This window comes from Cupressus sempervirens, chromosome 2 (genome assembly GCF_028749045.1).
Source record: "Cupressus sempervirens isolate cs-2001-9-10 chromosome 2, ASM2874904v1, whole genome shotgun sequence".
Lineage (NCBI taxonomy): Eukaryota > Viridiplantae > Streptophyta > Pinopsida > Cupressales > Cupressaceae > Cupressus > Cupressus sempervirens.
The window spans coordinates 591,748,977-591,821,065 of record NC_143119.1 but is presented as its reverse complement, the minus strand read 5'-3'; the positions used below and the strand labels follow the sequence as shown (position 1 = coordinate 591,821,065).

Sequence of the window (72,089 nt, the reverse complement as noted above, 5' to 3'; positions counted from 1 at the left end):
TGTTTATATGCCCTCAACTGAGAACAAATACAATATTGAGGAAATGCATGCATTGTTGTGCATTTGTTAGAGTATGAGCATGACAATAACATTGCTAATTCATTTAATCATAAAAATGTTGTTCAATGAGCAAGACAAATGTGATCGAATGCAAATTTATACATAAGGAAATGGCCTCAATATAATAAAGTAAATTTTAATCTGAATTTATACCCAATTAATATGGAAGTTTTCCTTGAATCAAGGCCCCTCCAATTTGAAAGAGCTCATCCTCATTACAATTTTAGCTAGTGTAGGAGGCAACATAGTTACCACAATCCACACAATCCATATTGTCAATATCATAAAGATCCACAAAAGAAAATAAATTTGTGAATGTCCAAAGAATAGAAGAAGACATGTGACCAACACTTTGTGAATGATTGAATCTATTTGATCTTCATGTTTTTCATAGACAATAGGTCAAGTGAATATAGTGACATGTGTTATACAAGACAAGTGAGATGAGTCAGGTAATGTACAACTTTACCACCATTTTTTATGTATTATTGAAGTATATAAACAAATAATAAACTCACAAAAAGACATATACTCACCAATATAAAGAAAAATAACAACCAATAAAACAGACAAAACAACAAGTCATAGATAAGATAAGATAAGATAAGATAAGATAAGATAATATTATTAATGTCCAACAAAAGACCACAAGGAGGGTCTATGGGACTGGAAGCTTACACCAAGAAAATAGTAGACCAATGAAGCACCAAATGGTGTCCACAAAAGAACAAGCACAACAAAAGAAGAAGAAAGTCGAAGACATCACAGAAAATATTAGGTATCTGTCCTCGTAGGGAAAAAGTCCAACAGTGATTGATCAATGCAACTACTAGAGGCCCTGTGATGAAGCTGAGTGCTACGAGAGGAGTGTTGGTGGTGAAGAGGTCCCCTATGGGGTCTCACAGATCTAGAATGGCCCATATTAGGGAAACTATACAAAAACTTCACACCCCGAACCGAAGTTAAGGGCGAGAAGAATGTCGTAATAAGTTGTGTCTGGGTCTGACTCCTGAGAAATGGAAGATGTAAAGTATGGTCACGAAGTTGCAAGGACTCATGCAAATAGAGTGCAATGCAATGCTAATCGATGTACCTAAAAAAATATGAGAGGGATCTGCAATCTCTAAACAAATAGTAAAATCTCCCTCTAATCTCGTAGTATATAGGGCATCTGAAAAGAAAATGAGTCTTAGATTCTGCCTCTGCTAAGGTATAAAGTGTGCACACCTGATCCTCTCTAGCAATATGGTGATTGACCTAGATCCGGAGTTTGTGCGAGCCCACCTTGAAGGAGCCAAGGGAAATACATAGGGCGTGTGTCCAATTTCTGTGTAAGTACTCAAGATGAATAATAATCCCATCTCGAATATCTAAGAAGTGCTCACGTAGAAAGCCATCCTCCGACGTAATCCCCTGGAGGATCCACCCAAGTCCATATGATATACTGCCTATAAATGTCAAGTCTAACATGCCCATTCAACTCCTACCGAGAGGGGAGTAGATGAGCATGCGCGTCTAATGAGGACTTGACGCAGGCAAAAGGGTGAATAACTAGGGCCAAAGGCACACCCAGCTATCCAAACCACCCTGCAAGAGTTAACACAACAGAAACGAACACAAAGAACAGCAACCAAAGGAGGAAGAAGAGTGAATTACTTTTATTGATTCATCAAGAATATCTTCATACATGCCCAATTGTGAGGCCTTCTAGGTTACTGCCAATTAAAAATACATTCACATTCAAAGATCCAACTGCAAATTTGCACTTACAGTTCTGCTCCCTAATCTTCTTTTCAAAAGCTTCTCCAAAACTTTTCTAATTCTAAGTCTGAACATTCTATTTATACTTGCCAAAACGGCTTATAGATCATTCTAGAATCATTACATAAGAGGAAGGCCGACCCAACAATGGTCTGGACTCATCCCAAGAAAAGATCTTAACATAAATGTCACGAATGAAATAAATCCCGCAAGTTGGCTCACAAGATCACGTCCAAATACTGACACTCGGCTTACACTGGGTAACTCGACACATGAAGAAACACTCGGCATGCACTGAGTAACTCGGCACATGAAGAAACACTCAGCATACACTGGGTAACTCGGCACATGAAGAAACACTCAGCATACACTAAGTAACTCGGCACATGAAGAAACACTTGGCATACACTAAGTAACTTGGCACATGAAGGAATGCTACAGGGTTACTAGGCACATGAAGAAAATAGGATTGCTAGGCAAATGAAGGAATTGCTAGCCACATGAAGAACTACTAGGCACATGAAGGAATTGCTAGGCACATGAAGGACTGCTAGGCACATGAAGGAACTACTAGGTGAACAAAATGAGCAAGATAACAAGGCAACCCGGGATGCTCCTGCATCATAATTGGTATGGAGGGAGATAGTTGATGTCAATCCCAACTAAACTCAGCAAGATAGTGGCCTAAGCATACCAACAGTGGGCTCTAGTAGCTGGATCAGAGTCTACAATAGCAACTGAGGAGCAGTAGACTAAGTAGGGGTATCTATGTTGGCCTTCAGTCGAGTCTGCAAAACCATGAAGATGGTGGAGAAACTAGATCAGGTCAACAATGGCTGCAAGCCTCGATAGGTGAGCTATAAACTAAACCAAAATAATACTATGGGGGGTAGATCTGTGACATCTAATAATTCGACAGAGGAGCAGAGTCTAGGTACGCTCGATCATGGCCTAATTCAAGTCTAAAAGGGAAGGACCCCAAATCACCAAACCATAGAGCACTGTGGATCTTACTAAGGAATCTAGGAGGGATAGCTTAGATGATGTGTCCTGAAAGTGGTGTCTGAAGCACTGTCTCTCAAGCATGGCAAGGGAACCCAACCCTTTATTGATCTGAGGCTAAATGGCTAATCTTAATTTGAAACGAGATCCAAAAAACTTAACCCCAAGGTATGTGTAAGATTATGTAATCTCAACTTCTCGATCTTGGAAGTGAAAGTAGAGATGTGAGGTCTTCAAACCATTGAAGACAATAACACGAGTCTTCTCAAGGTTCACGACCAGCTATCTCATGTCACAAAAAGATGCAAGTCTATCCAAAATCCTCTAAAGACCCTCAGGAGAAGAAGCAAGAAGAAACACATCATCAACAAAGCGTAGGATGGAGATCAATACCTGGTGCAGATGACAACCATCACCTGGAAGTGAGGAGTCGTTGTGAAAAGCCTCGAGCTCATCAATGTAGATCCCAAACAAGGTGGGTGAGAGAGGGAAGCCCTGCTTCACCCCAATGGTGCTCTAGATAGGGTTGGAGAGGCCCTCTGTGGTCCTGAGTCTATCAATCACTATCTCATATAACCTCCTGATAGCCATCAATAATATCTCAGAAATACCAATATCTCTCAGTCTTTGAAAAAGGGTCACTCTGGGAATGGAATCAAAAGCCTTACGAAAATCCACAAAACAGCAGTACACTTTTTTCAAGTGGTGTCGAGCCTCCTCGATAATAGCCTATAGTGTAAAGATATGATCCATGGTCTGGTAGTCTACCCTAAATCTTGCTTGACCCTTAGCCCTGTAATTCCTCCTATCAAGCTCACTATATAAAATAGTATTCAATGTTGTAGCATAAAGTTTGGCAAATGTATGCCCAATCATTATGGTCCTATAGTTTTCGGGATCAGAGGCCAGCCCAAACTTTTGGATCAAGTGAATAACATATCTGGACCAAGAGTCCAAAAAACCAAAACAAACCACTCTTAAATAGTGTAGAAAGATAAGGGCCCAGGATCGTGGTGCCGAGCTTGAAGAGCTCAACCTGAAAACCCTCCTCATCAACCGCCCTGCTGCATCTCATAAGTCTGATGACCTCGTAAATGTTGGAGGTGGAGAATAAGTTACAATGGGGGAGTGGGCTAGGAAGGGGAGTGAGCTAACTGGGGATATCATACAATGTGGAGACATGAGAGACAAGGAGGCGAAGGTCAAGGTTGGACTGGGGTTAGCTACATCGAGGGAACATGATGCGCTAAAATAACTTGGGATACTAAACAAGTGTGTCTCAAAGGGATCTACCCTGTGAAGCAATAAATAATGGCTTCTTATGGCGAAGAAAGCATTTGTAGGAGAGTCATAAATTGGTGAAAGTCGGGGAATGAGTATCAAAAGCCAAGCATAAGGAGTGATGGAAAGTTTTACAAGAATCATTAAACCACTAATTCATGGGACAAGTATTCCATCAAACAGATCTGGGAGTGTTGGGAATGGACTGGTGAGGGATAAGAGGAGAGTCAACTCCCAAATCATGGTAGCTAGTGAGTGAAACATGGTGGACACCTGATTGTGATTCATGAAGCTAGCGGGGCAGAGGAATCTTCTCAAATGGAAAATGAAGAGGTCTTGATCACTATCCTCAAAATAGAAGCAGGTATGGGGGTGGATTTGGGCAGGGTGACTAGAGATGGGTGGTAGAGGGTGGGAAGAAACACGAATCGAAAGGCTAAGGAGGGCATGATCAACCAGGGGAAGATGAGAGATAGTAAAGTTTTGGATGGAGGGGAGGAAAGAAGCAATAATGAGGATATAATCAACCATGCTCGCACTCCCACTATGAGGCCAACATGTAAAAAGCTCAAAACTCGGGAAGCAAGAGAGGCCATTCAAAATCACTAAGTCAGAGGACTCATAGAGCTGAAGAAGGTGGCGACCATAACAAGTTAGAGGTCCATTGTGATCCTTGAACAAACGTTGAAGCCCCGTACTAGTAGGATCCCTCTCAGTAGTACAAATCAAGTCAGACCCATGGTCATACTAGGGGGTCTAGAGATCTTTAGTCTGTGCATTAAAATCTCCTAAGATAATTATGTCATCCATAGCCCCAAACTTGGAGATGCTCTTGAATAGGTTTGTAAAAGGGTTCCCATCCTCAACACTGTGAATGGCATAAGCTGAGGAAGTCGGTAGAAAGTAACAAATAGTAATGAAGATATCTGTTTGACGATGACTGGTGCCTCCAACTCGGATCCACATAAATCTGGCATGAGTGTTAGAAAGAACCAATGTGGTAGGATTGAACAGATCATCTCTAACCAAACAAGCAACCCCATCAGAACCACACACACCACCTAAAGCGCAGACCTCCTCTTTGCAAACTGAAAGCCACTGATACCCTGTGTAACCTAGAAGGGCCCGAGCAGAACTCTCATGAGTCTCGGTAACAACTAACAAATTAGCATACCCAACTGCATCATGAAGTAGGCCTGGTAAAGACCATGGGGAGCCATTTCCATTCCAACAGTTGACAAGCAAAGAGCCAATGGAGGGCTTAGACTTGCCCAACTGTTGGTGCTCAAACCGTCATTTGGCTTGGGTATGTCTCGCATCCCAACCCTTGGGAGGTGAGTCACAAATAACTGCTTTTAGATTCCTTATTACTATCCATTTCCCATTACTCCTTGCTTCTACCACGAGGCACCTAGAGTGCTTTAGTTCAACTGCATATGATTTTGTGAGGTCCTCATCAAGAAATGTCTTAGTGGGAAGAAGGAAGAGCTTCTTCTTTTCCTTGAGAGCTTGTAGTCGATCAGCTAGTGAGAAAAACTTAAGAAAAAGGGTGCCATCCTGTCCAAACCATGCTCTGTCTAATGTAATATCGGAAATATCCAGTTGCTCGTTGAGAAATGAGTAGCCTATAGGGAGAGGATCAATGGAGGACAAAGGAAGACCTCTAACCCAAAGGTTGAGTTTCTTGAAGCGCCTAACTCGATCTTCTGCCAACTTCACTTGGACAATTTTTTCGACCTCAAGCAAAGGCATAGTACTAGAATTTTTGCAAGTGGAGGCCCAAGTTTTAATTTGCTGCTCTGTTTCAGTCAAAAGAGATGTTTGTTTATTAACAAGCTATGTCCGCTTGTCCTTGAGGTTTCCCGTATCCCTGAAGTCTTCAATAATGGAGTTGATATCTTTTGTAGTGCCTGTTGTTTGTGTGGTAAAAGTTTCAAAGAGGTCTTTGATGCATGAAGAATTAGCCACAACCTATTGGTTCAAGTCATTTAATGATTGAGATAGGGAGTGAATAGTGTCCTAAAGAGTTTGATTCACTAATTCATACTTCTACAACTACACTAAGAGATCTTGGGAAACTGTTGAAAGAGAAAGAGTTGTGACTTTCAGAGTTGCATTATCCTTCTCTAATAATGTCAAGCGGTCAATTATCTGTTGTAGTGTTGCGAGATTGGGTGGGGGTTCCATGATTCAAAATAGTACTAAGCAGTATATGAATCAGCAATACTAATCCATATTTTAATAAACCAAAGTAGATACGATACCCAACATTCTATCAAATAGTTCACATGCAATCTTGTCTTGTGGTGGATAATCTACTTGCAAAGGTATTTTGTTAAACAGTTGAGCCTCAATCAGAGAGAAAGTGCCAACAGTTGGCATACCCCCCCACCCCCCCTTCCAAAGTATAAAGCTCTGTTATAGCCCATGAAACATGACTTAACCACAACTTCAACATGTAAAGGGAATGGGGCACGAACTGGAGCCTGCACATAGCATCAGATCATGGCATCTCCATACCCAGGCTCCTTGTCTTGTCACTGCAGGGAGAGAAATTTTCTAGAGCAGGGCATGAGCACGGGGACAAAAGATGCTTACTTCGTGAGAGCTTGAGGATGTTTTTGATTAGATAAACAAGTTTTACAGGGAACCTAAAACTTGAAAGTTAGTACATAAGAAGGCTGATAGTAAGTGTGACAACCCAGCCAAAAAAGTATAATTTCAAAGGCTGATAATAAGCATTAAGCCCAGCCAAAGGAAAGAGTACTGAGAAAAGACCAGGAAAAGGAAACTATCAAAGCCACGGCCAAAAGCCAGAACAGAAAACCAAAAGACAGCAATAAACAAAAGAACAGGCAAGAGTTATTCCTCGTTCTTTCGCTCCAGATCATGCATCACCTGAGCAGCCTCAAAGGCCTGTTGATTCTCCTCCGTCTCCATCTGTTGCACCCTTTGATTCCCTTGGCCCTGAGCAGGAGTGGATTTTTCCTTTGCAGGGTCGTCCTCTGTTTTGGCCTTGTCCCTATCATTACCATCCTCCTCATCGTGCATTTCTTTGTCTTTGATCCAGCCCATGAGAGATGATGTTGTTGTTGATGGAGCTTAACAAGGAAAACATCTTATTCGCAAGGTTATGATTGTAGTTTTCCAGATTGTGTATCCTTTGTTCCGCCAGAGTAAGCCTATCAACCGAATCTGTCCTCCTGATGGCATCCATTCCTTTCCTCGTTGCCTCAATGTGTTTCACCTGGTCTTTAACATCCTCAAGCTCATGGAAAAGTCATTTGATTGATCTGAAATTATCAATCATGTTGTTGCGAGCATTATTTAAAAGATTCATCCCTGTCTCCCTGACTCTATCCGAAATAGCCACAATCACCGGATCAATTAATTCTTCCAGCCGTTGCTCTTCTTGATTATCCACTAGGATTTGGGGATTCATGGCCTCCCTAAAGATTCCCATTTTGGTGGTCTTGAAATTGAAATTAATCCACGCTTTCCTCCTCTCATTGGTCTACACTTCCCCTTCCGCATACCCAGCTTTCTCCTCTTTCTGCTCCTCAAGGTGGAGATGGACAGGAGAAAGGGGCAGCACAGACATCTCCTCATAGTGAGAGTGCGCATCCTCCAGACTCTCCTCATAGTGAGAGCTTGAGGATGTTAGTTGGCATCAAGCTATTATAATTAATTAGACTCTTCTCTTTTGTACCTCTCTTGAGTTCATTAGGTTTACCTACATCCCTTGCGAATGGAACAGAGCTGATGATTGTTTGGCCAAATGGGCTTCTGCTCATGCACTAGGAAAAAGAATATAACTTCACCGAAGCTACAACAAACCACTCCCCCAATACCAGTAGGTCCTAGTTTCCCTCAGGAAGAACCATAAAATCTAATTAATTAAATTTACTACGTATATTCAAAACAAGAGGTGCAGGACATCCAAGTTCCTCCTAAAGAAGTGAAGTTTCGTGCTTAAATGGAAAGGCTTCAAGATTAACTATAGGTTTGTAGAAAGATGCAAAGTATTGGTGTTGTGAAGGATAGTAGAGTCCAACTATTTATATGCCCTCAACTGAGAACAAATACAATATTGAGAAAAGGCATGCATTGCTATGCATTTGTTAGTGTGTGAACATGACAATAACATTGCTAATTCATTTAATCATAGAAATGATGTTCAAGGAGAAAGACAAATGTGATCGAATGCAAATTTATACATAACGAAATGGCCTCAATATAGTAAAGCAAATTTTAATTTTAATTTACACCCAATTAATATGGAAGTTTTCCTTGAATTGAGGCCCTTCCAATTTGAAAGAGCTCGTCCACATTACAATTTTAGCTAGTGTAGGAGGCAACACAATGATCCAAAGTTTAGAACACACAAACATCAAAAGTGAGGGTAAGGAAAGGTTAGTGTGCATGGAAACAGTGAAGAAGAAAGATAAGGAGAAGGTTTACATACATACCCATACATGCATGTTGAAGTGCTTCCCGAAAGTGAATTCCTCAACATGAAATTAATATATTTTTTGGCTACATTATCAAATTAAAGAGATGGTTTACCCATTCCTCAATATAAAATTAACATTTTTTTTACTAAATTATCAAATTAAAGAAATTAACATTTTTTTACTAAATAATTAAATTAAAGAGATGGTTTTCCCAGTTTGTTAGAATTGGTAAAAAAAAATTACAATTGCTTCGTAAGCTTTTTACTCAATTATCAAGTTGCAATTTCTTCTACAAATAATGTCATTGTAATAAAGGAAAATGAAATTAAAACACATAAAATTATAATTAGTAACGAGGATATTTCGTATTTTATTTGTAAACAATAATTTGAATTCTGAAACAAGAGAAGCAAACTACACATAGTGAGGCCTTTATAGTTTGCATGAAATTCTTATTTTATTAAGAGTGTAAAGTTTCTAATAGCTTATCCTAATAAGCAAAAGTAAAATCAAGTAATTGATAGTTGACAAACAGACTCCAAAAGACAAGGAAGTTGCCTTGGACTGTTAAAGACTAAACATAAAAGTATCATATAATAAGTAGGATAAGTGGGTCCAATGTTGAAACTCATTATAATATAGCCTTTGAAAAGAAATGGTCCAACAACCTCTACATTTGGCTTGCTATAATATGAGACTATGATGCATTTCTTACAGACAACACCTAACAAATGAGACATACATGATTAAGTTCTTGTGAGATTTACACTTGTGACCTCTCATAGCACAAATTATCGAGAAGAGTTCTTACAAAAATGGTCATCAAGGATAACTAGATTATCCTACAATGCTAAAATCAATACCTTGCCACACAAAAAGACTCTAATGTATATGGCAATTATTCAATAAAAGCCAAGGAAATCTAAAACAATCAGAAATAGAATTATTCAAAAGACATTCAATAAACCTGTGGACTTATTTTATCTTTTGCAATATTTTAGGTCATACTCACTTGAAATGCAATCATTAAGAAATAAATAAAATGCATAGACAAAACTTCATTGTTAAAGAATAAACAAAAAAAGTCACATCAGTAGAACCCAACATTGGAAATAGAATTTCTAAATGAAATCACATAAGTGCAATAGGAAAATGCAGATCCTAGTACGTAAGGGAAATTTCTTAATATGAAACAATATGTTCATAAAGCAAGGCATTCACAAGTTAAGACATGTTGCCTTTGGGAGGGTAGGTGGGATATAAACCCTCAGGTACAAACGAGTGGCGCATTAGGTCTATCTAAATCCCAAGAAAGTAAAAGTTCCATTGTAGTGATCAGTTATTATGTCATCGCCAAGACTACTGCTTTGGAAAACACAAGCATACTTGGCTCTAATTAGTGTCTTAATCAAAGCATCCCTTGGATCTACTTAGTGTCATAATCAAAGCATCCCTTGGATCTACTTACCAAACCAAAAAGTGATGCACCCCCTGGAATGAAGGTGATAGTTGAACCAGATATACTCACTTTCACATCCTCTAACCAAAAGACGATGTACAATGTAAAAATTAAAATTCAAGTGTTGTAGCAAACCAAGATGCTAGTTCTAGTGTTCTAAGTTTAGTGGTTTATCTGAAAATTCAAGAAAGAAGCTTCTTCAATATAGGTTGAACCAAACTAGAGAAAGAAATAAACAAGAATTTCAATGTTTAAAAGAAGCTTATAAGAATGTATGCAGTCAGCTACAATAGCTGGATGATGAGATCTCTCTCCATATTTTAAGAAAATCAAATATAATACAAATGACAACCACATCAACTGCTAAAAGCTATGACATTCTTCATACCCTAAGAGGAGAAATAGTTTTGGTTTGGAAGGCTAATTAATGTTGAAATTGTTTTGATACATTTAATGTTTCTCTATTGGTCACATTTTTTTCCATAGATTTTTGTTTGCTCAACAAGTGATGTAAAAGTCCATGGAAAATATGTCTGTATTTTTTTCTTCTTAGAATTTAGCTTTGCACCTGCCAACTGCATTTGCCTAAAATTTGCTAATTCTTTTTTGGCACATCCATTTTGTGTATATTGCAATCAATGAGATGGCAACTCTTTGTGGCACTTTATCAAACAATTCACTTGTCTTTTACATGCTTCCGCACTTTTCATACATATTGATAAGAGCATTTCCAACTATAATATCTTACAAAAGGCCCCTTTCCATTGTGCTTTGATGGATATCCATACCAAATTTGAGAACACCTACTTTACCACAAGCATGGAGGATGCTAGAAAAGGTGTGGAATTTGACTCTGCACCTAATATTTGCTTGAATGTTTCTGAAGCCTTTTCAAAAAATCCACTTTGTGCATATGTGAAACTACATTTCTTTGACGAATTTTGTGAAACAGTGAAGCTATATTTCATTTAGACATTTCGTCAAACAGATCACGTACATTGTCTATGCTTCCAGATTTTGCATACATGCCAATCAGGGTAGTTTGTACAATTATAAAATCTAACAAATTTTAGGTCTAGTTGTTTCATGAGATCAAACACTCAAAGAACCTCAAACCCTCAACCTACACAAAAATATGCTTGTTCTGAAAAGATGTGCATTTAGAAAACATAAATCATCTGTAGAAAATACATATCATTTGATAGTGATAAAACAGTAGAACCATTTCCTTGTGAAATAACAGATTTAAGAATGCAACTCTGCAATAATTTATGGTATGAAAAGAAAACTTCAATACGGTTGTGTAGTAAACAAAATGTGCAACACCTCCTCCAACATAATGTTGTGAGTTCAAGATGAGTTGTGGATGGCAATGGCATTCTATGATTTGAACTACGTGTATGGAGTTATTACACAATCCACCATAATCCACCCTAAACTATGTGTATGGAGTTACCTAAGCTAAATAATTCTATGGTGTGGAAGATCACTTGTGGTAGACGAGGATCAAAAGATTAGTTGAGTTCCAAGAGTTGTAGATTAAAAGTGAAGAAGTTGTAGATTAAAAGTGAACCAGTCATGTGGATGATTTCCCCCACCTCCCCCAAATCATTTCCTCCACCTCCCCCAAATCCTGTATTTTAAGAAAATAATCTCTGATTCTGAACATTATTTTTAGGTGTTTGATTCATATAAAATCTTACTTAAATATTATTTGAAACCCTTAATCTTTCTCTCATTAACCTATGAAACAGTCAAAAGCCTATGAAATGGCAAAATATACCCACAAACAAAAATAAGACTATTGTGGCCATTGATGGAGGAATGTATGAGCACTATCCTCTCTTCAAACAACATGCAAGCTGCAGTCAAATAATTGCTTGGAATTGAGGTCTCAAATACTGGATTTAGAACATTCAAAAGATGTTACAAGCATTGAAGTTACTTTCCTCACCACTTCCAACTCACGGTATTCAAAGAAGACTTGATGCATACACTTTGTAACATTTCTCTGCTATTTCAATGGCAAAGAAGAATGCAACCTTCAATCTCTACACTAATAGCATGCATCTATCCCTCCTTGCAAGATCATGAGAGCGTAAAAAGATTTGAGAATTTTAAAGGAATCCAAAATATTGTCTTTTTCTTGGATCATAAAGAAATGGAATCAAAGACAAGTGAGGCCAACAGGAAGGTAAATGTGAAGGAAGCTTGGCTGATTGTATAATTTTTCCTATATCTCCTAAAAAAAGGTTATGAAAATGCGGATATAAGAATAATAAATAGCTAAGTTACCTACCATCCCTTCCTATTTGAAAGGTGTGATTGAAATCGTGTGCTAACAATCGCCATCGCTCCTTGGTTTTAATTATTGTTTTTTATTCATCATCAATACTGAAAATTACAATGATTTGGACTTCTAATGGGCTCTGCGGGCTCCATAATGGCGTATTGCGAAATCGCTAAAAATATAGTAAAATGAACCCCATTACTTGACAAATTCTACAATATTCAGGTTCCATCAGATGGATTCAAAGCCTCACATTAAACTTCATTGGACAAAAATATTTGAAATCTGACAATGTTTAGGAAAGGAAGCAGCGACAGCCCTGGAGTGTGAGCTAAGAATGCTCTGCCTGACATTTACCATATGGTTTCTTAACATGTTCCTCGGCTTTACCAGAAGGTGAATATGATTGTTTTTCACATGTATTTTTCATTTGAATATGTTCTTTCATCATGTATTTTCTAAGTTACTGATTCGGATGTGGATTCCGAAGCAGATTTCGGAAGCAGATACGGGATGCGGGGATTTTATTTATTTTTAGATGCGGATGCATGAGGAAACGTATATATATATATATATATATATATGCAAAGAAATGCAAGAAATATCAAATATACTTATATATGCAAAGAAATGCAAGAAATATACAAAAACAAATCATTTGAAATTATGACTATGAATCTATGATACTTAACCCTTTATCAAAATTCAAGATATTTCAAAATTCATATGATATATCAATATCAATACGTGCTTGTCCAACATTAGCGTTTAGTCTTAATTTTTAAACAATAAGTTCGAATAGGTCATGTTCAAGATTCCAGCAAAATAAAAACATAATTAATGATTGAAGTCTAAAGATTCAATCAATCAGAGTCTGCCTCTGAATCATGTGCCACTTATGCTAGATGCACCATATGCCACGCTATCATCATCACCGTCTCCAACTGTAATAAGAGCATGAAGTGTTGCATCCAAATTTGCACACTTAGGGGCTACATCCCGAAGCTTTGTTGCCCCTTCCTTGTAATGATCATTCTTACGTGACAAAAGACGCAAGTTGGTGTGGATAAAGACCAAGTCCTCAACTTTCTTGGAGCCCAACCGGTTGTGCTTCACTGAATGGATAAAGGAGTATGTACTCCAATTCCTTTGAGCAGCAGAAGAACTAGCAACCTATATAGTTGTCACAAAACATACAAATGAAAAGCAAATTAATTTTAAAGAATGTGTGAAACACTAAATTCTAAAATGCAAGTGTAAACATAAAAGTTTAAAACAAATTTACAAAACAAAATAAAAAACTTACTTGTGATAGGATCATGATTGCAAGAGGTTGAAGATGCTTGAAAGGTTGACAATACATGTACCACCATGTGATAGCTTTCATTCTATTTTGATCTTTTAGTGCAAATGGAGAATGCCTTAACCCCGAAGCAAACAACCCAAATTCTTCCCTCACTTTTTCATGCATTTCTTCCAATGGGAAGAGTCTTGTAAGAGCTTTGTGGCACCCCTCAGCAACCTCCTCATCCACAAATGGTGCAACTCTACCGGCATGCCAACTACCTCCTCACTGTAGTACCTAGGAGATAAGGCATATGCAAGAAGGTGCAATGGGGTAGTCATCTTATTCCAGCAATGGTGGATAATTGCTTGCACTTGGGTGCATAAGGCTTCACATTGTGTGGGGTCACTCTAATGTGCTTGTATAGAATGTTTTACCTTCTCAACCATGATGTCCATGCCATCATACACATACCCGAAGCAAGGTGTTTCTGTATCAGCAAAATGGAGCATAGTCATGATGGGCTTGGTGAAATCCAATACATATGCCACATGAGCCCACCAACTCTCACTCAAGATCAAATCCCTGATCCTTTATGCTCTTTCTGAATTTGAGATCTTCCATACACCCCATTGATTACTGATGACCATTTGGCCCAATGCATCTTTTACCTTGAGGAGTCGTCTCATAACAATTGTATGAGATGCAAAACGGCTCTTAGCAACCTAAGCAAGTTAACAATATGTCAATTGACAATATAATTATAAATTTTAATTTTTAACTAAATTACAAAACCATGAAACTTAGTAATTTAAAAAAAGTAATTTACCTTCAGCAACTCCAATTTGGAGTATGTTCTAAAAATGGATTGTGACATGTGGTGGTTGGTCACAAACATATGTATGTCCTCCCCCTCTTCATATATTTTCTTCACCCAATCTACTTCAATGCCAATCCTCTGCATGATCATGTTAAGGGAGCGAACAGTGCATGAGGTCCAAAAAATATGCTCATACTGACTCTCAACCAAAGCACCCGCACCCGTGCAATTTTTGGCATTGTCTGTGACCACTTATACCACATTCTCACTACCCACCATCTCAATGGCCTCAATGAGAATTCTAAAAATGAATTCAGAATCCTTCACTTGCCCCTCACAATCAATAGCCCTCAAAAACATTGCCCCCTTGGGGGAAACTGCAATCACATTAATCAATGGCCAGTTTCTTGTATCCTTCCAACCATCTAACACAATAGTTAGACCCGAAGTTTTCCAAGATTTTTTGATTGGTTGAAGGTCTTTCTCTATATGTGCCTTCTCTTGTTGCAATAGAGTTGTACGCACCTTTTCATACCCCGGGCTTGTGTAGTCAGCTAGTGATTCTTTGATTGCTGCCACCATTTCCTTCCAATATGGCGATCTCACCAAGTTGAAAGGAAGCCCATTCGCATAGAGGCAACGTATAATAGCTTCATCAGCACGATCATTTGCCTCCATTTTAAATGCGGTGCGCAATGGGCCTCTTTTGCGGGTTGAAATTTCCACTTCTTCCTCATCCTCTCCTGGCACAGGTACTTGCAAGAATGGGTGTTGGGAGGATGCAATTGGTTCAGTGGGTGTCTGTAGCTTGCTCTTTGAGGAAGGACCTTGATAATAGTTTTTTTTTAATCTATTGATCCATGCATCAGCAGCTTCTTGTTCTCTTACAAATGAAAGTATTTCTACATTAGTCATACCAATACCATTTTTGCCTTTGCAAATTTCAAATCCTTTGCCAGCAAGGCCCATAAATGAAGCTTCACTCAGGAATATGAGCTATTGAAGGATTTTCCTTTGTTACTTCTGTTAATGTTATAATTCTGTTGGATAAATTATATTTTATATATATGAGATATATAATATATGACAATGTTATATATGAAATAATTAACTTATTAAGAGTGATATATATATATATAGAGAGAGAGAGAGAGAGAGCGAAAGAGCGAGAGAGAGAGAGAGAGAGAGAGAGAGAGAATTAATTATGTTATAACTATAACTAATGTAAGTTAATATATTAAAGAGGCATGTCTCTTCAAGAAGCATGCTTCTTTATATCATATATATATTCATTAGAACAATAACTTGAAAAACACATAAAATATCCACAAGTGCTATTACAAGTTACAAAATAGTCAATCCTATTTCACTAACACGATATCAGAATAGTGTTCGTTTCCTGTGCCTTATCTTTAGTGAAAGAAAGATTTGTATGTTGTAATCTGAAAGAAAGTCTTCTGTCACAAAATTTGAAGGAGCATTTTTATTTTTTTATCAAACTATCACACGCTTCAGAAATACTTCATATCAATGATATATCTACAAACACGCCAGAGCACTCTTGAGGGGATTCGGGTATTAATACAATGATAGAGAAGATGTTCATAAAGTAGCCTTAATGAAACAAGAAAGATGAATATCAAGTCAATACATCGAAGAATGACAAGTTACTCGTGTAAGAAGAATCGAGTCAGCACTGTAATCAATATTTCTATGAGAGACGATGATAGATAATATCTGGAGACGTAAGTAAGTGTAGCAGTATTAGTGATTTACACATAAACTGAGCAGATACGATCCATGGAAATGGCTAGTATACATCTATTGTATGGTCTAGTATAAATATTATATAATTAGTATATAGCAGTAATTTAAAATGGTATGATGGATCGTAAAGCAATAGGGTTATGGGGAAGAGATGGATTCTACCCTTCATATGTTGCAATAAATAAATTCATGAATGCTCAAGCCCCAACAGATTATAAAGACTGTATAGTATGGAGGAGAAACGAGGGTTTAGTATCAAAATAGAAGTGGATTCATCAACAAAGCATAGGTACAATATACCAAGTTGAACGATGTACCAAGATTAAAACATAGGTACAATGAAACACAAATCAAAAGGTACCCGCCTGTGCACCATTTGTGTTGTGAAAGCCAGTAATTAATACTTTGATCATATATGAAGAGACCACTAAGATGACATCCAATGATAAATGGACAGTGACATTAAAATATTAAATAAACCTTGCTGGACATAGAGATACGAAAGAAAATTTGAATGGTCAAATAGAAATCATTGAAAACAAAGAAAGAAAAGATGAAATAAATAAAGAATATAAAAGTGTGAGCGGCATCCATGATTCTTAATTGAGTTACATATCGTGTCCACCAAATCAGAATGAATAGAGATGATTCAAAGCCATGATGGAATACAACATTGAGCTTGTTTTCGATCGTGGATATGGTAGACGGCAACAACAAATGATAACCAATGTTCTATTCTCATTTGAATCGTCCTTATATGGGAGCAGAAAAGACGTACTCAAATTGTTTGTCAAATTCTTACATGGAGGCATTTCTTGATTTGATGCATATGGACCTTTATTGGAGAAACTTATATTATTATTGCAGATAAGTATTTATTATCCTCGGATATTGCATGTATCTACTCATTGTAGTTTCTCTCTTATTTTGTATTTCTATAATTACTATAAAGAGCTATTTGCCTTGATCTTTTCCTTTGTCTCTGAGGATGTTCTTGCAGGAAAAGAAGATTGGTACATTAGGCATGCTACCAAATATTGTGCAAACTCAATCTTATGATAGTAGCTCCAAAAAAACTGTGATTTAAGATTCACAAATCCTCTAATGATTAGGTTGGATAATGTGAGTTTTTTGAAACAAATATCTTTGATGAGTGAAATTATGAGAGCGAGTCTGACAGTTCATTTGAGGCAACCTTGGAAAGAGAGAGGGAGCAAAATAAAAATAAAAATAAAAATTGCTTAAATCAAACTTTTGATGATATTAGTTTAGAAGGAGTAGACCTTGTTGATGGATTCTCTACTAGTTAGAAACTATAGCAGCGAAAGGACTGTGATTCATGGGATAAAGTCTCATGTATGTAGGCTAGAAGGCCTTATGCTATCAGGATAACCATTGAACTAAGGAAGCATGACATGACTTGCTACCAAGAGGTTAGAAGGATGATAACAGATTCAGAGGAAGTCTGATACTTCATCGGAGAGAAACTTGTGCTAAGAGGTCAGAAAAGTTGATATCAAACTAAGAGGGAGAAACCTTATTCTCTGATATGTTTTATGGTGAATGTTGTGACAACACCACATGACAGTATTCATGGAGACTTCATGCGAACTTTTGATGTCATACATGTATCAGTTTGTCCCCTGTGTACATCATGAAGAAGTGACGACTTCTAAATGATTATCACTTGTATCAGGAGAAGTTGTTGTAAAGTAACGTCCTTACAATAACTTGTAGCATGATTCATTTTTGCGAAATTGATTCATGTAAAAGCTTTATCTTATAAATCAACAACTAGGCGGTTGATATCATTAATTTGATTATCTACAATTTGCTTGTATAGATATATTTTCGGTACTTGGTGTATATCTTGCCTTGATATTCTGATAGGCCATTACCACATTGAGTACTTGGTAGATATCATTTAGTTGATGTTCTGATAGGCCATTACTCAAAGTATTTGGTGAATATCATTTGATTGATATTCTCATAGGCCAATGCTCATGTTACCAAATATGATATCGAATAGTAATTGGTGAATATCATATGTTGATATTCTGATAGGCCAATACTTACATGATATCATATTCTAAAAATCTTCTGATCAAAGATTTTCTGTATGTATTATTTTTGAAATATTACCTATGGTGTAATATATGTGTTTTATCCTTTTTCATTAAAAGAGAGTGTTAATGTTATAATTCTGTCAGATAAATTATATTTTATATATATGAGATATATAATATATGACAATGTTATATATGAAATAGTTAACTTATTAAGAGTGATATATATATATATATATATATATTGAGAGTATATTAATTATGTTATAACTATAACTAATGTAAGTTAATATATTAAAGAGACATGTCTCTTCAAGAGGCATGCCTCTTTATATCATATATATATTCATTAGAACAGTAATTTGAAAAACACATAAAATATCCACAAGTGCTATTACAAGTTACAGAATAGTCAATCCTATTTCACTAACAACTTTGACAATAATTGCACTTCCAATCAAAGTAACAAGAATCGAAATCGGATCGGAATCGGCAAGGCCGAATCGAATCGTGAATCGGCAATGAATCGGCAATGAATCGGCAAATTTGAAAAAACCCTTTAAATTTAAAGATTTTAACAATTTAAAACTTATTTCATGCACCCTTTATTGAATATAACTTAAACACACTATAACATCATCAAATAGAAGTTAAAACTTAACATACATAAACATGGAACATAAAATCCATCACATATGTAACTATGTTATCTAAAATGTAAATTGTAGGCTAGCTGAAGTAAATAGAAATCAAATGATCACAATGATTTAAATCATAGAATGTATGTAAGATGATCCATAAGACATCAAATCATAAATGTATGTAAGAATCTAAGATGAAGATCCATGAAAGTTTGAAACATATGTCTATCAATGATTCAGTATCAATATCTGTAAACAAAATATAAAAACAAGGCTCCAGCTCAAGCCTCAGACTCATAGTCATCATCATCATCCTCAACATCATCCTGAAGCTCGGCTGCAGCCTCAGCCTCAACCTCTGAGTATCCAGTCTGCCTAGTAGCAAGGCGTCTAATGTAGGTCCTAGAGGACTGCCGAGCCATATCTCCCGCATGTAAGATGGGCTCATGAACGTCGCTAGGGCCTGTGCCTGTGCGTGCACGTGTGCGTCTACCAATGCCTGAAGAACGTGCTCTAGCTGCCTCAGCCTCTATATCCACCTGGTCAACCCACACACGGTCTTCCTCAGTGAAGACTGGATCCACAACCTCTGTGAGCCACTCTGATTCTGGATCAATCTCCTCTAGAATGATCGGAGAGGAGTCAGTGCCCAAAATCTGTCTGATCCTAAGACGGAAGTTGTAATGAACAAAGACAATATCATTCAACTTCTGCACTGTCAACCTGTTTCTCCTCTTCGAATAGATGTGCTCGAACATGGACCAACTGCGATCACATCCAGAAGCGCTGCTTGGCTGACTCAGAATACGAATGGCAATTTTTTGAAGTTTTGGGGTTGTGGCCCCAAACATTTGCCACCATCTATCTGCAATAAGGGAAAAATTGAAAATAGAAACAATTAGTCTCATTTACAAATTACAAGTTAACTCTAAAATTACATAATCAACTTTAAGATTAGAATCTAGATTCATGAACATTGAATATATTATTTAATTTTTACCTGGTTGTAGTGTTGTCTGAGCATTTATGGCCATCCTGCTAGAGAAAAGTGGCCCCTCTTTATTGTTGAACTGGTCTAGCTCAACAATTGCAGCAGCGCTATCTTCATCGCTACTCAACCTCTGAATCACTGTGTATAAGCCAGTGAGAACCTCCGCATCCGCCTTGAACTCAGGACGGAAACGATATGCCGGATTCAGAAAGTAAGCTGCTGCATGGATAGGTCGATGGAGCTGATTCTGCCATCTCCTATCGATGATGTCCCAAATAGGGCCATACCTCTCCTGCACTCTGCATATTGGGCTCTGATGGCCTCCTTAGCCCTATCCATGCCCTCATAAATGTAGCCCATAGAGGGCTTCTCCCCATCAGCAGTTCGTAGCAAAGCTACAAGGGGCTCAGTGACCTACATATAAAGTAAAACAAAAAACTTGAGTCAAAACTTAAATATAAAATAATATAACTTAAAGTAAAAGTACAATACTAAATGTTAAATTGCAATAAATTTACCTGCAGGATTTCTCTAGCGGGTTTCCAAAAACCATCCTCATCAAATATGCAATCCGCCACATCTATCCCTACAGTGGTCGTAGCATAGGAAGAGGAAATCCACTCCCGCCCAACAAACATGCTCCTCAATTCATCCTTTGATGTCAACAAGGACTGCAAGATGATGAAATTCGAGGCAAACTTCGTGATACCTGGGCGAGCTAACTCTTTGCCTTCTGTGTACTTCCTCATTGTGCTAAGGACAAATGAATGATTATAAATTAATTTGCATATGTTTTTTGCCCTTTCCACACATGACTTGACAAACTCAAGTTTGCCAATTTCCTCCAACATGAGGTCAATGCAATGTGCCGCACAAGGGGACCAAAATATGGTGGGGTGCCTCTCCATCGAAAGTTTACCTACAACAATTTTAAGTCAATTAGAAATTCAAATTTCAAAATTCAAATAAATTTATTTTCAAAACTTGAAAAGTTAAAAGTTTACCTGCAGCAACATAACTTGCTGCATTATCCGTCACCACCTGGATCACATTTTGTTCTCCCACCTCTGCTATGACTTCCTCAATAGCCTCACATAAGTATGTGGCATTTTTTAAATGTGCGGAAGCATCAATGGATTTGATGAACATAGTATATCCTACAAGTAACAAAACAACGAATTAGAATATTAAAATTAAATGGATCATCAACAAATTAGCATTCAACAAATCAAAATTTACAATTATGTATGTAGGAAAGTAGAATGATCAATTACCTCCACAGGATACAAGAAAATTGAGTGTTCTATTCCTCCTATCTGTCCAACCATCAGTCATGATGGTGCAACCCTTTGCAATCCACTCCTTTCGGTTCTCCTCGAGCTCAGCCCTCATGTCCTCTACCATCTCATCCAAGAGGTATCCGCTCAACTCAGCCTCAGTTGGGGCTTTAAACCCCGGACCACAAATAGCAACCGCGTCTATCATGTTCTGCCAATAAGGAGCCCTGTCACAAATAAAAATTTAGATGTCAAAGACTCAAATTATAAAACAAGTAAATATTATTAAAGTTTTACTTTTACTTTTAATTTTAACTTCAAAGAAAACAACGAAAAAACAATCAATTACCAGGCTGCAATAAATGGAATGTTGCAAAAGTACCAAAATTTTCATATCTCCTTTCTGGCAACATCATGAATTTTCTTGTTCAAACCCATGCCCTCAAGCTTGGGTTGGGAACCAGGAGTAGTGCGGGGCACAAAGTAACTATCCATTCTGTTTTTTCACACTCTAGGCTGCAATAGGTTGGTGTGGGACTCTGTCTCAATATGTGACCGACTAGCACTAGCATGAGCAGAAGAACTAGGATAAAAAGGAGGCCTAAAAGAACCCTCTCCAACACAATCTACAGATGCAAAAGCTGATGCAGATGCAAATGTGGATGCGGCTGCAGATGCGAATGCGGGAACATGGGAGCCAATACCCCTTAACCCTTCAAGTTGCATTTTCCTATTGGCTTTGTCTTTTTCAATTTTTTCTAATGCCATTAAGCAAGTGCGTTTTGCCTCAGGAGTTTGGTGAGTGCAAATTGTAACATCGTGTCCAGGTATAGCAGCAATGTGGTATTTCAATCTATAAATACCCCCATAAGTTATTTTTTCTTTACAAAAAATACATTTTGTTTGATATTTGGTTCTTTCAGAAAACTCTTCGTTATATTTCCAACATTCCTCTTTTCTACCCATTGCGAATTTGCAAAAAATGAAAGCAAAAGCTGCTGCAATAAAAATTTATATGTAAAATATCAAAGTTTGAAGCTAATAAAAGCTACAAAACAACAAACCCTAGTTTGCAACTTAGTAAAAATAAAGAACATTCAAGATCTAAACTAAAAATCTTGAAAACTATAAAAATTTAACAAAAAATGCATAATACACTAACATGCAAAAAAAAAAAGAGCACTTACCTCTTGCAAATGAGTTGAGGAGTGTTGAGATTGGCTCCTTAATGCTCCCAATGCAATTGATGGCCTCCCCAAATGGATTGCTGATCTCTTTTGTGCTCTTTCTTCTTGCCGGTTAGAAACCTATGGCTTTTCTTTTCTCTTCTTCTCTCTCACTTTTCCTCTCTTCTACTCATGTTAAATAAATAGAAGGCCCTTTAGGGTTATAACAAAGAGAAATGGTCAAAAACAAGGTAAAAAAACCAAGCAATTTTTTAAAATTTTACAACTCTATACTTTATTGGCCGCGGGCGATTCCTGCCGATTTTTCCAGGCGATTCATGCGATTTTTTGCCTGAATCGCCTGAATCAGCGATTCAGGCATTCACTTGAAGAAATTGGCAATGGCGATTTCCGACTCCAAAAAAATCGCCATTGCTGAATCTAATCGCCGAATCGCCGATTCAGGCAATTTTATGGCGATTCTCGTTATTCTGCTTCCAATAGTATGAGCCACCTCCTGAAACCTGTGATATCTGTGTTGTATGTCTCCACAAAGGAGAACCTACATCAATTTTGAAATTATCAATCCCTTCCCCTCCTTGACCACCCACTAAACTTTGACTAGCACTACCACTGGTATCCATTCTTGCCTAGTTTTCCGCAACCTATTTTATAAGAAAATAAATAATTTTAATTAGTTCTTAATAACTATGAACATCAATGATCATGCATACAAGTGGAAAGAAGTGAGAAAAACTACTTAAATAGATAAACAAAGTTGCTTTTACATATCTTCAAGCACGTTAAAAAAATCATCAAAAAATCAAAAAAAAATCATCTAAATACTCAAGAAAAGGATTGATCACTTACCTTAAATGGTTTAAACTTCTTTGAGAAAGCTATCTCTCCCTCTTCGATCGATCCTCTTCGAAAATGTTGAACTTAGCTTCAAAATGAAAGAGTGGCTGTAAGTGCAAACAAAGTTCTAAAATGACTCTTGTGAATGCTTCTATATTGACTTCTAGGGTCGTTTTAGGGTTTCATAGTGAAAAAACACTTTAAAAATGCTTTCCATCACGTCTTAATGCAAATTTAAGTTAAAAAATATTGTTTTTTATTTGTTTTTTGGGCTTAGCCAGCACTGGACCCGCGGATGCGCCCGGATGCCCTACGAGTGCTGGCCAGAAGCCAGCCGCAAGCAGCCAGGCGCATCACGCATCCGTCTGCCTTGGATGCGGAAGCCACCCCTGACGCCCACGAATCGGTATCACAGTGTATTTTTCATCTGAACATGTTCTTATATTGTGCATTTTTCATTTGAACATGTTCTTTTCTGTTCTTTCATTTATAGCATGATGTTTCATTTTCCACTTTTAACGACGTTGGATCCACAAGTGAGATTCAAAACAAATCTCAAGCACCCAGATGGATATTTCAAAGACACCTGTTATGGCAACAAAAAACAGAGATCGGTTGGTGTAGAAGCGATTGAAATTTTTTAATTTACTTAGGCATGAGAATGTGCAGGTCAATGTCTGGTTGTGTGACATTATGGAGTGGAGAATGTCTAAAATTGGCAACGCATATAATATAAAGGATCCAAGAGCACTGGATTTGGTGTCAGCAAGAAATTAAGTAAAAAATGTACAATCACGTTCATGGGCATGCTCCCCTGAACATGAAAATATGTTTTCTCGACATAGATATAACATAGTCAAGCAAACACATTTGAAGATACATATGGATAATTTCAGACACAAAGTTACAAAAACATGCTCAAATGTACACCAAACATTGTAGAAAGCATAAGCACAAGGCTCTGCATGCTTTCAAACAGGAGGAATATGTTTCATGCTCCGAAAACCCACAAGAGCACAGTATGGCATTTGGCATAGCGAAATTGTGTTTTGAAATAAAAGATTGCAACGGCTATGGAATATAGTGCATTTTCCAGAGGAAAGTCAAGTTTTGAAAAATTTGGAAATCTGCATGAAAGGTAAACAACAGGTGCCAGTTTGAAAACAACCATCGCCACTCTGAGCAAGATCTTGAGATTGCTGGAAAAATCAACAGTTAGTCTCCTACAAAGAAATGTAATCTTAAAACTAAAAACCTGCTGCTTGAACCCAAGAAACTGGAGGGATTCCCAAGGAATGAAATAAATAACCTTTAACGCAAGCCATGAAAGTAATAATGGCATCGAGAACCAGAAACATGAGAATTGAGCAAGAATAGAAGATGAAAACAACAGGAGGATAAAATACCTGCGTTATTTAGTACTCATCAAACACGATGTATACATGAGCACAAGCCGTACTAATACCAATCACAACGCAGTCAGTAGATGCCCACGGTAAATGCCAGTCTGCCACGACAGGAAAAGCCCATTGCAGCTCAGGCAGGCACGACAGCAGGAGGCCAGGCCATAGCAGGTCTGTGGCCACCACTGCACACAGAGACAACACGGTGTGGCAAAATGCACTGTGGATGCAGCTCGGAGTCCATATCCACTTCCCAAGCACTGTTCCGAAGCCGCCCATGACAACCCGGCACCTGAACAGGGGATTCCGACTTGGACGGGACATTTCCCGTCCAAGAATCCCGTAGTAAATAGCCTAATCGGCTAATAACTATATATATTTTTTATCCAACTGAATTACACATCAACAGATATCTATATCATTTCCTTTGCATGTTATTTGGCAATGAAATGAAGCATACCATGTCAAGAATAGAAAATCCAAATCAGATTTGAGACAATATCCTACTATAGAATATTTCACAATAATATTAATGAAATAGATTGTATAAAAATGGAATATTCTGTAACAAAATGGTATGTTATTGTGACATATACAATAATATTAATGACAGAAATGCATTGCAATTTGCTGCAGGGTAAACTCGACCAAATGGTGAAGCATGTGGTAATTAAAACCACTAAGTCTACGCTAAGCAATGGCTATGTTCAAAGCAAATGGACAAAATTGCCTCTTGTACTTGAAATTTGACTAGTGACTTCAAAGGCTATGAACAAATTAAATTATACAGCCAACAGTGAAATCCTACAGAACAGTGCTCTCAAGTTTTACTAATTGTCTCATCCTCTAATAATGTTTAGTTGCTTCAAATGGCTAAAAATGAACTGAATAAAGATTAAATATAAGATCGAACAAGACAGTGTTAAAAAGTTGTTAATTCATCCTCATAATAAGCTCGTTGATTTTATCCTCACGATTTCCAGCATCTCCACCCTCAATATAATGGTTCCGCTTCATTTCCAGGCCACCTGATGGAGCACTGAGCTTAAATGGCCATAAATAGTTGTTTGCCTCTTTGAAATGGGGGCCAACAGTGGAAATCTCGTGAATGAGATCTTCAATACAGATGATTCCATATTGACCTAGGACCTGTCAACAGCAATTGGTTTTTTTTTTAAATGTGACCAGGGAAATAAACCTATAAAAAGCAGAAAAACAGTCAAATACCTTTTCAATAACCGAATTGTCTGTCAATGGAATACGCTGCTTGTCCACCTTCCCATGACCTCTCTTATATATCAGCTCACCGATGCTCTTCAAGTTAGGATAGCTTCAGGAAATTAACAAAAAATTAAGCATGGGCTCAACAAAACAAGACATCTAAATAAGACTGACTGTTATAACTTCAATTTGCTCGGTAGATGCATCTCACTGACTCTTACCCATAAGTCACATATGGTTCAACCTTACGCAGCATATTCATAGTTGCCTTGTTAACTTTAAGGAAGATTCCATTAAAGATCTACAAAAGAGAAAAGACATGTTGAACTTTGGCCACAAAATTGTGCATTTCACAAGTTTAAGAAATAATAGACACAACAATCCAATCATAAAATATATTACCTGCCTCAAACGCAACAGCTGTAAAATCTTTTGTGTTTTTGGATGCATGTCATTGATACTAAATAAAGCAACAACAGGAGCCAAGACAATAATCAGAACTGGGATATATTTTACCAAAGCATAATTCATCAAATATTTAGAACTTATATTTAAAACTATGATATGTTCTCTCCGTACCCACAAATCCAAATGATGAACAGTAGCTTTGCTTCGGGCTCAACAAAAAAACCTCCTCTTAACTTGGTCTGTCGCTTCAATCTTATTAGATCCCATTCCTAAAAACATTTTGAGATGTTAAGCATGCATAGTGCATACAAATACAGTATAATTGAGGCCCAGGCATTCAAGCCTGTCATAGGCATTCAAGTCCAAAAACATTGTATAGCCTGCCTATCATATGCAGTGTACATTCCTCTAACAAGCTAACAAGAAAACCATCCAATGACAGGTTTAACAAAAGAATCACCTGATCCCTGTAGTCCTTAATGTAGTGTTCAGCCCTCTTGAAAATAAGCTTGCGGTTTTGAGCATTTCGAGCTTTAGCAACTTCTAATTGCTGTTTCTTGTTCTTTGCCCATTCATCGCTTCTTTTCCTCTTCTTAAGCACAGATTCTGGCACAGTCTTTATTTCTACTTCAGCCATTTCTGACACAACAAATTGATTTCACTCAGCCAATTTGGAACACCTTTAAGTCAATGTTTCCATAGAATCAAGTACATTACTTCTTGAGACATTCAAAACTCAACACAGTTTTTCCAAATACATGTTACGAAAAAATTGATAAGCTTTTACAATGCTTAGACAAGCTAATTTAAAAATTTGAAACGGAAATAGATACATTGTTAAACTTTTCTAATAATAATAAATTTTATGAAAATTACTTCAGACAGCTGGATCCAGATATATATATTGAAAATTAAGAAGGGTTTAACTAAATGGTTTAACCAAGAACACTCAATATGATTATTAATATTTAAACTATATCGAGCCAGCTTCTAATACAACATTTATGAACATATTGGCACATCTGTTTCCAGATGTCTGTTTTGAAGATTTACAAAAAGTTAACACTCAGATTTGCCAGGAAGCCTAGATGAGTCGATGAGGCCAGACCCATTGGCCAAAACATTTGTATTTTGAACTTTTAGAAAGAAAATTTTAAAAAAAAGTAAATAGCCTCAAATGTTGGTTATTTTGAAGCACTTAAAAAATGGTTAAATACTTAGAAGAAAAATACAAAAAATTGGCCATTTAAAGAAAGTTCGTGCTGCCCCAAAACCTCAATCTGACTTTAAACGGCCAAAGATATAAATTGTTTTGGATTGCACTTGACAAAAAGGCAGGTTTTTTTCAAAGCCTCGTGTAATTGTATATCATTTATACATTTGGTTTGCCAAATCAATCCCAGATTTGAAAAACACTGTCATGACAAGACCATTTTGATTTACTTTAATATTTATGATAAGACGCTTGTGGGCCAGCAAGTGAAATGTGTCAAAACTCCTTTCAGTGCTCCTGGGCTTGGTTGAGGAGGACAGCAAGCCCCCAAGGTGGACTGAGGGATGAAATGGACTAGAAATCCTTCCATGCTCTCCCTAAGACTTTTCTTGCTTCTTACCAGAGGGGATGTAGTAGATTCGAAATGGCTATGCAGCCAACAGAATGGCTGTATACTGGAATTAATTAATTATTTAAAAATTATAAAACAGTGGCATTCTAATTTTACATTAAATAATAAATAATAATAAAAGTTCAAACACGGCCATTTTGTCGGCTGTGTACACGCTTTCTAGTAGATCGGTACCCCTTCATCTTCCCTTTATGATCTCTATTACATAATTATGACATTATGTGGCTAAGGGGTAGACTTCCTAAACCAAGGTTTATGTCTGGTCAAACCGATATGTATGTCAAAGTTACAGGCGAGCCAGGCCCCAGATGGCAATTTGAAAGAGAGGATTAAAAAGGAAGAAAGAAAACAAGTCATTAATTGTCTTGCACCAAAAATAATGCCTTGGAACAAATATATGATATAATGTGTATTGATATGATATTAGTGTGCATTGATTTAGATATGAATGGTGCTTATATGCATTTAGAAGCTATCATGGATTCTTAATACTAATGTTTTTAATGTCAATATTTTGCAGCCCTGAACCAGGAATATTCCATAAAGGGCAATACATAAGGTAATTATATTATTCAGTTATATTGGTAAAGATAATAAGAGTCTTATATTAAGTTGGGATTCCTAATTCAGGACTAAATTTAGGTACATCCCAGAAAAGGCCATTACACCCAAACCTAAATCAGCAACATTAGGTTAAAGCAAATAATGGACAAGGATTATTCAAAATACTAGGCCAAATCCAGAATGCTTTTCAATTTTGAATGCTTCATTTTTTTCAACAAAAGGTTATGAACATTGCACCAAACCATCATTCTTGTCTATATCTGGGTAAATAATCCTCAAAGCAGCAAGTGGAAAAAAATCAAATTTCTGAAACTTAAGAGCAACATTAAGAATGTAGAATGATTTGTCTGCTTTTGCATTTTTAATATTAGAAACTATGGTGAGTCGTCCAACACATATTCACTTCAAGACAATTGCCTTTCTCATTCCTTTCAATCACTAAACTTACATCTATCGAGTATTAGAAGATTTTTGCCCAACTTATTGTCACTGGGCCAGCACTGTGTAGTGTGTTCCAAATGAACTCAAAGTAAAACCATAACACTAGGATTAGAACAATATTTTCTAACCCTGACAATATCAAAAGACTATTATGCCTCATAACAAAAGACACTTAAAATTAACTATATGTTTCTTACTTCTTGACATTCTACTCAGCTAAAAACCCCTTAACAATTTATGTTAAGTCCCCAAATACTAGGGTAGATGTCTATAACAACATCCCACTCATTAAATATGTACATGCCATAGAAAATTTTAGGGTGTTGATTGTTTCATATGCTTTAACCGGCTATAGAACAGCAGATGAAGCTGTACAAAAAAGTCCAATTCAATCTTTCTTTTAAACATAGTATTTCCATAAATATATCCATGTGGTATCATATCCTAAATACCAACATACTGGCAAAACCAGTGTTACACGGGTGCATGTACGTCCCAGGTGTGGGGACATCGCACACCTGCACTCCACCCATGCAACACCGCACTGTTCAAAACACCCAGACAAGATGCGGGTACTTCCCGAGTGCATGCAGGGTGCATTCAGCAGCCACATTAAAAAGTCAAAAATATTTTTTTAAAAATTATATTATTTTTTTATTGTTGTTTTTTAACATGAAAACCCTAATTGGGTGTGGGTCCCATGAGGTCTCTTTCAAAGTTTTATAAAGCCAATACACCTCATTTTCATTTCACATTTGCATTTCATTGTTTTAGAGCAGCAAGGAGCTAAGTGAGAAAAAGAGATTGGAGGAGTTTGGGAGAGCTTGGTGAGTGAATTTGCAAGTGATTGCAAGATCAAGAGGAGCAAGAAGGTTTGATTTTGCAACTGATTCATCAAACCCAAGGTAGGCTTTTTTATTTTACTAATTTTTTTGTTTTAGAAATTTAGATTCTAGAATTTATTTTTACTTTCAGCTTTGCTTTTAATTTTTCAATGTTTCATTCTTGATTCTTGAATCTTGTGGATACTAGATAGTTCCATGTTATTGTTCTTTTTTATTTTACAATTAATATTGTTCTATGATTTATTTATTTTTGTTATTAAAAAAAGATGAAACGTATTTAATTTACTATTTTTAAAATTTCTAAAATTTTAAGTAGGTTGAAACTAGTTTATTTTAATGTTTTTAAAATAATTAAATTGGTTTAATTGTATCATGATTCATAATTGTTTTCATTTTGTGAAATGCAATTTCTACTTTCTAAATGACATCCAATCAAAGTGTAGAAGACATGGAAATTAATGAGGGAAGTGCATATGAATATGGGCCTAAGGGAAGTGATCATGGGGCTGATGTAAATACCCAATCTGATTCAGAGCCTCCTTATGTTGCACCAATGTTGCACCAAGGGTGCCTTCTATTGATTGCCTTTCAGAGATTTTGGAAAAGTTTGCTAGGGGTCCTTTTGATCCAAAGTCCCCTTTAAAACAAGTTGCTATCAGAATTACACTCCCTGCAGCTGCAAGTGGTGTCACACAGAAATGGAAGTGTAATGTGTAGCGCAAAATGGCATGGGAGCATTACGAGATTAATGCACACCTTTTTTGCACTAGGTATGGTGTGAGCGCATGTCTATTCTTGGCAGATTCTAAGAATGTGAAATATAGAATTGAAGTAAACAAACTATGTGACATTCCCGATGATACTTTTGTCCCAGTGCCTAAATCTTTGGCTGCTAGGCAACAGGTACAGAATATACAACAGTGATAGGGGCAGCGAGATACATCTAGACGTATCTTGCTTCAAAGAATAGAGACTATGTCACCTACACCATCCATTCCTTCATCTATACACAGTTTAGCAGGGGATAGCAGCAAGGGGAAACGGAAAGCAAGTGCAAGTGCTAGTGGTAGTAACCCCATTGCTCAGGTTGGGGTCCCATGGGCACCCGCTTCCTTAAAATAGAGCGGGTGCCATTGAGAATTTTTAGGAATATCTAAAAGGAAGTGGTCCCATGAATTTTATATGTGAATCAGCTTTAAAAAATCAACTCCTAAATTCAAGGAAGATTGTGGTGTTATTAATTTTAGAAATAAAAATTTAATTTCTTCATAAGTTTCTTTGGTGGGATTATATCATTTTGGTGGGAAAATCAGCTTTAAAAAATCAACTCCTAAATTCAAGGAAGATTGTGGTGTTATAAATCTTAGAAATAAAAATTTAATTTATTCATAAATTTCTTTGGTGGGATTATATCATTTTGGTGGGAAAATGAATAGTAGGTTTTGACAAGTGGCAGATTTCTTCCTTGAGTTGGTGGGGCTATTTCCAGCCCCACCCCATTTTCACCTGCTCAAATTGAGGGGGTGAAAAAGTCGGAGCTCCTATTTTATAGGAGTAGATTCCAAATAAACCTGTAGCCCCCTTAAAAATTATCATAGGGTCACCCGCTCAACAAAAATAGAGCCCAAGTGTAATGTCCCCTTTTTAGCATTCATAGCATGATGTTGTCGTTAGCCTATTTCCCCACGGTCCCGTAGGTTAACCAGGACATTAAAGGGACTTAGAGGCCATTTGGCCTACATAGTTTTAGTTGCAGGTCTTTCTGAGGGGTTTTGAGGCAACTTTGGGCATACTTACTATTTATAGTAAGTCATCTTAGATATGGTCGGACATCCAGTGGCAGCAGTATGTCGATGGTAATTGTTTTAAATCGGCAAGAAAGAAGACTTGTTTATCATTGATAAGATTTGTTATGCATTGATAAAGCTATTTTATAAAGTTAAATTTAAATATTTAACTTTATTAATGCATAGACTATAGTTTGTGGGAAATATTTAAATTAAAAGAGTCCCCTTTATTTTTATAACACATTGGAGACATAAGTTACATAAAAAGGAGTGATGTTTTATCCCACATTGAGAAAATGAAGGATGGAGCCCTTGTAAGAACACTATAAAAGAAATGGAAGAGCTTCTTTTAGGCATGCTTGGAAATATCAAAAAAAATTGGAAAATTTTCTGGAGATTATGTCTCAATAGTTTAGAGGACAAAATCTCTTCAAGCTGAAAATCTTGACGCCATTGAAAGATATGGTCTTGAGATTCAACATAGTAGCAGTCCGAAAAAGCAGGCTGAAAAAGCGGGTATGAAAAAGCAGTCCGAAAAAAACGGAACCGAAAAAGTAGGCGGAAAAAGCGGGTACGAAAAAGCAATCCGAAAAAGCAGAACCGAAAAAAAGCAAGCCAAAAAAGCAAATCGGAAAAGCAAAGTAGAAGGGACAGCATTGAAGGAAATTATTACAGCCATCCACAACCAAGTTCTTTTGTTAGTATTGCTTTTAGGGTGTTATAAGCTTTCAGTTGTAAGTGTGCATTATACCAGCATTGTCATTTTGTAATCCATGTAAATGCCAAAGTCTTGGCCATATTCCATGAGCATTGTAATTTTCATTGCAAATTAATAAGATAATAGTTGCTGGTGTCATTTAAGCAATACAATATCATTATTTATCAGCTAGTTAGTTTGCATACCAACTGTTTGTAAAAATGCCAGTTGGCTGTAGGTGTTCATTTCTCATGCTTAGATCATATATATGCACTGAATATTGTCAAAATTAGTAGCACACTCATGTTAGGTCATTGTGTAGTCCATTTGGAGTCTTCTAGCACAAGATTCTCATTGATGCAAATTGAAGAAAGAGTCATTTAAAGCAAGCTGAAATACTATATCAGTCATATGTCCCTTGCATGTGAATTGTTTGACAAAATTCTTTGAGCCTTTAATCAGCATTTTTGAGAGCAGATTTAAGGAGGGTCATTACAGTGGTATCAGAGCTTGCTTGCAAAGTGTTTGACGAAATGTCAAACAACTGAAGTATAAAGATTTTTGGTGTTTGAAGAAGTTATAACCTATTGGGGTCATTACACCAAGCCCCTCCCATGGGACCCCTACCTCAATTATTTAGCACGCACAAAAGGGAGCGGTTAGATGATGTCGTTGGTAATTTCTTCTTTGCCAATGGCATCCCAACACTTGTGGCTTGATCTCCTTATTTTGTGAAGATGATGTCCATGGTGGCGAAAGAGGAAGGGCCCACCATATTTTCTACCAGGTGACCACAAGTTGAGGACCACAGTGTTGGATAGGGCCTATGACAAGGTTGGGATCTTGATGTAACAGATGAAGGCATGTTTGATAGAGTCAAGTGCAGCATTATCATGGATGGGTGGACGAACATTAGTCATCATCAACTCATCAACATTATGGTCACATGCACCAAGGGCCCGTACTTTTTGAGAGTAATTGATTGTTCGGTGCATCATAAAGATATTGATTTTCAATTTCGTGTGTTTAGGGATGCCATTGAGGAGGTTGGGCCACAAAATGTGGTCCAAGTTGTGACACATGCAGCACATGTGTGCAAAGCTACAGGGAGGCTTGTTGAGGCAGCCTATAGGCATATTTGGTGGGCTTCATGTTGTGTGCATGCCATGAATAATGCACTCAAATAAATGGTAAAAATACAATATAGATTAGAGGGGTGGTTAATGATGGGAGAGGTGCAAATGTTTATCTACAATCACCATACATCACATGCACTTTTTAGGGACTTTGCAAAGAAGCAGTTCCTAAAAACTAGTTGAGACCAAATACGCCTCATATTACATCCTCTTTGGAGAGAACGATATAGTTACAAGAGCCATTGCAACTCATCATTATGACACAAGAATAAAATCGATGGACTAAGTCCATAATAGTGCAGAGAAGAGGGTGAAGGAGACGATGAAGAGTGATCAATTTTGGAGTGATGCAAAACACATAGTCTCCATCATTACTCCAGTGTTCTAGGTGATTAGATATGGAGATGTGGATACACCTAACCTTAGAGAGGTTTATGAGTGCATTGATTCCATGCTTGGGCAGATGAGGGTTGTTGTGCATGAGAGGTACCCCACTCTAGCATTCTATACAGAACAAGTTCAACCTATCATTCACCGCAGGTGGGAGAAGTTGAACACTCCTTTATACGTGGTTGCTTATGCATTGAACCCGAAGTGATACTTGCCTAGGCCGAGTAGAGTCACACCACTTCAAGATGATGAGGTGAAGGCTAGGTTCTTTTGATGCATTGCCAAGATGTATGATAGTGACACTACTAGTGAGATTTGCTCCGAGCGGCCGAAATTTGCCAATATTGCAAGTAATTCTTAATTCTTGATTCAATGTTCTAAGTTCTTTATAATTATAAGTTCTTTATTAATTATAAGTTTAGCTTATTTTAATATTATGATGTAACTTGTAGGATACACAGATATTGCAAAGGTGGCTCTCAAAACTATGGCATAAGAGAATCCCATTTTGTGGTGAAAATGTCATGGATCACAGAAGTCAAAGATCTCCTCACTAGCTACATGATTCCTTTCTCAAGTTAGTAGTTCCACCCCTTTATAATCTATACTTTACTAATTTATGATTCATCATTTCTCACAATTGAATGAAAATTTGTTTGTAACTTTTGACTTTGTTATCTTAGGTTTCTAGCTCATCAGCTACAAAGAGGAACTACTCTACCTATAGCTTCATCCACTTTGTTAAGAGGAACAAATTTACCTCTAAGAGAGCAAAGAAGTTCATTGTTGTACATGGTTTCTTGCAAATTAAAGATCACAAGACACGCAAGTACAAGGAGAGCCCAATAGCACGATGAGATGTAAAGCCAGAGGATCCAGCTCAGATTGATGAGGATGACAATGTAGCAAAAGTTAATGTAGGGCTAGTTGGTGTTCCTTTAGAGGATGTTACCTATGAGGAGTCCAATAGTTCTGTAATGAGGAATTCAATTTAGGGGATGATTAGAGAGCTCCCGCCCTTACATTCTCATTATTGACATTTTTAGTTTGTACTCACTTTGATATGGCCATGATATATTATTTCATTTAACTGTTTCATGCTAGTTTTCTTATTGTAATCATGATCATCTTTATGATATATCATGACTTACCTCTAAGAGAGCGGAGAAGTTTGTTGTTGTACATGGTTTCTTGTGGATCAAAGATCGCAAGACACACAAGTATAAGGAGAGCCCAACAGAACAATGGGATGTAGAGCTAGGGGACCTGGCTCAAATTGATGAGGATGATGATGCAGCAAAACCTAATGTAGGGCTAGTTGGTGTTCCTTTGGAGGATCTTACCCATGAGGAGTCTAGTAGTTCTAGTGATGAGGACTTCAGTGTAAGGGATGATTAGAGAGCTCCCGCCCTTACATTCTCATTATTGACATTTTGTAGTTTGTACTCACTTTGATATGGCCATGATACATTATTTTATTTCACTGTTTCATGCTACTTTGCTCATTGTAATCGTGAGCATCTTTATGATATATACACGCAAGTACAAGGAGAGCCCAACAACACGATGAGATGTAGAACCAAAGGATCTAGCTCAGATTGATGAGGATGACGATGCAGCAAAAGCTGATGTAGGACTAGTTGGTGTTCCTTTGATGGATCTTACCCATGAGGAGTCTAGTAGTTTTGTGATGAGGAATTCAATTTAGGGGATGATTAGAGAGCTCCCGCCCTAACATTCTCATTATTGACATTTTGTAGTTCGTACTCACTTTGATATGGCCATGATACATTATTTCATTTAACTGTTTCATGCTAGTTTGCTCATTGTAATCATGAGCATCTTTATGATATACCATGACTTACCTCTAAGAGAGTGGAGAAGTTTATTGTTGTACATGGTTTCTTGCGGATCAAAGATCGCAAGACACACAAGTATAAGGAGAGCTCAACAGCACAATGGGATGTAGAGCCAGGGGATCTGGCTCAAATTGATGAGGATGATGATGCAGCAGAACTTGATGTAGGGCTAGTTGGTGTTCCTTTCGAGGATCTTACCCATGAGGAGTCTAGTAGTTCTAGTGATGAGGACTTCAGTGTAAGGGATGATTAGAGAGCTCCCACCCTTACATTCTCATTATTGACATTTTGTAGTTTGTACTCACTTTGATATGGCCATGATACATTATTTTACTTCACTGTTTCATGCTACTTTGCTCATTGTAATCGTGAGCATCTTTATGATATATCAAATTTGAACAATGAATTTTGAATCTTTCATCTTTGTCATTTGATAGTCAATGGTTGACTTACATGGTACTATGTATGATTTACAATTTTCATTTATCATTATGTTTAATGTTATTAATGTTACAACTTACTATGAGTATGTTACTAAGTTCAATGGTCATTGGTTATGAAGTTTGAAGTTTGAAGTTTGAAACTTTAGGTTTGTGAATTGCATTTCAATTTTCTATATTCAACTGTATTTGGTATGTTATATTGAAGTATCATTTCATGATTAGCATTTCAAGACATATATATATATATATATATATATATATATATATACTAGGCAAACAAATTCCTCATAAAATTACCAGCATACATATAAATATTGTTATAACTTACAAGAGAAGCTTGGTAGAAAGAGAAATACCAAAATAGGGGCATAAGCAATAAAGCAACAATTATACAATTTGAATTTGTGTTCTTAACCACTGAAATTCCCATTCAAACACAAATAGAGGGGGAAATATATAAAAATTTGCTAATTTGCACACATGTTGCATACTAAGGCAAAAGAAATTTAAAACATAGTATTTTTTAATTTGAAACAATTCTCTTTGTAAACCTAAAGTCGAGAAACTTTGATTATATAAAAAAATTGAAGCACCCACTAATCTACTCTAAGACCTTTATTTCTCAAAACATTCCACAAACTAAATTACTTCTAACATCTGCAAATAGCCATTTAAGTTGAGGTGCTTATAAACAAACATTGCCTACATGTAATTGATTCAAAGAACACCCACTTAAAAAAATTACTTCTAACATCTACAAATTGGCATTTTAAAATGAGGCAATAAAGCCAAACACTGGCTACAGAAATCAATTCGATGAAATTCCAATTAACAATTCTTCAAAAGTCCATCCGAAAAACTACTCGACGTCAGCAAAAAATACTTGTCCCAACACAAGGGTTTCATGGTGCGAAATGTGAACTAAATTAAAAAATTAAAAACAAATATAAAGATGTTTGAAACAAGACGAACTCAACTTTTAGAAAAAATTGGATCTTTCCTAAATATTTTCTAAGATTGGATCCAAGGAAGCATGATAAGTGCTAATTTTTGATAAAATACATCTAACCGGTTGGTAGAAACATACGCCAACTTACAAGGCTGGGCGCATGCAAATATTCTTCACGAATTGGATTGAATAAATGCACGAAGTAGCACCAACTACATAGAAGGCTACATAGTTCGATAGAAAACATGCTATTTAAGGCAAAGTAATTGTCGATAGGCATAAATGCACGAAGTAGCACCAACTACATAGAAGGTTAACCTACATAGTTCAATAGAAAACATGTTATTTAAAGCAAAATGATTGTCGATAATTCCTCACACACCTGCTTGCATAGGGCTATCAGAATTCCCTCGCCTCCATTCTCGGCAAGGGCATGCCATAATCCTACTTTCCAGTAACTGAGCAGCCTAAGCGGAAAGCAAGTTGCTTCACAGCCAGGCGGGAGGCCACGACTCTGTAATTGGGTACACACTGGATTCGGCATTTGCGGGTTTGCGTGAGGGACCACTGGTTCGGTACCGATCAAACGGGTATTGTTCGTCTCATCATTGCTTTCTATTTTGTTTACATGATTCGTACTTTTCAATAACCCTTCTGCTAGTGTTTTTTTACTGATGCCTAAGCAACTAGGCAGACGGTAGCAGAGTTAGACATCGAGGGGTTAGAGAATAATTCAGAATCTGCAACAACGGTTGTCCTCAGCCATTTTGGTAATATGCCATTCCGGCCTAGTGATCCATCTTGTTGGGGTTTCGATTTATATAGAGCATGATAGCTGGAATCGATACGAGATGGAATGGATTTAGGTCGCTTCTTATTAATTGTTATCATTTGTTATTCTGATATTCCATGTTTGTATTTTGTTATTTATAGAATGTATATTTGTTTGTTTGAAATGGCTCTGTTCTTTTGTGGTTGTGGCCTTTGTTTGGCTTGGTTAGAATCTTATAGTTTACGGGTTAGTTATTCTCATGCCAAGGGTTTCGCTTGGAAGCTTGACAAAAACCTGATTTATGTTTTAGTTTAGGTTTTAGAAGTTGCATGACAGTGAACATATAGCAGCGGTAATTCAGTCGTCAATAAATCACCACTACCAATTTGTCTGCCGTGGGAGCACTGAGGTTTTATTCTGTCTCCAACTCTGCAAACTCTGCAATTACTCCGCCATTTTCATACCCTCTTGCCAGATTTTCTCAAAGTTGGTCCAGAAATGCAAAATACAGATATTATGTGTATTTCTGGGTATGATTCATACATGTACTCACCTGTATACTTAATGTTCTGTGTGTTGCATGTATTCTTGTGTATGCTTCATGACTTGGGTGAATTCATATGTATACTTGATGCTTTGTATGCTGCATGCATTTACATGTATACTCCATGACTCAAGTAAGTTGAGTTCATGTGTGTGTTCCATGCTTTATGAGTTACATAAATGCTTCAAGCTTTGTGCACTTGAATGTATTCAAATGCTTGCTTTACTTCATGCTTTGTGTGTGTGGGTATTCGCATGTATGCTTTGTGAAGTCAACTTGTCTAATACACTGCATGTATGCGTCATGCCTTACGTGTATTCGCCTAGCACTTCAATCCTGTTTAAAACTGCAATACAAAAAGCAGAAGCTTGTTATGACTGAAATCTGTTCTAGGTCACCACCGGATGTAATTTGTGCCTTTCTGATTTTTGAATAGCTTAGTGTTTAAAAGCCCTCACAGATCTTCAGGGTGTTTACTTGGGGAGGCCACAAACAATCTCGCCAAATTCAGGAATCCTTTATAGGGACTACAATCAGGAAGGGAGCTGAATGTGAGCCAACTAAGCTAAATATAGAGCCGTTACACTGTTAACTGTTTAAAACCAGATGTAAAACAAATGTCCCATCATACCATCAGAAACTCCTCTGGTCCACTACTCCTGTATAACCTTATGGTCAAGATCTATGCTTCTTCCACTTGTGTATTATCAAATATTTAATGGAAGAGAGCAAACTGAGCAAGGATCGCTCTCATTCAGGTTAAAGCTCATTTTTACTGTCCTTACCTTCTTTGGAAGCCTCTCTTTAATATATATCCTGTCTTGAATTTCAGCTGATTATCACTTTTTTCCTTATGCTATGTCTTACTCAGCATTTAATTTCTTATTTGTTATCTGATCAGCAGACAATTATAATATTGTTGTTTGTATTTCCTTATAGATTTGATCCAAAAAAAAGCTCAAAAGTGGGTATGTATTTGGAGATGTCTTTGTTTATCACTGACCTTCAATCCACCATTACCCACGTATTGTATTTCAAAGGTTTTTTAAATGTAACATGAGCTAAACGTGCTTTGGATTGGGATGGAATTAGGTATGCATTTTTTAAGTTTTTGGATAGTCTGTAATGAATGGAAATGGAATTTTAATTGATTTTGTTGACCATAGTCAAACATGTCATCTAATGTATATGTTTCCCCCGTTTGTGTTTGTAAATTGTTTCCTTGCTGATTAACTAAAAATATTCTACACGTACATAATCCTACATTGATACAAAATGTATTCCAATAAACTAGTTGTTTGACACTGTTTGGAAAGGGTAGAGGGGAATTTCTATATAACTTCATCTCTATAGTTTGTATTAAAATCATAGAGTAACTGATCTAATGTGAATTCCTTGAAATTCTTATTCTCATACTGTGAATTATGAATGATAGAAGAAATTATATTAATGTTTGAGAAAACATATACAAAGTGGAGGTCTCAAGAATAAGAAATCACAAAGCATGCAACTTAATGGTGACAATGCCATAGGGGAACATTGTGGCTTTGCGAGAATCTCAATGAAACATCTAAACTAATTATCAGAAAAGAATAGGGTGTGTAGGAGTGCCATGTGCTAAAAAGGTTCACAGCCCTGTTCATACCATTTTTGATAAAACTCAATCCATTGCTAGTCCAAATCCATCAGTTTACTGGCTAATAACATTAGGGATTCCTTGTGCAATCTCATTTTGCAACAATAATGATGAAATACCAAGAATGGATGCATACTAAGAATGGTTGAATTCTGGTAACTGCTATAGGATATTGTCATGGAGCAAGCTTTGAGCAGAAATGCAACATACAAAATTGGCACTGATAATTGGTACTACAAACATGATATACTTGCACAGAACACAAATTCATAGGCATATTTCAATGACATATTTAAGGGTTCACACAGAATGGGAGCTGGTTTTAAAGCCTTATATGCATCCATACATCCATAAAAAGGATTGCTCACTGAAATTCTGAACCTGCTTCAATCTGCAGGCTGGAGTGACTAAAAACAGAGGCAGCCTTTCCCAATTTTGAATTACAAACTGTAGTTTGCAATATGGAGCAGACCCACAATCCAACCAGAATTATTTTGGGTGTTGATGTCCTTCATGTTTATTGCAAAGGCTGTGTGCCACGTTTTAGTGTATATTTCATTGTTGCATTGAATCTGGGCAGGTGTCCTGTTGCACAGACGGCAGTAATTACAAAGATAAATACATCTTTGGCGTCTCTATTTTTACAGAACATTTGGCATCTGTATTTGTTGCACCTAATTGTTATTTTTGACATCTTTGGGACTGTTGTGGTTGTTTGTAATTATTTTTATGGCTTTTCCCAAACAAAAGTTCCTGTGGGCTTTAAATTTTGCTTCTGCTCGGTGATCTTCTTGGAGTATTAATACATTCTAGTTATACGATTATAATGCAACATACAATAGTCTGAAATGATCAGACATCTTCACTCTGTTAATCCTAATTCAAGCAGGCTGACCAGAAAACAAGTTATGCATGACTTTATAATTGACAAGTTGGCTGTTGTTCTGTTCACTGTCAATGCAGTAGCCATTATAAATCTACGGAACACATGTAAATTAGTTGAATCTAATTTAATTCTCAACGCTGAGCAATGCATAAATCTGAGTATCAACAAGGCTCTGTCCATTGAGAGTGTGCTGGAAGAACCAAAAGCAAAACTGCTAACAGAATTATGCACACTATTAAATTCATTATAAAGAACCTTGTTTTAGTCTAATTACTACTTTTTTATGAGTCTGAAATCCAGCCCCATTTAATATATCAGAAATTGTTACAATTTGACTTCAGCCATTTTCTTCCGTTATATTGAACAAACAATTATAGTTCAGTTAGACTGGCGAAATGTCTGTACAGCACACTACGTAAAACACAGAGGAGACAGCAGTAGAAGTAACGGCAGCATCCACATTTTAACCCCAAACCTATCGGCTGTACTCTTGCATCCTGCCCGGGTGCAAGCGCTAGTTACATTATTGAATAAATCGGTCTCAGACGATGTCATAAGGAAAATATAAGAAACGGCTTTTAATGATATGGAAGGGCCCAACAAACAAAAGGGCGCGTCTGAGTAAAGTCGGTATCCAATTTTAATTTGTAGAAAATAATTTCGTAAAGTCAGTCTGACTGATGTCCAATATCTGAAAGCCCATAGAAAGAAAAGTGAAATTGAGGATGATACGGGAATGCGCGATAATCATTTATGCATCTCCATTAACAATTCAAGGTTTCTCAAATCTAACAAACTTAAACAAGAAACCCTAAACCCCAATAAATTCGACATTCAGGCCACCGATTATACATAAATTAATGAATGACAAACAACAAAGTCGAAAGAATAATGAAGTATACAGACCTGGAATGGATGGAGTGGAACCAAGCCTCTGGCCCTCTTTGTTGTTCGACAAACAGATATTTGAAAGAGAATATGAGATGAAGTGGAAGTAAGTATGCTATGGGCAAAAAGTAACTTAAAGCCCTAGTTCATAATAATTTTCTCGTGTTTTGTTCATTTGTAAACCTAGGAAAAGGGCAGGAGAGTTTTATAAGTTCCTGCCGACGCCAATAACTATGTTTTTATTTGATTCAATTTTCATTTAGATGCACCAATCATATTTCAATATTCTTAATTTTTTTTCTAAATTCTATTATATTTAAAAAATAAAAACATTGTTATTTATTTGCAGTTCTATTGGCTTTGAATAAAAACGGCAATGAAAAAATTAGTTTGTCTTAAAGAATTAGTAAAATTACAGAGTGCATCTGACAGGTTTTAATAAATGATGAGCAACATATGACAAGTGCATATTTCAATGAAATTAAATCTGCACTAGTGAGTTGCTTGGGAGACTCATTGGGCAAATTTTATTTAATTCTCCATCAAGTGTCATTCTCAACTACTTACTTTGGCTTTAACACAACTTTGTAAATTTTTCCAATACTACGTATTTTTGTCCACCTGTGTTGACCTATTGTTCAGCTTTGTTTGTTTGTAGAACATGATTGTTGTGGGTACATGAACTTCTGTTGACTTCTAAAATTATTTGTTTTTCCATTTTGTCCTCGGGTTTTAAATTTGGTTATTGCTAAGTATTATCTTTTAGGGGTGTTGATCTACTAGAGGTCTTAGTCTGTTTGAGGAACATCTATCGTCGTGGGTATGCTTCAACTCCTCTACTTTCTATTTTTTATTTTGTATTTGTTACCTCTAAAAGTAAGGTTTGCAATCTAATTCATGTCTATTTGCCCTCTTTTTATCCTGTTCCTCCAAGGAATTTTCTACTTCCAAATTTTATTGTAGTCGTTTTTGCTCATTCCATTTTTTGAAATGAATTTTTTGATGTGAACGTATTCAATTATTTCCTTAAGTTTGACAAACATGCATCTTACAAAGAAGTATCAGTAACCTTAGTTATCGTTAAGTTGGGATAGAAAATGGCACTATAATAAATGTTGAGGAATTAAATAAATAATGGTGTTTAGTTGAAATTTTGATATACAATAATGGTACTTAGTATAAAATTTGATATAGAATTATTTGTGAAAAGTGAGTTAATAAAGAATTGATAGATCGAAATTATGAGTTCAAATGGATGGTAAGGTTGTACTAAGACTTTGTGCTTGTCTCATGTAGGTCTAAGGTTGAACTCTTGTTGACCAAGTTGCTCTATTGATTGTATTGTTTGATCCTATGTAGTTGGCTTGTAGGCACTAGTCTCGCTCCAACTAACCTTCTTCATCACCCCAAAACTCGACAAAAAGTAAGATTGAGGGAAGGTGCGGTGTGGTCATTGGGTTGGGTTGCAAGAATATTCAAAGTTTATAAATAAATAAAAACTTGGAACTCATTAATATTTTGTTTGGTATTAGGATTTAATTTTGTATATATGGATTTCATTTTCATGATTATATATTTGATCTATATGTCCATAGATTGGAAATGTGCATTTGAAAATAATATGGTGAAAATTGTTGTTATGAATCTAGACAACTTGATTTATGCATGTGTGTCTCCATTAATGATTGTTTTTTATAAGATAAACAAGTTTTAAAGGATCCTGAAACTCAAAAGTTTTACAAAAACAAGGCTAATAATAAGCCAAAGAAGCCCAGCCAAAACAGAGGTCCAACAGCTGAAAATAAGCCCGAAGGCCTAGCCCAAAACAAAGGCCCACAGAAAGGCCAGAAAACAAACAAACTAAAACAGACTACAAAAAGCCTGTCGAAAAGCCAAAAGCCAGGAAGATGAAAAGACAAAAGACAAGTAAACTAGTCTTCAGTTATCTTCTCCATTTCCTGCATAGTCTGAGCTGCCTCGACTATCTTTTGCTGCTCCTTTGCCATTTGATCCTGGACCTTCTCCATGTCCTGCTCCATACTGGTGAGAGTACTGATTGTGGCCTTGTCATCATCCGGCCTGGCCTTATCCCTATTTTGTCCTCCCTCCTCCACCAGCAAGCCCCTGTCCTTAAGTTTACCAGCAAGGGATTGGATGTTGTCATTCATTGAACTCAGGAGAGAAATCATCTGACTTGCCAGATTGTGGTTGTAGTTTTTAAGATTTCTTAATCTCCTTTCATTTAAGCTTTCTCTGTTTTCCTGGTCCTCCTGGCTGTCATTACCTATCTTATTCTTAATACTTTCCATCTGGGAAACCCTTTCTCTAACTTCCTCCAGCTCATGGAAGAGCCATTTGATTGATCTGAAGTTGTCAATCATACTACTGCGGGCATTATTCAGAAGGTTCATTCCAGTCTCCCTTGCGTTGTCCGAGATGGCCAGGATAGTTGGGTCTATGAACTCATTGAGCCTAGGCTGCTCCAGGTTGTCCACCAAGATCTAAGGGTTCATAGCTTCCCTAAAAATCCCCATAGTAGCAGTCCTCACATTGAAATTTTTCCAGGCCTTTATCCTATTTTTGACCTGCACTTCCCCCTTGTTCTCACCAGTGATGACATTTGCTTAGAATTTGTTATCAATAAACATCATTTAGAATTTGTTAGGGTGGGATTTTGTTTGGGCTTCTAAACTATGGAATGGACTTTCTTCATGGATATGAGCCAAGAATGACCCAACCTCACACAAATTGGTATGAGATAGGGATGATAGTTGAAGGAACATCTAATTGTTTAAACATAAGATAAACATGAAGGGCGATGGAACCAATGGTGGGGCAAGTGAAATCATCGTGCACTTTAATCAAGAGGTTAAATTTATTGTAACCATCTAGATATAATTTATTTGTACAAATATATTCCTCTATTATCACAAATGTACTATACCATTGGATTAATAATCACCAGCATATGTGTTTGTTATTGATTCTAGCAATAATGTATAATGGTCCACCGAGTAGATTCAAAACATCACTTGAGATAAATGTGATACTAAGTTCACATTTAGGCTTAGGTTTCTCTTGTTATATCATAGTCACAATTTTTTTACCTTTATTGGATAAGCTATATGATTATCATCATTAGGCTCAACAATATTTGTGGAATAGGAAGGCAAAGGATTAATAAAGATTTTTTGATTAGGTGTTGTACTAGATTTATTCCATTTATCATTCACTCTAGTTGGAAGAATATTTTTCAACCAACAAATTTGGCAATTGTAAAATAGTAGTTTCAACCACCTCATGTGAGACATCGTCTCTCTTACTTATAAGGGTAGGCTCCTGGTGTAGGAGCACCTAGGGATCATAGTGCAAGGTCGTAGAAGTTTTGGCTTGTAGGGAATAAGGGCTAAATATGAAGCCCCAAGGGTGTTATCAGAGTCATGTAAATAGGCAGGTGAGTGTGAGAAAGTAGGAAGTTAGGTAGTGTCCTTAGAATGTTTAAGTTGCTTGTAATTGCTTGAATGGGTCAAGGGTTGACCAAGCTTTGACCAAAAACTCTTGAGTTTGGAAATCATGTTAGAAGTTTGTTTTTGACCTTTCTAGACTCATTTAAGATGTTTTGAGGTCTATACATGGTCAAAAAGCAAAGTTGTAAAAAGTTGCTAAAGCAACTTTGTATTTTGCAAAAGTTGCACTTGACAACATTGACAACAATTTGCCAAAACCAAGAAACTTGCAATTTTTTGGTTATGGGTCCATACAATAAGTTACCACATGTGAAAAGGGGGTATAAAACACCATTACAAACCCAAGAGAAGGGTTGGTGTTCAGATTGTGCGGATTCAACTTTGAAGTAATAGCAAACTTGAAGTATTTTCCTATCACAGTCAACTTGCACGCTCAAGACCCAGATGCGAGTGGATTGATTGGGCTTATTGATTTACATTTATAATTAGAGAATTGAATTTAGTTTCCAGTAGTTTGATTTGGGTTCTTGAAGTCTTGTTCAAGTAGATTTTAGAAAATCAACTTGTAATTGTACAGTTCACTGCCCTATTTGGAGTAGCACAAAGAAAAATGGCTCTCTCTTGAATTCCAATGGTCAAATCTCTATGGCCCTTTAAATTCAAGAAGAAAAGTGTATATACTATATACATTTCCATTTTGGAGTGTTTAGGAGATGGTTTTCTATTTTAAAAGCAAAGCCGCGAGTAGAAGGCTACCCGACTAGGTGAAGTTCAGCAAGACAGAGGTTAAGGGCATAGCAAATGGATTGAAAAGGCCAATCTAGATGTTTGGATGGGAAGAGTGATGAAAGAAGTTGCACCACACCAAGGGAAAAGTCTTGGGGAAGCCATCTTGGAAGGTTTTTAGATGACCCTAGTGAATTGTTGGTTGGAATCCTTAAAACCCTTAAAAATAGGGATAAATTGGAAAGGTGTTGTACAGACACCTTGGTGAATTGAAACTAGGTGAATCTTGGAGTGATATGAAAAGAATATCAAGATCTGGAGTTTTTTTGAAAATTCCTTTGGAAATTTTTTGAACTAGAAACCAAAAGGTCAACTAGGAGGCCTAATTGCTACCAATTGCTAACTTTCCATTTGACCTTTTGGTTTCTAGTTCCAAAACTTTCCAAAGGACTTGTCAAAAAAATTCTAGATTAGGAGACCCTTTTTAGAGTACTCCAATATTCACCTAGTTTTAGGTCACCAAGGTGTCCATACAACCCCTTTCCAATTTATCACCATTTTTAAGGGTTTTAAGATTCCAATCAGCAATTCACTAGGGTCATTTAAAACCCTTCCAAAATGGCTTCTCAAAGACTTTTCCCTTGGTGTGGTGCACCTTCATTCATCACTCTTCCCATCTAGAAAACTCAATCCAAGCTTGCTCATTCACTAACACATTTGGTCCCTTATTCAACCAAGTCACTCTATAGGGATGAGTATGAGGTTTCTTAACAAGTTTTAGTTTTTCAATTGCTTCCTCTGAGATGATGTTGTCAATAGACCCTGAATCTATTATCACTTTTCAAACTTTGCCAAGGGTCTTGCATTTGATCCTAAATAATGACCTTCTTTGTTTAGGTTCCTATTTATTCGGTTCTCTAATCAAAACTCTTTTGAACATAAGGTTTTCTCCCTTCTCTAAAGCAAGTCTCACCTCTGAATCAATGACATCATCCTCCTCTCCTTGAGCATTGGTCATCTACTTATCTCCATGGGATGAGGAAGATTCCTTATCAGGACATCTATAAGCTGGGTGTCCTAGGTTGCCACAATTGTAGCACTCCATAGTAGCAAAATGTGAACTCCTACCAAAACCACTGAATCTTCTTGTTCCCCAACTATTAGGGGGTGTTCCTCTTTCTTAACCACCCTTATTATTGCCATCAGTACCTTGCTCATGTAGCTTTGAGTCTCCTTGGTTATTAGAGTCATTGCTTCTTCCTTTATATCCACCCTTATGGGTACCTCTGGCATCTATGCCTCTGCCTGTGCCCCTTGAGTTGAATTCTTGCCTCTTCTTGTTCTTCTCTTCCACCTTAAGTGTCAATTGAAAACACTTATGAATAGTGGTGGGGGTCCATAGACTGATATCTTCTTCAATCCCCCATCTCAAACCTCCCAAATACCTAGCAACCTTCACACTTTCTTCCTCTTGTATTTTGGACCTTAAACATAGCTTTCGAAACTCCTCTATATAAGAGGCAACATTCATGTCCTTTTGTTTTAGACTTTGTCTTTTCTTATGAAATTGTATTTCATAATCCTCAAGTAAATAGTTATCCATAATTTTGGTCACCATGGACTTCCAATTAGTTATTGGTTCTTGCCTTCTTTCTCCCTCTCTTCTTGGAGAAACTTCCACCAAGTTAGGGTTGGTCCCCTCAATCTTGCCTTTGCAACCTTCAACTTTTGAGCCTCTGTGACTCCTTCATAGTCAAACTGAATCTCCATGCCCTCTATCCATTCCATTACCAACTCTGAATCCATTTTTCCTTCCACTCCTTTTATTGAGGGCTTTGAGGAAAGGTTCCTCTTGCATAGGGGAATCTGGTTCAAGTTGTATATCTTCTTCTACTATGGTTTTGCCCTTATCTTCATTCCCTTCTAGCTTCTCTTTAACTTGCTTTGTTGTCTCTGCAACCTTTTCAAGTTTCTCTTTCATGACCTTTAAGGATTCTTCTAAAAGCCTATGTCTCTGCCTTTGTTCTATAAAATTCCTTGCTAACAATTCATTTTTCACCATGATGCTCTCACCTATTGACTCTCCTTCCAAGTCAGACATGCACTTATCCCAAATCTTTCACTTGCTCTAATACCAATTTGATGAGGAAGGATTACTACTCCACCTTGGCCTATCCACCAAGGCACTCAAAGCTCTTCTCTAGCCTTCTTAGGGTTTTATTTTCACCCTAACACTAAGGGAATACTTCCTCTATTCCCCTATTCCACCAATCCACTCCCATCAATTTGAAATGCTTCATAAACTCCAAGGTTCAACTTTATTCCTTGTCTTGAATCCCACCATAGGATGAACCAAGACATTCACCTGGCTTCCATGACTAGTATAGCTTCCATTCTAATACATTTCATGATCTTTCAGGTGCTTGAAGGTATTTGATTCATTATTTTGCATATGATCTCAAGATTTCCTTGTTTAGAAGGGCTACTAGGGTTGGTAGAAATTAGGCCTCCTAGTTGACCTTTTGGTTTCTAGTTCCAAAATTTTCCAAAGGACTTTTCAAACAAACTCCAAATCATCATACCCTTTTCATATTACTCTAAGATTCACCTAGTTTTAGGTCACCAAGTTGTCTGTACAACCGCTTTCCAATTTATCCCTAATTTTAAGGGTTTTAAGGATTCCAACCAACAATTCACTAGGCTCATCTAAAACCCTTCCAAGGTGGCTTCCCCAAGACTTTTCCCTCAATGTGGTGTACCTTAATTCATCACTCTTCCCATCCAAACAATTGTATTGGTCTTTTCAATCCATATGCTATGTCCTTAACCTCTATCTTGCTAAACTTCACCTAGTCAGATAGCCTCCTACTCACCTAGGGCTTTGATTTTAAAATAGAAAACCATCTCCTAAACACTCCAAAATGGAAATGAATATAGTATATACATTTCTCTACTTGATTTTAAAGGGCCATAAAGATTTGACTATTGGAATTCAAGAGAGAGCCATATTTCTCTATGCTACTCCAAAGAGGGCAATAAATTGTACAATTACAAGTTGATTTTCTAACACTTACTTAAACAAGACTTCAAGAATCCAAATCAAACTACTAGAAACTAAATTAAATCCTCTAATTATAAATTCAAAGTAATAAGCCCAATCAATCCATTCACATCTGGATCTTGAGCATGCAAGTTGATTGTGACAAGAAAATACTTAAGTTTGCTATTATTTCAAAGTTGAATCCACACAATACGGACACCAACCCTTCTCTTGGATGTGTAATTATACCCCTTTTTTAGATGTGACAAATTTCTATATGGACCCATAACCAAAAAATTGCAAGTTGCTTGGTTTTGGCATATTGTTGTCAATGTTGTCAAGTGCAACTTTTGCAAAATGCAAAGTTGCTTGAGCAACTTTTTACAACTTTGCACTTTGACCATGTATAGACCTCAAGACATCTTAAATGATTCTAGTAATGCCAAAAACAACTTCTAATATGATTTCCTAGCTCGAGAGTTTTTGGCAAAGCTTGGTCAACCCTTGACCCATTCAAGCAATTGCAAGTAACTTAAACATTCTAAGGACACTACCTAACTTCACACTTTCTCATAGTTTCCTATCTATTTACATGACTCTACTAACACCCTTGGGGCTTCATATTTATCCCTGATTCCTTGGTGGTTGGCTAAAAGTACCTACAAGCCAAAACTTCTAGGACCTTGCACTATGATCCCTAGGTGCTCCTGCACCATTTCCCCCCTGCAACAAGAAACTTAAGGAGGATCTTCAAGTAACACATCCATGTCAATACCTATTTTTTTGAAATCAGTCTCAGCTACCCAAGTAGCTTCTGCAGTAAGAAGATGTTTCCACTTCACAAGGTGCTCCATGTAGACTTTGTTCCTAGTCTTCTTCTTTACCCTAGAATCAAGTATCCTTTTAGCCTATGGCTTAATTGGAGTAGTTATGCTGATATTCTTGATCTCCTTAAAACTCTCTTAGTTCTTTGCATTCTCTGTCAATTCAGGGCCTTTGTATGGAACTAGATCTCTCACATTGAAGATGGGTGAATGGGCTAACTCCTTAGGCAAATCTATCTTATACAAATTTGACCATACTTTTCCAAAACCTTACATCGTCCTAGCCCTTTCATCTAAAGTTTACTTGGAACTCCCTTTTTTAATCTGGACTTTTTTAGGGGTACTAGCACCCAATCTCCTACTTGGAACTGAATATCTCTTCTCCCCTCATCTACCTTTCTCTTCAATTTTTGATTAGCCTCTAAAAGAATCTTCTTAACCTAATCATGGACTGCACGAAATCTTCAGAATGTCCACTAACTTTTCATGATTCCTCAACTCTCTAAGCTGACAAACTCCACTTGGATGTAAACCATACACAATTTGAAATAGACTTTTCCCAGTGATTCTATTTGCACTGTCATTATAGGCAAACTTAGCCTGTGGCATGATTTGATCCCTTGACTGGCCATATTATTTGGTTAAGCATCCTAGTAAGTTTCCCAACACGTTGTTGATGACCTCTATTTGACCATCAGTTTGTAGATGATAAGCTTAACTATCAGCCAAGTTGGTGCCTAAACTCTTCCATAGTGTTTTCCAAAAGTGCCCCATGAACTCGACATCCCTATTTGATGCAATGTTGATAGGTAGTCCATGAATCCTAACCACTTCCATGAAGAAAAGGTGTGCTATGTAGCTGGCATCACGAGTTGTCTTGCATGGTATAAAGTGACTCATCTTACTAAATTTGTCCACTACTACAAACATACTATCCCAACCAGTTCTTGTCCTTGATAAACCAACTATGAAGTACATGCCTATGCATTCCCAAGGTCTGTTGAGTATTGGTAAAGGTTGGTATGAACCAACATTTAAAGAATTTAACTTAGCCTTCTAACAAATGATACATTGTTTAACATATCTTCTAATATCCCTTTGCATTCTTAGGCAATAATAGTGCCCCCTCACAATTTCTAAGGTTTTATTCAAACCAAAATACCCATTCAAAATTCCATTGTTCTTTTCTTGAATAAGGTTTTCCCTCATTGAACCCCTTGGAACACATAACTAATTATCTCTAAGTAGAAAATCATTTTGCAAGGTATAATTAGCAAACTCAATATGAAAATGATTATTAAATGATGAGCATACCTTGTAAGCTTCTAAAAAATCTTCATCTCCCTCATAAAGGTCCTTGAATCCCTCTATGCCAATTCTCTTCAACTAAATTTCTTGGACTATTAGGAGTCTCCTGCTCAATGCATCTTCCACCTTGTTAGCTTGCCCCTTTTTGTGCTTAATGGTGAATGACTATGCATGGAGGAGCTTCATCCACTTAATGTGCCTCAAAATAAGTTTCTCTTATGTTTTGATGAAGCTCAAAGCTTTATTGTTAGTGTAGACCACAAACTCTTTAGGCAATAGATAATGCCTCCAATTCCTAAGTGCTTGGACTAATGCATCCAACTCTAGATCATAGGAAGAATATCTTAACTTAACCTCATTCAACCTTTCATTGAACATGCCACAGGTTTTCCCTCTTGACTTAGGATTGCTCCTACAATAATTTAACTTGCATCACACTCTACAATGGACAAATGATCAAAACTTGGCAAAACTAGAATGGGTTGTGTAGCAACTTCTTTCTTCAATCTCTCAAACCCTTGATCTGTTGCTTTGGTCCACACAAACTTGGTTCTTAGTCCTCCCTTGATGGTATTCAACATAGGTGCACAAATTTTGTTAGATCTCCTTACAAGCTTCCTATAGAATTGAGCCAATCCATGGAAGCTTCTATCTTTTGTCCCTATTTTGGGAGTTGGCCAATTTATAATAGCCTCCACCTTACTTGGATCCATCTTTAAATCCCCTTATGAAACACAAAGCCTAAGTACACCAAATTTTGTTTCATAAACCCACTCTTTTCAAGATTAATGGTGAGTTTCTCCTCTTGTAGCTTTTTCAATACCAACTCTAGATGCTTCATGTGTTCCTCCTTTGTTTTAGTAAAGATGAGGATGGCATCTAAGTAAACTACTACAAACTCTCCTATATAGTCCTTCAAGATTTTATTCATTAATCTCATAAATGTGCTTGGTGCATTTGTAAGACCAAAAGTCATAACAAGCCACTCATAAAGACCATCTGTGGCTTTAATTGTAGTTTTCCACTCATCTCCTTCCTTCATCCTAATTTGATGATAACTACTTTTAAAGTCTATCTTGGAGTAGTATTTAGCCCCACCTAGATAATCCATCAAATCTTCTATTCTAGGAATAAGAAACCTATATCTAATAGTGATTCAATTTATGGCTCTAGAATAAATACACATTCTCCACTTACCTCCATTTTTTGGTGTTAATACCACTGGAATTGCACATGGGCTGATGCTTTTCCTAATGAGTCCTTGATCCATCAATTCTTGTACTTGTCTTTCTATCTCCTTGTGGTGATCAAGACTCATCTTTTAGGTAGCTTTGTTGGGCAAGGATGCCCCAATACAAACTCAATTTGATGACTTATTGCTCTTTGAGGAGGTAAGGTAGCAGGTGTCCCTTCATAGATGATATCTTGAAATCCCTCAAATAATTGTTTCATTTCACTAGGAATGGTAGACTATTTAGCGACTTCTTCTTCCTTGGGTTTTAACACAATGGAAATCCTACCCCTCCATCATGTTTGATATCATTCAAGAACTTTTTTTGACTCATCAATAAGTTGTGTACTGTTGTTGTTTCATTAGATTCCTCTTCCACTGAGGACTGTATTTTGTAAGTCACTCCACTCTTCTTAAAGGTATAGGCATTCTTCCTCCCTTGATGTACACCATCTATGTCAAATTTCCATGGTTTTCCCAACAAAAGATGACATGCATCCATGGGTAATACATCACAAAGTATTTTGTCATTATACTCCCCAATAGAAAACTCAACCCAAGCTTGCTCATTCACTAGCACATTTTGTCCCTTATTAAACCAGCCCACTCTATAGGGATGAGTATGAGGTTTCTTAACAAGTTTTAGTTTCTCCACTACTTCCTTTGAGATGATGTTGTTAGTAGACCCTGAGTCTATTATCACTTTGAAAACTTTGCCAAGGATCTTTCATTTGATCCTAAATAATGACCTTCTTTGTTTAGGTTCCTCTTTATTTGGTCATCCGATCAAAATTCTTTTGAACATCAGGTTTTCTCCCTTCTATAAAGCAAGTTTCACCTCTAAATCAGTCACATAATCATCCTCTCCTTGAGCATAGGTCAGCTTCTTCTTTCCATGGGATGAGGAAGATACCTTATCAGGACATCTATAAGTTGGGTGTCCTAGGTTGCCACACTTGTAGCACTTCATAGTGGCCAAATGTGAACTCCTACCAAAATCATTGAATCTTCCTTTTCCTCCACTATTAGGGCCTCTTCCTCTATTGTAACCAACCCGACTATTGCCATCTCTACCTTGCTCATCTAGCTTTGAGTCTCCTTGGTTCTTAGAGTCATTTCTTCTTCCTTCATATCCACCCCTATGAGAACCTCTGGCAGCTTTGCCTATGTGCCTACCCCTTAAACTAGATTCTTGCCTCTTCTTGTTCTTCTCTTCCACCTTAAGTACCAATTGAAAACACTTGTGAATAGTGGTGGGGTCCATAGACTGATCTCTTCTTGAATCCCCCATCTCAAACCTCCCAAATACCTAACAACCTTTACACTTTCATCCTCTTATATTTTGGACCTAGTTTAGGTTGTATATTTTGGATTTGGTTCAAGTTGTATATCTTCTTCATCTATGTTTTTTTCCTTATCTTAATTCCCTTCTATCTTCTCTTTAACTTTATTTATTGTCTCTACAACCTTTTCAAGTTTCTCTTTCATGACCTCTAAGGATTCTTCTAGAAGCCTATTTCTCTCTTTTTGTTCTATGAAATACCTTGCTAACTCTGCATTTGTCACGATGGTGCTCTCACCTACTAACTCTCCTTCCAAGTCAAACATGCACTTATCCCAAATCTTTCACTTGCTTTGACACCAATTTGATGAGGAAGGGTTGCTACTCCACCTTGTCGAACAACAAAGAGGGCCAGAGGCTTAGTTCCACTCCATCCATTCTATGTTTGTATACTTCATTATTCTTTCAACTTTGTTGTTTTCCATTCATTAATTTGTATATAATCGGTGGCCTGAATATCAAATTTATTGGGGTTTAGGGTTACTTGTTTAAGTTTGTTAAATTTGAGAAACCTTGAATTGTTAATGGAGATGCATAAATGATTATCGTGCATTCCCATATTGTCCACAATTTCACTTTTCTTTCTATGGGCTTTCAGATATTGGACATCGCCCAAAGTGACTTTACAAAAAATATTTTCTACAACTTAAAATGGGATGCCGACTTTACTCAAATGCGCCCTTCTGTTTGTTGGGCACTTCCATAATCATAAAAAGTTGTTTCTTTTATTTTTTCCCTTATGACATTGTCTAAGACCAATTTATTCAATAATGTAATTAATTTTCCTTTAATAACGTGTTTTCTATCGAACTATATTAGGTTAACCTTCTGTGTAGTTGGTGTTATTTCGTGCATCTATTTGATCAAATTCTTGAAGTATATCTGCATGCACCCAACCTCGTAAGTTGGTGTATGTTTCTACCAACCTGTTAGATGTTTTTTTAATAAAAAATTAGCACTTATTATACTTCCTTTGATCCAATCTTAGAAAACATTTAGGAAAGACCCAATTGTTTCTAACAGTCGAGCTCATCTTGTTTCAAACCTCTTTATATTTGTTTATAGTTTTTTAATTTAGTTCACATTTATTACCATGAAATTCTTGTGTTGGGAAGTTTTTTTCTGATGTCAAGCAGCTTCTCGGATGGACTTTTGAAGAACTATTAATTGGAATTTCATCGAATTGATTTATGTAGCCAGTGTTTTGCTTTAATACCTCATTTTAAAATGGCAATTTGTATATGTCATAGTAATTTTTGCAAGAAGTAGGTGTTCTTTGAATCAATTACCTGTAGGCAGTGTTTGTTTATAAGCACCTCAACTTAAATGGCTATTTGCAGATCTTAGAAGTAAATTAGTTTGTGGAATGTTTGGAGAAATAAAGGCCTTAGAGTAGATTAGTGGGTGCTTTAGTTTTTTTATGTAATCAGGGTTTTTCGGCTTTAGGTTTATAAAGATAATTGTTTCAAATTAAAAATACTACTATCTTTTTAATTTCTTTTGCTTCAGTATGCAGCATGTGTGCAAATTAGCAAATTTTATATGTTTTCCCTTATATTTGTGTTTGAATGGCAATTTCTCTTGTTAAGAACACAAATTCAAATTGTCTAATTGCTACTTTATTGCTTATGCCCCTATTTTTGTATTTCTATTTCTACCAAGCTTCTCTTGTAAATTATAATAATATTTATATGTATGCTAGTAATTTTATGGGGAATTAGGTTGCCTGGTATACATATATGTCTTGAAATGCTAATTATGAAATGATACTTCAATATAACATACCAAATATAGTTGAATATAGAAAATTGAAACATGATTCACGAAACAAAACTTCAAACTTCAAACTTGAAATTTTATAACCAATGACCATTGAACCTAGCAACATACTCATAGTAAGTTGTAACATTAATAACATTAAACATAATGATAAATGAGAAATGTAAATCATACATAGTACCATGTAAGTCAACCATTGACTATCAAATGACAAAGATGAAAGATTTAAAATTCATTGTTCAAATTTGATATATCATAAAGATGCTCATGATTACAATGAGCAAAGTAGCATGAAACATTGAAACGAAATAATGTATCATGGCCATGTCAAATTGAGTACAAACTACAAAATGTCAATAATGAGAATGTAAGGGTTGAAGCTCTCTAATCATCCCCTAAACCAAAGTCCTCATCAGTAGAACTACTAGACTCCTCATGGGTAAGATCCTCCAAAGGAACACCAACTAGTCGTAGATCAACTTCTACTACATTGTCATCCTCATCAATTTGAGCCAAATCCTCTGGCTCTACATCCCATTGTGTTGTTGGGCTCTCCTTGTACTTGTGTGTCTTGTGATCTTTGCAGAAACCATGTATAACAACAAACTTCTCCATTCTCTTAGAGGCAAGTCATGATTTATCATAAAGATGCTCATGATTACAATGAGCAGAGTAGCATGAAATAGTGAAATGAAATAATGTATCATGGTCATATCAAAGTGAGTGCAAACAATAAAATGTCAATAATGAGAATGCAAAGGCAAGAGCACTATAATCATCCCATAAACTAAATTTCTCATGACTAGAACTACTAGACTCCTCATGGGTAAGATCCTCCAAAGGAACACTAACTAGCCCCACATCAACTTTTGGTGCATCGTAATCCTCATCAATCTAAGCCAGATCCTCTGACTCTACATCTCATCATGTTGTTGGGCTTTCCTTGCACTTGCACATCTTGCGATCTTTGATCTGCAATAAACCATGTACAACAACAAACTTCTCCACTCTCTTAGAGGTTTGTTCCTCTTAAAAAAGTGGATGAAGCTATAGGTATACTAGTTCCTCTCTATAGGTGAGGAGCTAGAAACCTAAGATAACAGAGTCGAAACTTACAAAAAAATGTTCATTCAATTGTGAGAAATGATGAATCATAAATGAAAAATCAATGAATCATAAATCAGTAAATTAAAAATCTTAAAGTTAAGATTATAAAGGGGTGAAACTACAAACCTAAGAAAATAATCATATGGCTAGTGGAGTGATCTTTGAATTCTGTGATCCATGACATTTTCACCACAAAATGGGATTCTTCTATGCCATAGTTTTGGGATCCACCTTTGCAATATTTGAGTATCCTACAAGTTACAACATAATATTAAAGTAAGTAATAACTTATAACTTATAATCTTAGTTATTGACTTGGGATATATATCTGATTTAGGCACATGAGTTGAATTTGTGAATTTGTGATTTTCTTTTCCCAATTAGGATTCATGAATACAAACACACACACACACACACACACACACACACACACACACACACACACACACACACAGCAAAATAGAGAGAAAATTTGAGGTGAATTGTATTTGGATGTTGAATAAAGGGGTTGTCTTAGAGTTAGAAAGCAAAAAATATATTAAATAAGTTAGACCCACTTAAAACCTTGGCTTAGTTGTCAATCCTTGAGGATTCGTGTTGGATTTGGGAAGAATCCTTGTTTTACATTATGGATTCATCTAGTTTTGCAAGCCGTGAATCCACTGTGTAAAACAAAGATCTTGCCCGAATCATCATGAATCTAGACACGAATCCAGATCCAAATTGGATCTAAATCTAGATCTAGCCTCTAGGGCATGGATCTGGTAGCTAAGCTTGTAATTAATAAAGAACTTATAACTTATAATTATAAAGAACTTATAAATTAGAATTATAAAAAACTTAGAATATTGAATCAAGAATTAAGGATTACCTGTAATACTAACAAATTTTGACTACTCAAAGCAAATCTCACTAGCAGTGTCAATATCATACATCTTTGCAATGCACCGAAATAACCTAGCCTTCACCTCATCATCCTGAAGTGGTGTGACTCTACCAGGCCTAGGCAAGTACCACTTTGGGTTCAATGCATAGGCAACCATGTGCAAAGGAGCATTCAACTTCTCCCACCTATGTTGAATGATAGGCTAATTTGTTCTAGATCGAATGTTAGAGTGGGGTCCCTCTCACACACAACAACCCTCATCTACCCAAGCATGGAATCAATTCACTCATAAACCTCTCCAAGGTTAGGTGTATCCACATCTCCATATCTAATCACCTGGAACATTGGAGTAATGATGGAGACAATGTATTTTGCTTCACTCCAAAATTGATCGCTCTTTACCATCTCATTCACCCTCTTCTCTACACTGTTATGGACTTAGGCCATCAACTCCATTCTTGTGTCATAATCATGAGTTACAATGGCTCTTGTAACTATATCATTCTCTCCAAGAGAATGTAATAGGAGGCATATTTGGTCTCAACTGGTTTTTAGGAACTGCTTCTTTTTAAAGCCCTTGAAAAGTGCATGTGATGTATGGTGATTGTAGATAAACATTTGCACCCCTCTCCCATCATTAACCACCTATCTAATCTAGTCAATTTTTCCCATGTCTTTGAGTGCATTGTTCATGGCATGCACACATCATGGGGTATACCAAATATGCCTATAGGTTGCCTCAACAAGCCTCCCTTAGCTTTGCACACATGTGTTGCATGTGCCACAACTTGGACCACATTTTGTGGCCCAACCTCCTCAATGACATCCCTAAGCACACGAAACTAAAAATCAACATTTTTACGATGCACTGAACAATCAACTACCCTTAAAAAGTATGGGCCCTTGGTGCATGTGACCATAATGTTGATGAGTTGACGATGACTAATGTTTTTCCACCCATCCATGATAATGCTCCAACATGACTCAATCCAACATGCCTTCATTTGCTCCATCAAGACCCCAACCTCATCATAGACCCTATCCAACACTGTGGTCATTCGGTGGCAAATATGGTGGCCCTCCCTCTTTCACAACCATGGAAATCATCCTCATAAAATAAGGAAATCAATCCACATGCATTGGGATGCCATTGGCAAAGAAGAAATTGTTGACGACATCATCTAACTGATGCCTTGTGTGCATGTTAAATAACTGAGCAATGGGGTCACTACCACTAGCACTTGCACTTGCTTTCCATTTCCCCCTACTACTATCCCTTACTAAACTATGGATAGATGAAGGAATGGATGGTGTAAGTGACACAATCTCTATTCTTTGATGCAAGATACATGTAGATGTATCTTGTTGCCCTTGTAACTATTGTATATTTTGTACCTGTTTCCTAGCAGCCAAAGATTTAGGCAATGGGACAAAAGTATCATCAGGAATGCTTTGTAGTTTGTTTACGTCAATTTTGTATTTCACATTCTTAGAATCTGCCAAGAATAGGCATGAGCTCACACCATACCTAGTCTGAAAAAGAAGGTGCCATTAACTCTTGTAATGCTACCGTGCCACTCTGCGCTACATATATTACACTTCCATTTTTGTGTGCCACCACCTGTAGCTGTAGGGAGTGTAATTCTGATAGCAAATTGTTTTAGAGGGGACTTTGGATCAAAAAGACCCCTAGAAAACTCTACCAAAATCTCTGAAGGGCAATCAATAGAAGGAACCACTAGTGCAACATAAGGAGGCTCTAAATCAGATTGGGCATTTACATGAGCCCCATGTCACTTCCCTTGGGCTCAAATTCAGATGCACTTCCCTCATTAATTTTCATGTCTTCTACACTTTGAATGGATGCCACTTAGAAAGTAGAAATTACATTTCACAAAAATGAAAACAATTATGAACCATGATACATTTCAGCCTAATTAATTATTTTAAAAATATTAAAATAAACCAATTTCAGCCTACTTAAAACTTTAGAAATTTTTTAAATTGTAAATTAAATATGTTTCAGCTTTTTTTAATAACAAAAATAAAAATCATAGAACAATATTAATTGTAAAATTAAAAAAAAACAATAACATAGATCTATCTAGTATCAACAAGATTCAATAATTAAGAATGAAACATTGAAAAATTAAATGCAAAGCTGAAAGTAAAATAAATTCTAGAATCTAAATTTGTAAAACAAGAAAATAGTAAAATAAAAAAAACTTACCTTAAGTTTGATGAATCAGTTGCAAAATCAAATCTTCTCACTCCTCTACTCCTCTTGATCTTGCAATCACTTGCAAAATCACTCACTAAGCTCTCCCAAACTCCTTCAATCTCTTTTTCTCACTTAGCTCCTTGCTGCTCTAAAATAATGAAATGCAAATGTGAAATGAAAATAAGGTGTATTGGCCTTATTAAACTTTGAAAGAGACTTCATGGACCCACACCTAATTAGGGTTTCCATGTTAAAAAACAACAATAGAAAATAATGTAAAAAAACTTCTTTTTTTTTAAAAAACTTTTTAATGTTGCTGCTGAATGCACCTCACGTGCACCTTAGGCGCACCCACATCTCATCTGGGTTTGTTGAAAAATGCATGGTAGAGTGTGGTGTGCGATGACTCGCACTTGGGATGTACACACACCCGTGTAACATCGATTTTTCCTATATGTTTGTATTTAGGATATAATACCCCATGGATATATTTATGGAAATACTATGTTTAAAAGAAAGATTGAATTGGACTTTTTTGTATAGCTTCATATGCTATACTATAGTCGGTTAAAGTAAGTGAAACAATCAATAGCCTAAAATTTTCTATGTCATGTACATATTTAATGGACTAGATATTGTTATAGACATCTAACCTAGTATTTGGTGACTTAACATCAAATTATTATGGGGTTTTTAGCTGAGTAGATTGTCAAGAAGTAAAAAATATATAGTTAATTTTAAGCGTCGTTTATTGTGAGGCATAATAGTCTTTTGATAAAGTTAGGGTTAAAGAATCTAATTCTAAAGTTATGGTTTTACGTTGAGTTCATTTGGAACACACTACACAGTGCTAGCCCAGTGACAATAAGTTGAGCGAAAATATCTAATAATTGATAGATGTAAGTTTAGTGATTGAAATGAATGAGAAAGGCAATTGTCTTAAAGTGGGTATGTGTTTGGGCAGTTATCCAACAACTCCTCATAGTTTCTAATATTAAAAATGCAAAAGTAGACAAATCATTCTACTTCTTAATGTTGCTCTTTAAGTTTTAGAAAATTTATTTTTTTCACTTGCTATTTTGAGGATTATTTACCCAGATATAGACAAGAATGATGGTTTGGTGCAATGTTTATAACCTTTTGTTTGAAAAAATGAAGCATTCAAAATTGAAAAATATTATGAATTTGGCCTAATATTTTGAATAATCCTTCTTCATTATTTGCTTTAACTTAATGTTGTTGATTTAGGTTTGGTTGTAATGCCCCTTTTTGGGATGTACCTAAATTTAGTCCTGAATTAGGAAGCCCAACTTAATATAATACTCTTATTATCTTTATCAATATATTATAATTACCATATGTAATGCCCTTTATGGGATATTCCTGGTTCAGGGCCTGCGAAATGTTGACATTAAAAACATTAGTATCAAGAATCTATGATATCTTCTAAATGCATGTAAGCATCATTCATATCTAAATCAATACACACTAATATCATATCAATACACACTATATCATATATTGTTCCCAAGGCATTATTTTTGGTGCAAGACAATTAATGACTTGTTTTCTTTCTTCCTTTCTTATCCTCTCTTTCAAATTGCCATCTGGGGCTTGGCTGGCAAGTAACTTTGACATACATATTTGTTTTACTAAACATAAACCTTGGTTTAGGAAGTCTACACCTTAGCCACATAATGTCATAATTATGTAATGGAGAGTATGGAAGGATTTCTAGTCCATTCCATCCCTCAGTCCACCTTGGGGGCTTGTTGTCCTCCTCAACCAAGCCTAGGAGCACTAAAAGGAGTTTTGACACATTTCACTTGCTGACCCACAAGTGTGGTAGGATTTCTGGTCTGCCCATTGCAAAGTGGCATACTTGATAAAATACATGAAGGATTTCTTATCCTTCAACTCTCGTGAATTCAAAAAGCTGGTTATCTTTCCTATTTGCAAGACATTTCTATAAGTTCAAAACAGATTACTAAAGGAATATGATAATTAATTGCTGATAGATACCTCTTAATAAGATGCATTAGGTCATTGAATAATTTAATTACTTGCTATATATATATATATATATATATATATATATATATATATATAAAACTCCTGATTCAAATAGCAGTTTACTTATTCTTATAAATAATCCCAATCACTCAATTGCAGATTAGTTCTTGTCAATATGATCCTCTCTCAAATAAAGCATCCTTATTTTATAATTCCATTGTGGGGGTCATAATCCTTCAAGTTTAAGGGATATCCTTCCAGTGGATTGCTACTTTAAATCTTTATTTGTCATCTAATAGCTGCCCATTCATAATTAAATATATGATAATCATTTTTTTCTTTTTTTGTAAGACCTCTTCCCAAACCCTAAAATTCACGAGTATGGTTAGAACTAGGAAGCGTAAGGAAGTGAGATATGTCTTTGTCTCTCATGCATGGTATGAGACTGTTACTATACATCTTATGATTGAATGATGATAAGTAGGTTTCGAGATTTAGGCATGTCATGGTTGGCATCCTTCTCATTAATATTGGACCTGAGATCTTATTAAAACTAATACACATTGTAGTCATTATTGTCATAAGTATCGTATTCAAAATTTTATCAAGTTGGTAAGCTAAGACCCTATGGAATAAAGATTTGAGATGTTATAACTTAGAAAACTATGCCAATGGGTTCATAGCATGTTATGATTTATTAGGATAGTTGTTTTATGTGGCCATTTGTGAAAGATGAAATTACATCCACACTTGTGAATACTAATAATAATTATGGACATAAATTGCTATCGATTTAGATAAAGGCCTACTCGGTAGAGCTCGACATGATTTAAATATAATAAGTCAATTGTTGTACAAGTAGTATTAGGTGGATAGGCTATAGTGAATGACGATTAAGATGAAGATATAATATATTGACTAACAGATATAATGGGTTTGCCTAATGACTAATTTTGAACCTATGTGGATATGATTTAGAAAACATCTCGATTTCCTAACATTGGTGATTTTAGAGACATATGCCTTATCAAGTAATATTTCATAATGATAACGAGATAGTGTTAGCAATCAAACTGTATTTAATTGAATCAAGAATACTAGTTGTGATGATTACATTTGGTGGTTTTGATCCAAGGTATGCAATTAGAACTAATTTTCATGTTGGCTAATTTAGCAATATAGATCCAACATTTTTTTCATTTATGATAGGAAATGGATTTTGGTGTGGTGTGAATTTGTTAAATTGATTATGATGATTTATGATTAAATGTGATGTGCATATTTTGATATTTTAACGTTTTGAATGTCTTATTTGAATTGATTAAGTAAAGGAATTTCATTGAATTATGTTAATATAGATTAGGTAACATTTAAATTAATATGCATTATGATATGTATTTTATATGACCTCCTTAGACTACTGATACTCAAGTTTAGTGTGTAGGAAACAAAACCATGGAAATCTTTGGGAGAAACAAGGTCCAAACCTATGAACACAGTTTAGCCAAGGCGAATCTTTGGAAGATTCAAAAGCCTTGCTGTGATGTATTTTATTTCGTAAATGTAAGCTTGTATGTGTGTGAAATTTTTTTATCTCAAAGATGCATTAGGGACATGTCATGATGATGTGGAATGTGCATTTGTGTCACTTGACACTTGTGAATTTTGTGTGCTAATGACATGTCATCTAGGGTTTGGTCATGATAAAATGTTACCCTAAGACTAATTACCTTGTTAAAGATTAAGTAAACCCACTAAACAAGGGATAGGATGGGTCACTATCAGAAGGAAATTCGAATTTAGACTTGAACAAGGGTTTGCAAGGTCATTAGGTGGTCCCAAAGTGTCTTTTATGTGAAAATGAGCTACCCACGTGATAGTGTAACATGTTAGGGACCTAATTTTGACCATGATAGTGACTAGATAGCCTAGGGGGGCCCTTTACCAATGCCTTCTTCCACCAATTCGAAAATGGAGTGGTCATATGTGTTCCCTTCCGTGTTTCCACTAAGTCAAATATGGAAAACTTAGGGGGAGACAAGTTTATAAGAGGGAGTGGCTTGGTGTGTTTGCTAAAATAGTTAGGGGGATGGCATTTTTAGAGAGTCTTGGACAAACTAGTGGATCGTTCACCCACTCTCTAAGTTTAGAGATAGTTAGGGTTTTGGAGGAAGGCTAAGGGAGCTCTACATCAACTATCATTACCTTTTATCTTGGACCAAGGTTGTTGCTCAATCATGATCATTTCATTTTGGTATTGCATAATGAATCTGCAAGTATGGAATGTTGTTATGGAGTCAAGGATTGTTATTGTAATCTTTGTGTGGTGTTGTGAATGTGCAATGAATTTCATGTATTGCTTTTGTTTTCTCCCTTGATATCTTTGTTTTGTTTTGAATGTTGAATTTATTCATGGGTGTGAAGGCTTCAATCACCCTTGGGAGGGAAGAGAAGCCTTGGGTGAAGGGATTAGTTGGGCTCAACATTGAAGTTGAGAGATTTTCCTCTTGGAGAGGGTTTTGTTGTTTATGGAGTATGGGCTCCATGGAAGCCATATGCCTTGTTGATAGCCTTGAAGAGGCATTTGTATTATGGAAGGTATAAGTGTATTGATGTGATGAAGGGGATGTATTTGATAGCCTTGAAGTGGCATTATGCAATTGCAAATGTATATGTGTATATCTAGATATGGTATTCTCCTCCTTGGAGAGCCCACCTTCACCCATTATTTTCATGATTCCAATGGAGAATCATTGTGTTGAGCCTTGGAAGGGAGCGTTATGTGTTGTGTTTTATGGTTTCATGTGTTGCATGTGTGTATCCCATTTGGACTTGTTTCCCCTGCTCGGTGGGTGGCTTCAAAGAAGCCTAGGATGGGAGGTGAACCTACATGGTTTCCAAGTTTGTGTTGTTTTGCATGTTTTTGAGAAGATGGTTCCTATGAAGAGTTTAAGGTTTCACTCTTGGCATTGTTGAAAATCAAGTGTGTGGAGAGACTAATCCTTTCCATTTCATCTCCTATTGTGTCGTGATGTCGAGTTCCATTTTCATTTCATTGTAATGTAAAAAGGGATTTACTTCTTGTTGTATATGGTTGTAACTGTGTAAAGTGAAGTATGAGAACTTGTACATAGTTGTCTTAAAAAGTTGTATCAATATCATAGTTGTGTAGGAAGGGAAAGTGATAATGTCATGTAAAAGAATACCTACTATTGTGGACTTGAGTGTTTACAATTTAATAGTTGTTTGTTATGTAATAACTGAGATGGGAATAAAAGTTAATGCAATCCAATAGTTTATATATGCACATGGAAAATTATACAATGTGGCATTAGTATTAAGAAATTATATATATATATATATATATATATATATATGAGTTCTCTCATCCCTCATTACATTTATGTTCATCTTTGTATAATGTAACAAAAGGGTTAACCTTGTGTACCATAAACCATAGATTAGATAGATGCAATGATGATATCAACTTGCAAATAGAAGAAGTAGGGAAGTTAAGTCAAACCATTGGAACCTCAAATTTGTGATCCCCTAAAAGGATTAGGAAGAATAAACTATTTGACACAAAATTAAACCTTGCTATAGATGCACTTTCATTATTTGGAAAATGTATGGGAGAAGGAAATAATTCCTCTCCCCAATTACAGAGCAATATAATATTTAGAGGGGATATGCCTAGAATCTTTTTGTAGAGTGCCATTAAAATAATCACACCTATCTAAAGGTCAATAAAAAAATTGATAGAATTCACTAACTGAAAGATAAGGACATGCCTATCCCCATTAAAAAAAAAAGATCACAAAATACCATCCTTCAAGGATAGTTATGTGATTGGGAGAAGATGCTTCCTTTGAATAATAACAATTATAAATAAACCAAAAAAATATGAGACCTAAACATCCAATTGGGCGCCCATCATCACAAAGGTGAGGAGGTCAATAATAAAATTTAACATGTTAGTGGGAAATGGACCCCACACTCCTATGGTGCCTCCCCTCATGCAACCCCTCGTTTTGGCGCATGTGAGAAGGGATGAATGCTGACAAAAGTTAGAAAATCATTTTATTGATGCACCTCCCCAAATTTTTGATGTAGGCACCACCTTTTCAATGCAAGAAGGTAAGGTTTTTACATGGGTTTAAAAGCAAGCCTTTTTACATTCCCTTTTGATCTGAAATAGAGTCAGGCTCCCCTATCCTTGGTGCCCCAATTTGGGGACATAGAAAAAGCATCCAACCTTGAGAGTATTGCCTTGGGGTGGGTGCAGGTTACTAGGAGGAAGATAGGAATAGGTGATTAGGGGTAGGGGTAGGTAGGAAATGATGGTTGCTCATCATTTCTTTTAATGTTTGAAGGGAGAGGAGTAGGATAGGATAGTAGGTAGGAAGTGTAGGGTAGTATACTTGTAATATTAAATATTAGGAAATATAATTTGTAATTACTATTTGAATATTAAATTTGAGTTAGTAAGGGTAAAAATAAAAATTAGTATTTAATTAAGGCAAACATTTATGTTGCTTTTGTGTTATCATTTTAGGTGAAGATATGGGAAGTGGTAAGTAACGGAGTGAAGTAGGAGATGTGATAATTAAATGTTAGGAAAATTTGATTTAGTGAAGTATAATGATATAGTTAAATTGAACAGGAAATTGGGTAATGGAGTGAGTATAAACTATTAGTATACAAATCTAATGAATCTACTTTCGCATTATAAATAATTCAAGTTAGATGTTAATCAGAGCTAAATAGTTGATAACCAATAATAAGATTTTAGTAGAATTATAACCATAATAAATAAAGCATATTTATATATCTTTCTATAGACAAAATAATGGTGTGGGATTGGTCTGAAACGTAATGAGTTAAGGATTAAAACTAGTAGTATTATTGGGTAGAGATGTAATACTTAGTTAGTAGTAGAGTATAATTTAATAATGTTCAAATTACTTAGTTAGTAATTTGCATAGATTGCTAGTTAGTGAGTATTCACTAACATGTATTAGTAGTGTGTTAATGTAGTATGGCTAGAATATCCAATGGTTAGGAAATAAGTTGTATAAATGGAAATGAACTAGTTATTAATATATCACTTGTGGGTTAGTAAGTATAAATGGAAGAAAATATGATATTTTGTGAATGGACATAGCTAATCGATAATAACTATGATAGTATATAAATGATTAGTTGAGGAGTAATTAGTATTTGTTAGTGAGTGTTAATTTGGTTCATGATTAATAGAGAAATTGGTTACTTATCAAAATATTATATATAAAGTCTACACCAATGTTTAAAATAAATGCAACTCAATTTACTACAAACGTTAATAGTAACATATAGATTTAGGTGAAATATTCTAGAGGTGAAGAAGACAAGTGATGCGTACATATTGTGTTATATGATATGAAAGGATGAAGGTGATGACATATGAAATGCACATGTGAATACAATTCAATTGTGAAACTATGTTCAAACGATCAAACACAATGTCTAAGGCCCCATTTAGAAATATTAGTGCATCACAATACTCCTGACTAAACTAAGCTATTGTTTGAAGTGATCTTCTCCTATAAGTAAAAGTAGTAGGAATCAATATACACCGTATCCTAATGAACATAACCATTACTCATTACCCTGAGTAGATGTAAAATGAATGCCTAACTAATCGACAACCTAGTTGCAATATACATATGTCTATTGGTGGCTCCTTAAGATTACCAAAAAAAAAGTTGCGTTTTGCCCTAAATTTTGGGCATGACATTATCATTCTGTGACCTTTCAATAAATTGGAAGGTTGCAATTTGGATATTTTTACTCTTGTTCATGGCCAGGGAATGACATTTGGAGTTTGGATTAACATTTCCTCGTTGGCATTGCTCAGTTCAGGTGTGCTATAAATATATTTATTAGTTTATTATAACACCAAATTGCACAAAATGTACAAAATTTATACAGAGTTGAGAACACTGCTGGTAATTAACATTACAATGTCAATTGTCTAATCATTTCCTTGATGACATTTCTCAATTCAGGTGTACTATATTTATTAGTTTATTTTAACTTCAAACTGCACAAAATGTACAACTGCACAAAGTGTACAAAATTAATACAGAGTTGAGAATGCACTTGATAATTAATATTACAATGTTGATTGTCTTATCATAAATATTAAAGTAAATCAAAATGGTCTTATCATGACAATGTTTTTCAAATTTGGGATTGGTTTGGAAAACCAAATGTATAAATCATATACAACTACATGGGATTTAAGTGTAGAAGCTTTTTAAAAAAACTTGCTTTTTCATGAAGTGCAATAAAAAATAATTTATATCTTTGGGCATTTAAAGTCAGATTGTGGTTTTGGGACAGCAGAAACTTTCTTTACATGGCCAATTTTTTGTATTTTTCTTCTAAGTTTTTTTACCATTTTTAAGTGCTTCAAAATAACCAACTTTTATTAATAATTTTTCTTTTATAAAAATTCAAAATACAAATGTTTTGACCAATGGGTTTGGCCTTGTCTAGGCTTCCTGGCAAATCTGAGTGTAAACTTTTTATAAATCTTCAATACATACATCTGGAAATAACTGCGGCAATACGTTCATAAATGTTGTATTAGAAGCTGGCTCCATATAGTTTAAATATTAATAATCTTATTAAGTGTTCTTGGTTAAACCATTTAGTTAAACCCTTCTTAATTTTCAATATATATCTGGATCCAGCTATCTGAAGTAATTTTCATAAAATTTTGTATTATTACAAAAGTTTAACAACGTATCTAGTTCCATTTCAAAATTTTAAATTAGCATCTCTAAACATTGTAAAAGCTTATCAAAATTTTTGTAACATGTATTTTGGAAATCTGTATTAAGTTTTGAATGCCTCAGGAAGTAATGTACTTGATTCTATGGAAACTTTGGCTTAAAGGTGTTCCAAATTGGCTGAGTGAAATCAATTTGTTGTTTTAGAAATGGCTGCAGTAGAAATATAGACTGCCAGAATCTATGCTTAAGAAGGGGAAAAGAAGCGATGAATGGGTAAAGAACAAGAAACAACAATGCACCATGTCTTAATTGGTGTAGAGGCCAAACAGTCATATAAACATTCATGAAATCAGTTGCAAGGAGGATTTATGTTGTTATTACGTACTAAAGTATAAATGTTGTGTAATAAATAATAAGATAAATTGTTAATCAAGTGGCTAAGATGACCTTAACTTGTTTCATCTTTACTTGGTAGCAAAGATAAACTTGTTTTGGTCTTAGATTAGTGGACTCTTCACTGTTGGCATTCATTGCTTTCAAGACTTCCAAAGAAAACATTGTGGATAATGTATACTACATTCATAGCTAGAGTACACTCATTGCTGAATGAGTAAATAGTTTGCAATTTGAAATATCAATAATAGAGTTTTCCCCTGCTTCCTGTGGATGTTTTCAACAAATTATATTTTATTCTTTTTTAACACAAACTCCAAACCTTAAAAGCACATTTTATGGTCGTGTTGATCCAACCACTGATTATACATTTTTTGAGCTTGAAGAGTGAGATTGAAATTTTAGGAAACAAAGAACATAGATGCACAATAGCCTAAAAGTTACAATAGCTTCAACTATGGAAAAATTCATGAAGTCTAATACACTGGAATTTGAATAGAACACCACCCTTCCACATGATTTTAAGATGAATTTGATTTATGGTTGTGTTGAACCAACTACTAGTTATATTTTGCGTAATTACTGGTTATATTTTGCGTATAGATTTTAGAATTTGAAGGAAGAAATTGAAATTTTAGGAAACAAAAATATAAATGCACAATAGCTCGAGATCAAATTGATCTAGCTCCAATTGCCACTTATTTCATGGAAGCTCAATACATAGAAAATTTAGACAGGGCACCCTTCTTCCAAATGATTTCTAGATAAATTTGATTAGATTAGATTGAAGACTGTGAGTACCACTCTTCCACATGACTTGAAGATGGATTTGATTTGATTATATTCAAAATTGTGAGTTATTGTTTAGACTAAAAGATCAAATGAATCTTAGATATTATCACAAGATTTATTTTTCCATAAAGTTGTGAAATAAATCCAATGGGCTGAAAACTTAATGCCAGATACACATGTGAGGACACGAATCACAATACAAGAAAGGCCTTGAATCACTTGCATAGCCTTGAAGCTCTTGGCAATGCTGAGAATGGTGGGTGCTCTTAATAGTCATAAATAGTGATAAACAACTTTAGATTAGTCATCATATAATTCATGATATATTTATGACTAATCTACATTATACTAATTGCACTCACATAAAGATAACAAATCAAAAACAAAAATCATCATATTAATTTCATATTGATATTAATTTCTATTATTTACTAATAAAATATAGCTACAATATTGTAATATCAAGTGAATGGGACTATATTCAGATCATTATAACTTAATAATGTCAACATAAATTTATGTTCTATATGATCTATCCAAAGTTTCTGATAAACAGATGCCAAAATTCTAAAAATCCTTGGTTATATCCACCAAACAGGATGTGAACTGACAAAATTTAGTAACATGTAATAGTTATAAAACCATTCTCAATAGTATATGTACAACAATAAAGGTACTAAAGTCGTAAAAACTTTATTCTAACATATTCAGCTCTCTCCTCTTCGTTCATTATCAAGAACCCTTTGGCTTTATCAAGATCAGCCACAAAGATGTCAAATGCTACAATCAAAGTACTAATACTAGGTTCATCAGTGGCTTTTAGTGCAACATAGACATCTTGTAAATCTTTTAGCTTACGCTCTTCGCCCAATTCAATAAATTGAGGCTTACGTAGGGTCTCATTTAGCTTATCAATTGAATGAGATATCCCATCCATGGAGCTAGCCATACTTGCCTTCTTTCTCTTTGGTCTCTTGGTTGATGATGCTGAATAAACATGTTTTCCACTTGCTGCACTACACTCACTGGATATAGGAATATTCATATCTTCATCATCCAAATCAATAGTAGCCTAAATAGGTGTATGAATGTCCTCATAATCATCATCAAGACCAATACTCTCATCCATATGGTGCCCTTCTTTTGTGTCTTGTGTTGTTGTAGCCATGGTACCCTCAGCCATGTCATTTCCCACAATCAGGTCTAAGTCATTATAGTATTGAAATGACTGCCTCTTAAAAACTTTTGCACTTTGAAATTATTTCCTCTATATGTTGTCATAAAAATTGGATTACTCATGACTATCATTGATATCTTAATAAATTTTTAAATGAAAATGATACATTTAAATGGCCATGTTACCTTAAGCAGATCTTCCCACACATTGTCATCAGCATCCATTGATTGTGTTGACTCATTCCACGCAAATCCACTTGTACTTTTCATTTGTTTCATTATCCTATATCCTATTTTCCAAGTTTTTCAACTTGTTCTTGAAATTATCCCTAGACAAGTTCATGTTCATCTCTCCATTGAACTTCCATTTAATGACTGTCCACGCTTCTTTTCTAAAGCCTCCCTCACCTTTCCTACCAAGTGTGACTTGTTCATGCAGCAAGTCTAAAAACTTCCTCTCCATGCATGGCTTCCAAAACACCTTCTTTGAAGAAGGTGTATCAACTACTTGAACATCATTGTCCATGCTCATTAGGAGCGCTATGTATGACATCAAGACTCTATTTAAATGAAATATATATCAACCAAACACCTTATATACACAATAGCTAAGATAGGAGTGAGAGCATTTTTATATACTAATCAATCAGCAATTGACATTTTTATCGAGAGGGCAGTGTTAAAAACAACTGCATATTAAAAAAACTAAAAATTAAAAATGGTCCAGTTAGCTCCACAAACATATTTTCTTTTCTAATTTGTTGGAAATGGTTGTCACATTCAAACACTTTGATTATATTAAAACACCTTCAAGTTAATAAGGTTTACTCATTATCAAGCTTGTCTTATAAAAATATCATAGTTGGTACATCCTGTTGCTGCCTGTAGACACTCATTCCATAAAATCTAACTACACATGGATTCTGATTCATATTTGTCCATGTAATTATCAATTTCTCTGCTCCATATTTCACTTACTATAATCCATATAAATGCAATAAAAGATTCATTATGCTTTGTACGATTCATGGTTTTGAGGGTATTGACAAGTCTTTGTAGGTAAAAGATAAATGCACAATACAAAGGTGAGAAGTATTATATCAGATTAGAAGACAGTTGTATTGCTAGACCTAATCATGTTTTGCCCCAAGGTTCATAGAAGACAATGGCAGATAAATCATTCTTTGGGTCTAATAAGAGAAAGAAATATATCATAATCATGGCTTGACAATAAAATGATAGCCATATTCAATGAACATATTCTAAACTATGATAGGACAATTTGAATGATCAATGAAAGAAAGAATACAACAAGCTTTTGTGAAAACGGGAT

General features: G+C 35.9%; 2 protein-coding genes across 3 annotated transcripts; both read right to left on the bottom strand.

Moving 5' to 3' along the window:
• Positions 1-19,045: 19,045 nt before the first annotated feature.
• Positions 19,046-23,690, bottom strand: LOC149574791 (uncharacterized). 2 transcript variants are annotated; one of them, XM_089814621.1, is made up of 7 exons: positions 23,191-23,690; positions 22,342-22,985; positions 21,152-21,381; positions 20,882-21,034; positions 20,396-20,796; positions 19,887-20,291; positions 19,046-19,751 (listed from the first exon to the last, which is right to left on the bottom strand). In XM_089814621.1, the coding sequence occupies exons 3-6, from the start codon at positions 21,360-21,362 to the stop codon at positions 20,082-20,084; spliced, it is 975 nt and encodes a 324-aa protein (XP_089670747.1). In that variant the 5' UTR covers positions 21,363-21,381; positions 22,342-22,985; positions 23,191-23,690; the 3' UTR covers positions 19,046-19,751; positions 19,887-20,081. The 2 variants fall into 2 exon arrangements, with proteins under 2 accessions (XP_089670747.1, XP_089670748.1); XM_089814622.1 differs by lacking the exons at positions 22,342-22,985; positions 23,191-23,690 and having other exon boundaries at positions 21,152-21,504.
• Positions 23,691-25,085: 1,395 nt separating this feature from the next.
• Positions 25,086-41,886, bottom strand: LOC149574790 (large ribosomal subunit protein uL30y-like). Its single transcript, XM_089814623.1, has 7 exons — positions 41,691-41,886; positions 26,671-26,849; positions 26,382-26,479; positions 26,205-26,262; positions 26,024-26,103; positions 25,809-25,911; positions 25,086-25,730 (listed from the first exon to the last, which is right to left on the bottom strand). The coding sequence occupies exons 2-7, from the start codon at positions 26,845-26,847 to the stop codon at positions 25,515-25,517; spliced, it is 732 nt and encodes a 243-aa protein (XP_089670749.1). The 5' UTR covers positions 26,848-26,849; positions 41,691-41,886; the 3' UTR covers positions 25,086-25,514.
• Positions 41,887-72,089: the final 30,203 nt, after the last annotated feature.

What these genes read in the sequence shown, in the direction of transcription:
- LOC149574791 (XM_089814621.1), bottom strand. Translation starts at nt 21,362, where the DNA reads ATGATAGACGCGGTTGCTATTTGTGGTCCGGGGTTTAAAGCCCCAACT. An exon ending in AGCAAGTTATGTTGCTGCAG is followed by an intron (nt 20,797 to 20,881) that starts GTAAACTTTTAA and finishes AAATTGTTGTAG; the next exon opens with GTAAACTTTCGATGGAGAGG. An exon ending in CCGCTAGAGAAATCCTGCAG is followed by an intron (nt 20,292 to 20,395) that starts GTAAATTTATTG and finishes CTTTATATGTAG; the next exon opens with GTCACTGAGCCCCTTGTAGC.
- LOC149574790 (XM_089814623.1), bottom strand. Translation starts at nt 26,847, where the DNA reads ATGGCTGAAGTAGAAATAAAGACTGTGCCAGAATCTGTGCTTAAGAAG. An exon ending in TTCATCATTTGGATTTGTGG is followed by an intron (nt 26,263 to 26,381) that starts GTACGGAGAGAA and finishes TGCTTTATTTAG; the next exon opens with TATCAATGACATGCATCCAA. An exon ending in ACAATTCGGTTATTGAAAAG is followed by an intron (nt 25,731 to 25,808) that starts GTATTTGACTGT and finishes TGCTGTTGACAG; the next exon opens with GTCCTAGGTCAATATGGAAT.